The following is a 60,948-nucleotide window of genomic DNA, read 5'->3' on the forward strand; positions in this document are numbered from 1 at the left end:
CTGATCCCTCACATAATCATGTGTGAGCTGATCCTGCGGTGACACTGAGCCTGGGGAGCACACCCAGCAGTGCTCAGGGGAGAATGACAAGCTCAGGTAGGTACAGAAACATACCTGTAATAGGTGTTAGATAGAGGTGTTAAAAACAATACATCAGCACACATGCAGCAGCTGCATGGATTTTATTTTTTGGTGGTGTTGTTTTTTTGTTGTTGTTTTGGTGTTTTTTAAATAGACACCCACACTTAATACACATACACATCACACAGGTATCAGGAAATACAACCTAGGTGAAATCAGAGCCAACATCCTGCTTTAAAAACAGAAGGGAGCCCGCCCATGTTGTAGACATCAAATGCAAACGATGATTTTAAGTCACTATTTAATTGTTTGTGAACACCGTGCAAGTTCACGTTCACTTGAATATGAACAAACCCTTTCTTTCTTTGCTAGCTCAAGCGAATGCTTTGATTCTAAAGAGAAATATCATTTCCCTTGGCATCTTTAACATTTTCCATCATTGTAGTCTTCCTAAATATTGCAGCAGATTAAAGGACAAGGCTAAGTACACATACTCACTACAAAGCTCTAAGTGATAAAAAGCACTGTGATCATTAAAATCATTGTATCCTTTCACATGATTTGAAAAATCTATTAGTGGTGGACAAAAGCCATGTTATTCTCAGCGTTCAAGTGGGTTTTTATTCTTTTTCTAATCCGGTGTGTAATCTGAATTTTTACATCTCCTTTGTTTTGATATTTCAAAGATCCACCTGACTTATTATGAAAGCACTTCCTTTAAATTCACAAACACTCACCTCAGTGTGGTTAGCTTTCTAACTAAACACATTTATCTCTGCTCACGTGATTGCTGTCTCCATCTTGGAAGCAATAATTCAGAGAATGTACAGCTGACTGAATTGTTCACGTTATACCTTTCTGTCACTGGTAGGATTCAGAGATGCATAAAGTCACACAAGTAAAATAAGGATTTAATGCAAAGTTCACATCTTTACTTTTATTGAAGCATTTAAAAATAAGCGAAATCTTTGCCTTACAACCCCCATCAGAAGATATCACAAGTATATACGTACCTGCGTGCATATGGAATTTCTTACAAGCCACACAAACAATGGCAGGTCCAAAACCTTACAACTCCGGGGAAATCCCATAGGTAAGGTCTTAATTCAAGACTCCTATTTCTCAAGCAGACCACAAAATTAACAGAATCATTGGAAAACTCTGACAAAGCTGGATTTATACAGATCAATTTCTCCTCTGAAGGACTTCAGTAAGAGCTGACAGTCCCTTTGATTTGTCTCACAAGCAGTCTTGACAACTTCTAGCAGTTAAAAACGTCAGATCTGGAACACGTGCTCTGAGTCTAGTCCACGTTAGCTTATAATAATGCACCACAGCAAAATTTGGTGAGGTACATTGCAGCTCCAAGCACTGGTATTTTTAATTCAGGAAAGTATATTTTCTGCAAATTTGTCTTTGAATCACTTCCTTTCTCTTGTTACTAGTGCATATAGGTATTTTCCCCACGTAATGTCATCCCCAGCAGAAACCTCATCAGATATCAGTGCATTTAAAAAAGGACATTAATTTCTCATTATACTGGGATAAGGTTGTTTTCAAGGCAACATCCTGACTGAGTCAAAGTATCTCATTAGAGCTGCCATGCATACTGTTGTTTAACATCATATGCCATTTTTCTTTGGAAGGTGCATTTACATAAACATTTCTAATCACAGCCCTGTAAAGAGACACAGTATAATAATTTATGACTTCTAGGTAATATGTCATATGAATCTTAACATATGGCATTACACTGTATGATGGCAATCTTGGCTCTTCTAAGGGAACCTGGATAACATCCAGTGAGATGTGAACGAGCCAAATGCAATAGAAAACCGTATCAATGCTAATCCAGGTTTACACCTTTCATTCAGCACTCCTAGCCTTCCACCAGATGGTTTTCCACAGAAGCATTAATGCTAGCAAATGCCAGAAATAATTGTGTAGACTCCCCCGGTTTTCAGACATGCTATTTCTGAAGCCTTGAACATGAAAACGATCCTAATAAACAGCAGAAGCAATTCACAGGTGCCAGGGATGTTTTAAGCCTTTAGAAGGAACTGTTGACAAGTGATGTAAGGAGCTTCATCATCGTGGGTCACAACTGCTTTGTTCGCAAGACAAATTCAGGGTAGCTTCCTTATCTATTTTACAGAACCCCTTTGCCAACAGAAAAACAGTCACTTCAGAGGAAACGGAGAAAATGCAGAATGACTTGGCACAGCACGCTAGCTGCTGCCGCCTCGCAGCTTTCCATCAGATGGCCATGGTGCATCACTGCCGGAGCAGAGCCCACATACATCAGCTCAGGGAAAACTCCGCTGCATGCCGAAGTCCACTTCCTCACCTACTGAGACACAATGCACTGGTTTTGCTGTGTCGTTACCTCAATATGAGGATAAGTATCCATTCTGCGACGATGTTTTCAGGCTCAAGGGTCATGAGCTCCACACGTACCTCCTCAAATCACCAATTGTCCTTCTTTAGATGCCCACAAGCGATTTCAATCCAAGTCAGCAACAACACTACACTAAAGAAAATACTAGCATCACTGCATCTAAGGAGCACCACAGACAGAAGAGAAATAACTTAAGATTCCAGAAATCAGTATGGAACCGAGGCCAAAATCCAAATCACACAACTATGAACATGGTGCACAGAAGACCTTTTTGTACCATCTGATGGAAGTGCAGACATCAAGTCAGATGTCATCTGCAGAGGTAACAGCTAGGGACATGTTTCTTCAGGCACGTACACAGCAGTTCTCATTTTATTCTGGACAGGTAAAGTACGTATTTTGCTTACATCAAGTATTTAATTAAAAAAGTAACTGAAGCAGCCAACACAAATTTAACACCGTTAATAAAGTACACAGCATGGGTAAAGAAGTCACAGAGATACAATTATAACACAGAAATCATTGGTCTGCTTTTGCCGTCTACAAGTCCTGTAATGTTTCTGACTTTTTCTGGGTGTCCAGATGGCAACTGCAACCCAAGTTTATTTCTGCTTTCCAAGAAGTCCGGAACCCAAAGGTGGGCATGTACACTGTGTAGCTAAGATAGTTCTCTCCGCAGAAGTTACAACCAAGAAGTACACAGCCCCACAGCAACCCTGTAGAGCTCACCTGCCTGTTAAAGTGCCTTTCTCTGTACCTTAACCACCCCAGTGATTTTATCCCTCACCTCCAGATCCAACAGCACAAATAGCCAACTGAAATGCTCGTGTATTTGCAAAGCTCTGCAGCCACTGCCTGCACCCAGCTCCGCTCCCAGTGTCAAGCAAAGGAGCTGTCATGGCATTGGTGTTCCTCTCATCACAAGCAGGAATTTTACTGGCTGCCAGAAATCCAGCAGGTATTACCTTTTCCTATTTCAGATATTATCACTTCTACTTTGCTCTTCTTTCTTTATACAAGAAATGGTCCTTGGAAGCGCTGAATTCAGTGAGAGGTTGGCTCAAACGGACATTCACAACCAAGTGCTTTGTCTCAAGCTACATGTGAAGCCTATACTTGAATCAGAAGATGGCATCTGGTACGTTCTCCATCTCCATAAACTATTAAGAACTGTAAAACTAAAAATATCAGAACAAAAATATCAAAACAATTCTAATTGTTGGGGGAGGATTCACGTCACTGAAGTGGCTACCACACAGTCTGCACCACAGCCACAGTGCCCCTTTATTTTTTGTTTAAACAGATTCTGTTTCTACCTATCTGATCAAAACCACCCTGAGTATGCACCCCACAGAGAGCTGTGATACCTTCACACGATGCTCTGGACGTGGGGAGAAGTGGGGGACTACACAGGGGGAACGTGTAGGAACACCTTCCACCCCATCCCTTAGCTTATCCTGTTCTTCAACACGTACAGCCCTCTTACTCATGCCTCAGCATTCTTACTTGCTCGACCCCATATCATGTGCTTAGCTTCACAGAAGGCTCTCTTTGTCTGAGGTAGCTAAAAATGGCATCGCCCTGGTCCTAAATGCTGCCTGCCATAGGGGACATGACCCTTATGTGACACATACCAGAAGCACATATGTCAGCTTTTTCTTCCCTAAAAAACCCAAAGACCACTTTTTTTTTTTTTCCACAGCAGCACGCACGATGAGCCAGCTGTCAAGGAGATGTGATTTTAAGCTTCCTGCCTTCATGTACATTTTCGGAGCTGTTGAACAAAACAGCATATTGCTGATATCGTTCCAGAAATTTAAGGAAGAATAAAGCAAAGATTTAACTTTTGCTATTAGATCTCTCTTCTTTTGTGGTAGACATGGCTCCATCAGACAATGGCTTTGTTACAGCACATTCTATTCAGGGCTAAAGCTTTGAATATTCAGCAGGGCTCCAGGCTAGTGATTCTGTTGCAGCTAGGTTTCTTGTCTTCCAGGAAGCCCTTGACAAAGGTCACAAACAATTTGCTCGTTCCTCTTATTAAAATAAAGATGGAAAGCATTGATGATAGCTCTGCCCAGCAGCTAACTTCATCATCTGTAGCGGTTCCAACATATGCTTGTGAGATAATGAAAAATATAGCATTAAATACAGTGGCAGATTGAATCTTGTTTCAGGGTAAATATAGTAAGTCATTTTTTTTTTCCTCCTCATTTCCTCAGAACCTGTTTAGCATTAGACTGTTAATATCATCACTGATACATGACAAAACCATTGCATAATATACTGCATTCAAAGCCAGCCCCCCATAAAAGTGAGCAATGACAAAGCACAAGCATTATTCAGGCATTCATAATAATGAAGTGCTCCAAGCCAGCCCTCTTCCGGAGCATTTCCATTTGCAGACCTTCCTTCAGGAGCTTGGCTTTAGATTGGGCCAACCGCCTCTGAAACTCTTTTTCTATGTCAGGTTCAAGACATGGGCTCATTCTGGAGTTTATTTTCAGGTAGGGCAACTTTGCAAACGTTGCGGCTCTTGCAGCAAGCTGTTGCCACTGCACTGTTTATTGTCAAAGAGTTTCTCAACAAAAATACAACCTGAGGTATAAGACAGCTGATTTATTTTCTTAAAGGAGACTCAATTAGAAGCTTAGACAGCATCTTTCCAAGCCACCCAGTATTTCTATGTGAATCATAAATTAAGTTTTCAATAGATAAAACATTTGTGGGGTTTTCATTCCTAGGTTCCTGCTCCTTGATGGTTATGACCAACAAGTTCACAGCATCAAATCAACGCATTAGGTTTCCTCTTACTCCAACAGAGATCCAACTGAACACTTCACACTAGAACCATGTTTTCCAAGTTACCTTTTTAGATCTTTCCCAGACCTTTCACGAAATTAGGCGAACGTACAGAAACTACTAGAATATCGTTCTGTTTCCAAGGCAAATGGTTTTGGAACATGGATGCAGCACAAAAGCCTCTCAGCTAGTTATGAAAATACTCAGGCTAAATTTTTTGATAATATCACTTGTTATTTTTACAGCACACTTGACAATAAGCTATTTGCAATACCTGCCTCATTTCTGAGCTAAATTTTCCATTAGAAAAAAGAATCAGTGGGTATCTCTGTCGACTGCCCCATATTACTTACCCAAAACCTTTACAGCTCCCTCCATACTACCTGCACACCAAGCCTCTTACCTCCTGGTACCACATCATGCTGTGGTTGGTTCAAGTTTCACCCCTGAGGTAGACTAACAGATTCCAGTAAAGTATTTTGATACACTAAAACTGCTAGTGCAGTGTGAAGTCTATTTCAAGGGGAAGATGGTACAAAACAGAGACCTGGGATATCGTTACACTGGAAAGGCAAAGGCTGTAAAAGAATGTTTCTTTGTGGACCGGGCTATAATACCTATGATGCACTTGCTTTTTGAGGTGGGACTGATGTGAGCACTCAATATCCCAGTTGTTTATCCATCAGATAGTTATAAATAAGCCACTTCAGTACTGGAAAAACATTACAACCTTATCAGTTCAATACCTCTGGCTTTGGTGCTCCATAGAGCTTACAGCCAGAAGCAGCACATCCTAATCCTGCTCTACTTCAACATAAACTCTAGAAACCACAGGTTAGGAGAATGCACACGTTGCTCACGTGTAATCATCAGGGATGTGTAAGCTATGGACACTTAAAGGGCAGGCTCACTTTCAGGAAATACCCACACACTAACAAGAAATTGACAAGATCTTTTCAACTGTACCACATTATCAGCATGTCTCAAAGAGCATTACCTCACAGACATGACTGGCACTGCAGCAGAGCCGTAACAGCCCCTGCTTCCTCCCCATTCCTCCCAAACACAGCCCTGTGTTTTCCCCGATTCCAACCAGGTTGCTGCCTGAGGCATCTTCAGCAATGACTCGTTACCCAGATGTGAAATGATGAATGCCACGAATTCATTTTACAGTGCTTTGTAGTGAAGCAGTCAGGAAAAGGTGGTGAAGACTGTCAAATCCTGTAGCCATGAAAATCCACAACCCCACTTCTTGTTAAATAATGCATTCCTGGGCTGAATACAACCAGGCCAGGGGCACAGCATCACTCTACAATTGCTGACATGCTGGCCCTGTGTATCCTGCACATGAGTTCTGCATGAATGGTCAGGCACCAGCTTAACCCAGCTTGATGCTGGCACTCTAAAACAAAGCTATTAATGAGCAAGTAGTTTTGTTTCTGCAACTACTCCACATTTTCTTTATTTAAACAGACACACACCTAGGAGTAATTTCGGCACACATATACAGAGAGATTTCAGGCTTCTTGACAGGTACAAAGTAAAAAACAAACCTACCCATGTACCTTATGTTGATTTTTTGAATATCCTTTCCTGGGGCTTCAGGATTGCTCTGGCCTTGATATTACGACCTCAGACATTTTTCGCAGGCTGAAGCAGTCAGCCAAAGGTGATATATGCAACCGGCTCACTTGATTTCTAGCAGTATGCACATACCTTACATTGATACCTTCCACTGACATAAGGAAAGCCAAGGTGAATTAAGTTTAGAGGTAGACAGAAATGCTATTAAGCAGCTGCCATAATCTTTATGGTTAACAGCCATGTTTGTACGAAGAACTTGGGAATGAGAGAGACAGATGACCAACTTTTAGAAAACAATTACTTAAATCCTACCCAAGCTGCTCTTAAAACTGCTTTAAAAAATGGCCATTAAAGCAAATCCCCACAGATACATTCCCACTGCACAAGTGCTCATCTTGAAAACAGCCAAGAGCATCCCTGCCACCTTATTAAAGCAGGGTGCCACAGCTCAGACCACCTGCCAGGAGTGACACGGGAAGCCAGCAATACAGTGCCAATGCAGCTACTATGGGGAAAGCTGTGACTATACAGCCCTAAATGTGATGTGGCCATGGTCACTGTAGTGCAGCACAGCTAAGGGAAACCAACATCAACAGGAGAACTAGTTAGGCAAATTGTCAGGATATGTCCTGCACCCCTGCAACAGTCCTCCATAAGCATACATCCTGGGATGGGCCCATCTCAACAGGAAGAGGCCTTTTGTTCGGAGAAATTCCTTGGGTATGTCCACACATCTCCGATGACAGCAAGCAACCCTAACACAAGTCTCCAGACAAACCGCCATGGCTCTCTTCTCACTCTAACTAGGAGTGGCAGTTACACTACATTAGCCAAGTGAGGCAGGAGACTAGTGACCAGTGTGTCATCTTGCCTCCAACTGCTGCATGTTTTGCACCTCCCCTTCATGCTGTGCTGCTCAGGGTACAGCTGAGAGACAGTGTGCAAACCCAAGAGAGACGTAACCTGCCAAAAAGCAGAGGAAGGCCAATGTTCAAAATAAGCATCGTGTTTGCTGGTCTGCAAGTGGCAGTGTGCTACTTGAGAACTGCTTTCCCAAAGGAGACACCCTCACCTACATTTATAGTGTTGTACTGATTTGCTGAACTGTTCTGCATATAGAGTGCCTGCACTGGGATCAGGGAAAGCTGTGATCATGTCTCTAAATGCTCCAGCAAGCTGCAGCAGAATTGAACTACTACAGCCTTCCCTTGTAGGGTTATACTCGAAATAACAGGAAAAAAAAAACTGCTTACTGCTTGAATACCTTCAATTTTGATTGGGCATTAACTCCCATATATAAATGCAATCCTTTGGCCAAAACAGGCTGCTTGAGGCAATGGTGCCTATTACAGACAGTCACACTACGAAGGAAAAAGGCGGTGTCGTGGGACAAGACAAAAGCTCATGCTTAAACCCGCACTGGTCGCTGGCATCAAGAGCCACTTAATTAGGTACAGCACAACTCTATGGCCCCTGGGGTTCTCTGCAGACACATGCAGATCCTGGAAGCAGATGAGTTTCACTTGAGTAGCTTAATTAAATACCTTACTCCAAAGCTACCACTCCTTTTTTTCCCCAGGAACTCTTTCATGTTAGGTTCCATTTTGTCATCTCTCCTGATATAAAAAGCAGAAAGCAGGAAACCAAGTTAACCCATGCTTCTCATTTTCCCCCTGCCTTTAAAGCCTTCAACCTCATAGGACAGCAACACATGAGCTGCAGTTGTAGCTCCAGTGAACCTACTCAGTAATCCTTTTTTCCCATTCACAGAAAACTCCTGTTGAAGTAGCAGATCTGGATTTTCCCTCCATTTAGCTTGGATCCAGTACCTGAAGTCTTAACACTTGGGCTTTCTTGCCAAATTGTGAACAACTTCACTGTGTCATTTCTGGGGCTTGAGGAAGGCAGAGTGCTTAGAATTTGAGTCTCTTGATTCACCCTCTTTGAAAAATCAAAACCAGTCAGCACCTGCAGGAAGCCCCACCCTTCTGTGAGAATACAGGGCTTGCAGCCATCAGTTTTAACGCGCACCAGACGACCCAGGTGATTTACCTCAAATATATAGAAAGAGAGCAGTTGTGTTCTGCAGTACGAGAACAGCACCTTCAACCTGTAAAGTCAACATCTGGATGAGAAAGCCTAAATGAGTGTAAAGAACAGCCAAAGGCAGACAAAAATGGACCTTTTCAAACCTTTTTGTCCATACTGCTGGCTGTACTGACACTGCTTCTTTAGTGTAGATATAGGGAACACATTTTAAAAAAAGCAACTCCACAGAATGCTACATCTTCAGTGTCATCTGTTTAGGCCAGAACCGCACACCTTGTTCCAAATGGGACTTTATTCAAATACTGTCAGCATTATTATGAGAAAAAACGAGGAGTTCATCTAAACATACACGATCCATTCTTCCAGAGGTCCACAGTACATTGGATGTGGACTTGCCACAGGTAGAATCCAAGAGTTGAGTTAGCTTTAACTAAGTTTACTAATGACAGGTAAATTGACATTTTGGTCATGCAACTAAGCTGCTCCTCTTCATTTTCACACAACACCTGTCACAAAAAACTCTGTCTATCCTCTAGACTGCAAGTTGCTCCTAAGTGCACCCACATAACCTCTCCAGGGTACGTCTGTGGCGATACAAGACAAAGAAACAACATTTTTCTTTATCTTTTTGAGGCTTTCTGGTTTGCGTTCTTTTTCTGTGCTGATTGTTATGGCCTGCAGGCTACTTTGCCCTTGTTTCACTCCACTTTACTTACAAGTATGCCCTTTACCCACGACCAACTCTGGAGATAATCCACACTACCAAAGCCCACGTGTAGAACCTGAACAGATTCTGAAACTTCTAGCAGAAAACGAAGGGCTGGGGGAACACATTGCTTACAGTATTGTCTGTAACAACTCAACCCACAAACACCCATACTTAAGCAAAGCACTAGAGTTTCAAATAGCTGTCAGTTTATTAACATTTTTGAAATGCTATTTCTCAAGTCCTTTATTTAATTCTCCTGTGGTTACATTATAGCAAAAAATCTTCCTTCTAAACTATTTAAACACCTTTTAGCTGAGAAGCAGGTTACTTACTGACATCTCTCTATACATAGATATCATTAAGTTGTATATATGTTCCCACAATTTGAATTATCCTTCATATAGGCCAAGTTGGATGGAGCCCTGGGCAACCTGATCTAGTGGGTGGCATCTCTGCCCATGGCAGGGGGCTGAAACTAGACAGACTTCAAGATCCCGTTCCAACCCAAACCGTTCTCCGATTCTGTGGTATCACCAGCCTCACACAGCTATTCAGCTTCCCATTCAGATCATCAGAACATGATTAAATTAGCCTATACTGGAGCTGGGCAAACTGAGACTTGGTGAATAAAGCAGTCTGGTCATCCATGTTGGAACAGCTATTACAAGCACTTAAGCGCAAACGGCCAGGACATACATGCAATTTATTATAGCCCAGTGGTTCTTCAGTTTGAAAGCAATCATCCAGATTTGCCTGGAGACATAAAAACAAAGCAAGAGGCGGGGGGGGTTATCACAGACTGGAGAAGAGGCACAAGCACATTTTGCAACACTACATGCAGATTAAACTGTTCAGTACTCTCAATTGACAAATTGATCTTAATGATTAAGGTAGCTTTCTTTGATGAGGGAGGTGTCACAATATGCAACTGATCTGGTTTAGCAGAACAGCACAGCTGGGTCAGTTTAAAGATATCGTGCCAATGAAGGACAATTTTCCCCAGCCCAGAGCTAGCAGCCATCCAGCTGCTGCAGGGTACAAACAACTCCGGCCAGGTGCACTGCCAGTGCTAGCTCACACTTCTTCTCTTGGACTTGTCCTGCGAGCACCATGTTGCGAAGCGTTTACGTGAGCACTCACTGAAATAGACTGCTCTTAGTTTCACCAGACAACTAATTACAAGGGAAATGATATCATGAAACACCAAACTAAGTTGCAACTGACAACTTGGTCAGGTTCCAACTACAACCTTACCCTAGATATGCCACAAACTATACATTTCAAACACCTGCAGTAATTTTAACACTGCTAAAAGGGAGGGGGCATATGGGTTTTGAATGCTCACTGGTCAAGTTGTTTTAACAGAATCCAGAACAAGTGTATGATTCTTCCCATTTTTACCCCTCAAAATGTACTACTGATTAGTGTTATCTACCATCCAATTCAAAGAAGGCAAAGAAGGATCCCAAGACAAACTTCTTAAGTAACTAATATCACAAAACAGGACATCAGGAAGCCACCTGAGGTCTGACTGATCCTTGCTATCCCACCTCATGATCACTTCAACAAATTCACTTAATACTAACTACATTTTTCATCCCTGCATCTCCCGTTGCCAGTTTTAAAACTTGGTTCCCCTCGAAGTCAGAATCTTGCTCGCAATTTCCAGTGAATTTACTCACAGTTAGCTTATACACACTTCTTATTGTGCCCATTTTGTCTCAGTTTAAACAGCATGTGTCCCTAACATACCTAGATAGCTGCCATCATCCAAGACTAACCATGCTAGTCTTTCCAGCCCTGTCTCATAAGAGCATTCCTGTCCCTCACTGTACATACGTTTTCCTCATCTGCCTCAGGTTGTTGCCTTGACCGTGCCTTCCACAATGCTTCCCTTCCTTTATAAAGGAGAAAAGAAGAAAAGATGGGAACCTGTAAATAAAAGCTGGATTTTGGCCTTTCTCTAGGCTTACTGGTCTTCACGCTGACTTTGGAGTTATTTGGTGCGATAAGACTATATGAAGAGGCTAAGAGCTGTTCGTAGATTGAACGCAGCAAAATAACTGACTCTGTTGCAGACCTCAGCATCTTCTCTTCTGCTACGTTTTCATCCCATTGTGAATAAATACTAGTGTCTATCGAAGCTAGTTATGGTACACACTAGAAGCTCAATTAACACTTGGGTACCTACAGACAAGTCTAACTAGTCAGATTTTCAGAGCAGGTTACATCCCTGGCTCCCCCTTGCTTTAGCAGGAGCTAGGCATGCAATCCACTTGGATGCTGTTAACCCTCATGGGTTAACCTGGCAAAGAAACGAGTATTTTTGTTTGAGTGTCACAGGGTACCAGCAGAACATCTGTAAGCATTCAGATGGTTCGGACACTGCAGAGGCATGCCTCAGGCTCGTCATCCTCCTATAAAATCCATGGGAAAACTCAAAAGAGAATCCATGTCTCGCTTTCTTTTTTCTTCTTTCCTATCCTATTAGCCACCCCTGCTTCTTCTTCCTACACCTACAGTATCCTTTGCCTTCCAAATGCATGCAGTTCATTTCAATGAAGACTCCTCAAGTTTTCCAGAATCTCTGGCTATGGCAGAACAAGCTCACACGAAACCATCCCTGTACTGCTTCCTCTCCTCTCAAGTGGCCTAAGCAGAAAGGCTGATGCCAACAGTTGGTGACGAACTATCTCAGCAAGAGTTAGTGTATAATCACACAATTGTAAGTAATTAAGATAATGCATTGTCAGCTCCTGCTCATACATCCCTCATATCACACCTGGCCATTGACCTTGACACAACCTCGGGATTTATTCTTTCAGGCATCCATTTTTGATGTTTCAATTCCTTTAAGCTACTGCTGCTAGTAACCGTGTGTGTAATTTGCTATTTCCACCTGCTATGTCAATTGATTAATGACAGGCAAACATAAGGCTTATTTTCATGCTGAGAAGGAGAGAAACCCACGGAAACTTATCTTTATAACGTTGGATTTTCATAAAACTTCCACCTACATTACACCTCCAGACTGCGCTCTGGCTCCAAACTTACCTCTGCCCTGGCCAAGAAGGACCAACTTTGCAGAAGCCTTTTTGCCTTGTAAATCTTAGCACAAGAAACAAAGATTATTTTCTTTGCCTATTACAGCCTAAGACAACAAATATTCCAGCAGGCACACAGAACTATACAGATGGTTACTGAAGTGAAAGGACAATCTTTCAAGGGCCAGTTGCAAAGTGACACCATCACTTTGTCATAGCAGCTTCCCACTTAAAGCCGAGTTGGAAATTCTTAGTAAAGGAGCATTCTGCAGATGGCAACATTTGCACATCACCTTTAGGAAACCTGAGAGGTTATACAGTGTCCACAGTGTCCCTGGCACTGTCATCCATCACACTATCAGCAAAGTGAGAAAGTTAAGAAGTATCCCTCCTCAGTGGTGTTTCAGGGAAGCTGTCTGTACTCGGCCGAGGGGTATGAAGAGTTACCTCACACTCCACTCAGTCAACCAAAGGACCAACAAACCCTGAACGTAACAGCAGGAAGATGGTCCAAGCTGCATCCACAGATTCTGCTTTATTATCAGAGTTCCCCCACTGCAAAATAACCCTTTTCTATACTCAGAAAACAACTGCAAAGCTTCCCGATGAAGAGCTGGATACTTCCACAGAAAGATTTTCCCACAGCAGTCTTACTAGCCAGCAAAACCATTCAGAAGGATAAAGTTGACCATGCATTTGTTGTACACAACAGCCCCAATAAGCAAGTCAAAAGAGACTCAAAGACACATACCTGCACGTATTAACAGAATCAGACATACAAGCTACCCGTAGCATGGAAAAGGTCTTCCACCAGAGAGTGGGCTTCCTGTTTAGTTACCCCCTCCAAAAGTCAAGCCATTCCTGATCCTGCTCACCTCTCTCCTATTTCTGACTAGTTCAAAAGTAAAGTCCCACAACTAGAGAACAGAAAACAGAATGCCACAAACAGCACCACAGGCAATCTACAGAACAGATACACTGAAAAGCTAGCTAAGCTCACTTTACTCCCTTACCCCCATAAAGCTCCCCATCTTAATGTTAATTAAAGATTCATCCCTCAGCTGGCCTTCAGGTAATAACCCATTAACCCCTTACTTTGCCTTCTACTACAACCTCTTCCATCTCCTTGTTCTTCTCTCCCTCCTCCCATTCAGCCCATGCAGGAAAAAAAAACAACCTTTCCATCCCTCCTGCAAGCATGTGTTTATCTCTATTTTTAAATGTTATGGCTTCCCAACATCTGTCTCTGTGTGGTGTAATCTTACTGATGAAATATTTCATGTTTTCCTTGAGCTCTTGTCAATATGTCTCTGCGTTATCAGCTTAGCAGATGGAGACAGAAGAAATAACCTCAGCTTACCTGGGTGATTTCTTCTTAAGCACATACTTACTGTACTCCAGGACAAGAATCACAGCAAGTTTAGTAATGCAACATGATTTTTCTCTGTAGCAGACTATATTCTCTCCTCTTATGTCAAGTATGCTTATTTCTCCGCAATCTTCCCTTAGGATTTTTTAAGTTCTTCTCTGTGAGTAGCACTATTCGCAACCTCATTTCATATATGTTAGAAGAAAACTCAGAAACACCAAGGCCACTGGGAAAGCCAGTGGCATAGCCAGGAAATGAAGTCCATCTTCCCATGCCACAGCACGCTGTTACTTTGGATATACATAGCCCTTAACCAGGCAAGTATTGCCACGCCCTTTTTCACTAGGGAAACTGACTGACATGCTCTTGCTGCTCATTTTAAGACGACCCACTGAACGAATTACATAGTCTGGAAGAGTAGTAGTCCTGAGACTACACCCCTGTACTGTATTAAATGCTGTTGCCTTGGATTAAAATCAACAGCCTCTTTATAACCTTACCTAGGATGTGACCCCACAAGGAACCAGGTGTCTAGATGAGAATTCTGATACCTGAACAGTTTTCCAGAGCTGATGTGAGCTTTGCTCTCAACTCAACATATAGACCATTAAACTTAGGTGTGGGGCAAGCTCTGTATTTTCATCACCCACACGTACCCACACAAAACCCCTTTATTCCCCTGGAAGTTCAGAACCTCTCTCCTAACACCTCCAGACCATTTTTATTCCCTGATCGTCTTTACCTTTGTTCTCTGCTACTTGATAAGCTATCCAAACCCTTCCTATTTCCAAGTTGATCCCTGCTTTGGCATTTTCAAGATGCAAAGAGATACTTCATGCTAAACACATTTCCAAGCCTGATGAAATTTTGTCTTCCTCTCAAGTTATTATGCATTAATCAAGTCACACCACATTCTTCACCTTCAGAAGCCACATTCTTCTGCTAACAACTGCCAGTGCCAACTTGCTTTGTTTGTACCATTTTCCTACCTTTGTTCTCAAGAGATGAATGCATTCACATGCTTGGCCTGCTCCTCTGTGATCTTTAAGCATCAGCAGCGTATCAGTCACTCACACTTTAAGTGCCTAAAGAAACTCCGGTGAAATGCCTCTGAATTCCAGCCTGCCGTGAAGTTGTACAACACACATTTCCTACGTTGAAAACTCACTGGAATAGTTCTAGCACCAGTGACATTGGTGAGTGCTCTGCCACTGACTTATCAAACCAGTGCTAAGTCACTTCACTTGCCTCACGAATTGGATGCACAAACCAATAATTGTGCTCATGAAAGCCCTTGGCTACTTGGACATTTACAGACCACCTGAAATGCAAAAGCCAGTACAGGAAACTCCTCCTAAGCCTTTTTAAGGATGCCTACAGTGCTTGGTTATTTAAGCAAGCTCGCATGTCTAATTTCCTCATGTGCTTCTCAAAAATCTCAGCTTAAATATTCAGGCAGCTCACTACAAGCCATACTTTGAATTCTTCAACTGTTACTAGGAAACAACTTTGCAAGCCTGGAGAACTCTTCTCGAAGACATAATCACTCCCCGCTCTGTTAACAACCGCAAAGGGTCAGTAATAAGGTCAATAACAACCCAGCAAAACACCAAACCAACACTTTCCTCCACTTGCACTTTCTTATTTAGGAGGTTCCTCTCTTCACAATTTCAAGTAAACATCCCTGTCTTGATATAGAGAAAAGACACCTCCTTCAGACTTCATCATCATTAATGAGTTCAGCCTCCAAAAGCCCTCTTTCCTTTTGGGCAGTCTGATTTTGTGTCAGCCCTCCAACGCAGCACTAGGCCCTGACAAAGCACAGCAACAGCACCCTAATTTGACAAGCAAAAAGAGACAGGAATGAGTTTTTTCTTACCACTTTTCCTTCCTACAGCACAGGAATGCTGCTCTGCCCATACAGGAAAAAGAAAAAAAGCACACAATAATCTGTGAAAAAATCAGTCTGACCATTATCTAATGACCACTAAGGTAGTTAACAGCCTGAGACAGAGCCTATGGTCATTAAGGCTCTGGCAGACAAAAAAAAAAAAAAAAAAGGAAAACCACCATTATTCATAGTCAGCTGAACAGGTTTTGGCCAAGTTACCAAAACCACACTGGATACTTTTAATTCTTTGTCTTGGAGTTGCACTGATCATAGTAATAAAATAGAGTGGAGTAGAGAAGGTACCCTTCGCAGGCGTAGCCTACCAACACAGCCTTCCGACCTGCTGCCTCCCTTCACCTTTATGCTGCACCCACAAGCCAAGGGGGATCAAAGAGAAAGCAAACACCAACAGGAAGCCAGCTGTAACAGCACTGAGGAAATGCACTCCTTTGGTGGAGGACTCTTTGACAGTGCTCTTCTGGTGTAACGGGACCTGTAGAATAAGTGAGGCCTGAGCCCTGTACGCTGAATAGCTCAGCCTAACACATCAGGGAATTATTACTGAACTGAATGGTTTGCTGTTTGGGTGGGGGGGAGGTTTTTTATTTATTTGGTTTATAATCCTATCTGAATAAAGGTAAACACATAGGGATTATAAATGAAATAAATCTGAAGCAGAATAGAATGGGGGTGGTAGAAAAAAAATCTCAAGAGGGTCAGGAGATAATGAAGATTATACCTCAATATTGGGATTATGATGTTAGTTCTTTATTTCAATAAAACTGGATAGAGATCTTTTATATCAGGGACAGAGCTTAGCTGTAAGGACAAAGTAATCTTCTGGGAATTATGCATACAGGCTCGACATCATTTTTATTGGATGGCTGATGAACTGGAAAACTCCAGGATAGCCTGGTTTTAATTTGTAATCTTAATTTTCATATAAATCGGTACAGTTGGAGGAAGGGGGGCAGATGTAGAGGGACTCTGATGCTGTGCTAATATTGCAGCATTAAGACAGCACATGCATTAAGGCTACAATTGTAACTCATCTAGTATCTGATCCTGTCTTTTTGTCTATCCATCTGTCTCCCATCTTTGCAACTATCATTTCAAAAAAAAAAAACAAAAACACCTCAATCACCCCAGAGCAGAAAAGACAGTATCAATGTAACATGGCATCCACCAAGAACCATCTACAGTGCATCTACCAACATCAAGTTGCTCAGCAGGAGGCAGCGGTGTGAAGAAAGAACATTCGGCGTTCCGCATTTTGCCACCAACTCCATACCGACCCTTTGCTTTGAAATAAACCATCATGGCACAGTATTAGACAATCTATACGTGGTTTTTATTACAGGGTCGCTCAAACCCAAGTCCTAAGCCTTATTTTTGGCACCTGGACAGCACTGCTCTCATTGTCCAGTGAGGCTACTCCCACCTTAGGAACTGAGGGACTCAGCAAGCTGAGCACCTAAGAGATGGCCAACGAGACACCTAAAGGCGATGGGTCTTCTTTGAGGCCATAGGACAGGGTGCTTGCCACTTGACTCCCTGGGCTGGTCTATTGACTCCTAAGTCAAATTCCTGTCCTTTGACCCACGCTGCCTCCATCCATGAGTTTCGATAGAAGTACTCATTTAATGCAACTGTTACCCCAGTAAAACTGATAATCTGGCCCCCACACATTGCATTTAGACTGACTTAATTCATTAATTCACTCCAAGTCACATCAACTCTTCCTGTTCTACAGTTTCTTTGTTTTTTCTCCTTCCATCACCTCCCTCTTGAGGAACAGGAGGGAATTTTACTTTTTCCTTTTTTTTTAAAAAAAAAAAAAAAAACACGGAAGGAGATAGGAATTGAAATAGACCACTGACAGTGCCTCGATGAAAGAAAAACACGCTGGCCTTCCAAACGGTTTTGTCACATGGGATTCATGTGCTCAGAAGAAGAGTAAAGCACCATTTCTAAGAGTAACAGTCCCAGTTCATGCAGCCATCAGGAATGAGTAACAGCCACAGAGCTGACATTTAATCGGTAATACGCAGTTGAATAAGGAACGGATTGAAATAATCGTGCTAGCCCCCAACCTCCCATAACATCCCTCTGACTCGTGATCAGTAACAGAATACACAGCATTGATAGAACAGCTGCTTTCATAAAGGTAGCAATAATGGAAGAAGCTCCCAGAATTCCTTATCATTTGAGCATAAAAACAAGATTTCCATGGGGCAAATTGAAATGCCAAAGAGATTTATATGTACCTATGCAGATGTCTTGCAACCCTAGCCTTTAAAACACGGACTGTTATATTAGTGCTGAGGGAGAGAAGAAAAAACAACCCAAACTTTTCATTCCATTCTCAAAAAATACAGCTGCTGTAAAACACAGAATGGGCAAAGATATTTTGTTAAAATCTGCTTGGTACCAAAATGGTGAGAGAGAATGACAGAAGACAATCTGATACACTCAGACGTGATCTCGAAGCGTAAATCTCTTTCATCTGTCAGGAACGCCTTAAACCAATTTCCACTTCCACCTTTGTTTCTGAGAAGCCACTGTCATGTGCTGACAGAACAACTTCAGAGAGGTGAAGAAAAAGCTCGTTTCTTTCCCCACTCTTTCTCATCCCCTGCCCCAACAGCAAACACCTCTCCAAGTTCTTCCCCCACCTCAGTCCTCCCCTCTGGGAGAGCCAGCAGTCAAGGACTGAGCGCAAGCCTCGGCAGCAGTCACAGCAGTGAATCATCAGTAAAAGCCTGGACAGACCGTGGAGAATCATGCCAGATCATAGCTCTTTATCTTCTATTTTGATGAAATGCCATGTGATGACATCTTATTCTGGGCTTTCGAAAAGCCTCCACGTTCCCCATAAGACCTTCCAGGAAAATTAAGCAGTTGTGCACAGAGACATTTTGGCTGCAAGTTAGACAGAGGGATGAAGGGAGGGGCAAGGGAGAGATTAGGATCAAATGGTCAATTAATATAATGGCAGAAGATTAACAAGGAGGTGCCCCAAGACACTAAGACAAAGGTTATTTACAGTTGTTATTCATGATTTAGAAAAGAGGCTGAGAAATGAGGTGATGACCTGTGCAGATAATACCAAATCATTTGGATTAGTCAAATCTAGATAAGACTAAGGACCATAGAAAAGATAAATAAGAGACAGAAGAATTTCAGCAATGAAAAAGAAAGGTAATGAGCACTGGAACCAATAACAGGAACAGTCCCATGCCAAGTTCTAGGCAGAGACTATTCAAAGTCCAAAAAGCCACCGTGCTACTTTGGAGAGCTGGATAAAATACTTGCCTCCTGTAGCAGCAAACTTATTGGTGCAAACTTATTGGTGCAGAAAAAACAAGACAGCAAAGTACATTGGAAATAGTTAGGTATGGAAGCCATACCATAACGTGGGCCCACATGTAAACACTGCAAGCAATCACAGGTTCACTATAAAGGGCTGGGATGGCTTTTTTTTTCCCCTCTAACTACAGTCATTTACCAAGGAAATAAACAGAACAGTGAAATCTGAACAAATAAATGTGCATGTGTTGTACAAAGAGAATGCTCAGTAGGATTGGTAACTCTACCAAAATTGAAGATTAAAATCCTTTTTCATATTCTTTACTGCTTAATCTCTAAACTCACTGTACCCAATATCATCCTTTCTGAAAATAAAATTATGACAACTGCACATTATTATTCGGTATTAGTTGCAAGACTTACTATTCAGGTCCACAAATAGCTGTAAGTACACCATCATGCACCCAACACGTTCACACTTTTTACTACTTGTCCTCTGCCAGTTTGCAGCATCCTTTCTGGGATCATTCTCCCCACCCCTTTATTTTCTCTCAGAATATTCAGTCTGCTCATCAGAAGCAAGAAAATAGAGGGCTGCCATACCACTCAGTGTAATGTTCTTCTGCTGGATTACTTCAGGGCTACATGTAGGTACAGAATATATGAAACTTCAAAGGCATTCCTTTTATCACTTTGCTGTATTCACATGTCCACAGAGTGATGACTGGTGATGTTAAATCACCAAGTTAAAAAGCAGGTCTTTAAAAAGCAAGCAGTGAAACTGAACTGTAGAAACAGAATTCCTTCCAATATGACTGCTGGTCTCTATCATCTGGAGGATAACAAGTGAAAGCTGTAAAATGGTGGCAAAAGATGGATTTTTTATTTGTTTTACACTGTATTTCATATCTTCTGTGTTCTGATTGCTTCCAATGATTTTGTGTTTTCTTTCAAGTACACTGGAAGCAGTTAGGTATGGAGGCCATACTGTAACACACTTCCACATACAAACACTGCAGACAGCCACAGGTTCCCTGTAAAGGGCAAGTCAGTAAGTTTTCTTAGCAAGTTAAGAAAGCATGCAAAAAAAACTCCAGGCTGTTCTTTTGGTTCTTGTTCTCATTGGCCCATCGCACTTTGTCAGCTGTAACCAGCACCTGAAATACATCCTCCGTGACATCCAGGAGCTAAAGAGATCCAGCAATCCCTCAGCAAGGCAACACATCCAGTGCTGGCACAAAGCCCAGGAGCATGCCCTGGGGACAGATGGTACACTGGCTGTGGGAGCAGAGGACAGGCTTTTCTGGGTCACGTGAACTCCTTTTGCAGCCAGGTTGGCAAGTTGGTTTTGGCCTCAGGAAACTCTTCAGAGAGAGAAAAAGTTGAAGGATAACCAGACCTTCCATTTGTACAGTTCTGGAAGCAAAGTGCAAGAACTGCAAGAATCCACAGAAGCAGACACCCCAATGTATCTCATCCATCATGTAGAATCAAAAGCAGTCAATGGACAGTCCCCACTACGCAAGCTGAGAACTGCATGGTTCCCTCCAAAACTGCAAGCTTTCACAGCATCTATGCTAAAATGCAAGTACCATGCTAAAATGCAAGTCTCCTTCATGGCCAATTCTTTCTGGTTGGGATTTCAACCATTTGGAAAACACAGAAACCAAGAGAGCTCAAAGCCAGAATAAGACACCTGGACAGCAATGACAGTTGAATGCCAGCAGAGGAACCATGGTCATGCCTCACAAACACCCTACCAGGTGGGCATTCTGTCTCATTAAGCAATGGTCAGGGAAGTTTCCATACAAAAAGGAGACAGCGGTGTCAAGAAGCTTCATGCTCGGAGCCACTTCACAGCTATGTGCAGCAACCATGTACAGTGGTGCCCTCTCAAAGATGGACAATTTTGAGAAGCATCCTGGACTGATGAGGAGCCCCTCTTCTTCCCCCCTTATTCTCAAAGGACTGCTGTCAGTTTCACCCTAAGTACTGGGAGAAAGCAAGAACACATCCGGCCCGGAACATCTGTCCCAAAACCCTAGCTTGCTAAAAAATTAGGAAAAAACTCCTCAAAAACCACACCCCAAGTGTCTCACTTCACTCATCAACTACTATTTCTTTTTATTTGCTAGCTAGCCAAATGCAACGATTACAACACTGAAAATAACAAGCTCTCATTTGAATAGGAAGACCAGTTTTCACAGGCATGAACAAGATTCATGCTCCATGCATCCTTGCAAGCAGACCTTGCAATTGTAAATAGAAACTGGAGCATGAACGCAGTTGAACATACACTAGCAAGCTACCCTACTGCATGTCACAGGGCAGCTCCTAAGTAGGTACATGCACAAACCCTGATACAAAGGACAATTTTGAACACCAAAAAACAAAGAGAAGCTTAATTGTGTTTCACTAAAGGCCTCCCAGCACAACATTAGGCAAAAAAAAATATTAAAAAAAATTGATCACTCTTTTGGGTCCCCACGCTATAAACAGTGGTAACATCTTTTAAGTGTCTACTTATATTTAAACCTATAGAGTCTTTTTTACATTTGCAGAGTCCACCTCACCGTATAGACAGCTTTCCTCAGACTTGGTTAGATCTACACAATGTTTCTATCAAATCAACAATGACTAAGACAACATAAATGAACATTTCTCTTGCTAAATCTGTGTTGTTGTATCATTTACTACCCATGACTAATGGCATAGCACAGGTTTGGTTACCTCAAAGGTTTCATTTTTTCTCTTCTTCTAAGTGCTAGAGCCTTCTGCCACGAAATCTTACCATGCTACATAGCCAGAATGACTGAGCACTGCTAGCTGCCTCTTCCTGGTATTATTTCCTGTTAAGTTCCCATCAAGAGCAAGTAGAAGCAACTAAAAGCTCCTTTGCGTTCCAGCTGTCATCTTCCCTCCTTATGCCATCTTTTCTTGCAATTCAGGCTTGTTCTTTCAAATGCGCTTAGTTAAAAGCTTTTCTTTTGGCTCTCATGGCAAAGACTTGAGTACTAAGTAGCTTTCCCACTGTTCCTGCCTAATCTTCCTATTTATCAACCTGGAGATTCCTCAGCTTTGCTAATCTTTCCTGACAGCACATAATACTGATAGTGATTTCCTAAGCAAGAGAGTTAAACAAACTGCTTCATTATTGCCATTTGCAAATTCTGGCCTTATTTCACAGGCTATGCTCCAACTCAGCCTGGACTGGATCGTTTGATACAAATCTGCATCCGCAGAGCTGTGAGATGCCCTTTAATTCCCATTCTCTCCTCATATATTTAATGGGAGCCACTTCCCTCCCACCCCCCACATGGAGAAAACAATCAGTACTTTTAGATTAAGTGTAAATCAACATATGTGGATTTATTCTTCGTGTACATGTAAAAGATCTATGGCCCAAATACCTCTGCACTAGGTTGAAGACAATGTTGTCTTCAATACAGACACTTAAGTTGGTTTTGTTTTTTTAAGGTGTATATAAAATATGGATTTATAAAGCACATACATTAAAATGTTACTGTATCATGCAGCATATTAGTCTTCCTGAGGTGCAGCTTCCATCCACATGCATTCCAAGCTCTGTCCTGCCATGGGAGGCAGGCATCCTAGCACCCTGATCCCCGGAGAGACCTGCAGGGGGATACAGTAGGGTCCCACAACCCATCTGCTCTTACCATGTGGTTTAACATCTATTTCCTGCATCTTCCCAAGAAGGTAGAAAAAAATGAAATGGCATCCAAAAGCAAAGCATTTTGGAGCTATTTGCTGAACCCACTCCAGTGCAGGCCTTAAACCAGGGGCTTTCAATTACATACTAGAAACAGTAAATCCAGAGGCAGCTGATCCCACCCTCAGAGCCATATGTCAATACAGACATTCAGTAGTCCTACCTTTTGATGTTCAAAGAGAATAAACAAAGACCTGTTTGCTGTCAGCCATTTAGTTTGTTTAAAAGGAAATCTCAAAGTGTTTAAGCACATTCACTCTCTTACTGAAATTACACACTGTCAATAAGAGTTAAAAAAAATAATCTACCTTCTCTATTTCATAATTTCTCTACTCTTTTATTGTACTGCCAGGGAAATCACTTCATTTTTGCTTTCTTCCAAGCAAGAAGAGACAGACACACAGCTAGGCAAGAATTTAAACGCCTGCCCAATCTCTGTACAATATCTTTTTAATCAAGAGGCACAGGTTAATCCTAGATTTCAAAATATAATAATCATAGAACATCTTATACATCACAGCCATTCCAGGACTGGACATGAAAATATCTAATCTTGTAAAACTACAGAGATTGCTGATCAAAGTGTAGCAGGTAAATCAAACCTGAAATGAAAGGATTAGAAAAAGTTACTGTAATATTCTTCTCTGTTAAGTAACGTAGAAGCAGATTTCTCTGAATCTTGCTTTGTAATTCCCTTCTGGAAAAGCAGCATTGGAGGACTGAATAGGTTTGAAGAATGCCTTTTTATGATATCTGTGAAGTAAAACACAGTAATCGAAGCCCATCCTAATCCTTCATCCAGCAGCATGTACTTCGCACGCTATCACAGTAGCGCCGATCCAACACCAGTGTTTGGGATAGCCAAACCCATCTAGAAAAGTCGCGCTCTTCCCTTCACGGTGCCTAGTCACCTATTGACAAATGCAGTTCAGAGCACCCGTGGCATTTATCACTTCAGCAGAAAGAAGAGCACCTTTTAAAGCCTTTCCTAAAGGTAGCTTCTAAGACAAACTTCTTCTGTTCAACTGCATTCCAGTTCTAACCTTCTATACCCTTTCTTTTCTGACCATCTTTACCAAGAGAGCTAATCCAACAGCTATAAGGCATATCCCCCTTCAGCACAGCCAGATTCTGTCAGTGGTTACAACACCAAAACGTTGGCATTTTCATGTCTCCCAGAACTTGATATAGTAAGAACTTGATGTAGATTTGCAGTAGTTGCTGGACAGAAATCACATCACATGATTTACACTGGTAAAAAATCTTTACTAACTCATGCCTCATAAATTTGATCACTTAATAATTTAGCGTTAAATTTCTTATTCTAATGAAAAGAGAGTTAACATGATTATTATTAATGCTATTTTTAGTTGATTTAAAATTATGTCATTATGCTAAAACATTCTATTTAATTTTTAATATTCAAACTCAAAATTAATCTTGGAAGTCTTCAATTTAAGCCATACTATTACACAGTACTGTAGCACCTAGTGCAAGCAAAAGTCTCTACGATGCCCTCAATAACGTGGATTCCTCAAAGCCACGAGCCTCAGTAGGCAAGCCTCAGCTGCAATCGGGCATCCAAGGCTCCTCGTATGAAGCTGGCCCTTAATTCTAAAGGGGGAAAAACAGTTAAAATGCACAATAGATATCCAGAAACATCACGTCTGTTCTTTCTCCCATTATAGCAGAACAGCTCCCCAGGTCTGCACTAGTTACCACTACAGAAAAATAAGGACCAAACACCCATTTGCTTCTCTATTTGCACATGGATTTGTACAGTGCCTAAGTACTTGGAAGCAAGCTGGTCTGAAGCGTGCAGAGAACGCAACCTTCCTAAACCAGGTGGTTCCTAGTTAATTTCTTTCCTCATCCACTGCTTTTTAAATACCACCCTTCACACTATGTTGGCCTTCTCACCTTCCCAAAGGTGCCCTCTAAGACAGAAAAGGCACTTTGTGTCTATTTTCTTGTTAAAGAACTGCCACGCAGTCAGTGCAATCTATAACAAATGCCTATGTCTGCTGGCCAATGAACTCTCCATTTTTCAGGAGACACTCCCAGCAGTATCAAACAAGAATTTGGCCAGAGATCCTGAATTAAGTCTGACAGAATCTGGGCCATCACACAAAATGGAACTGCAGAGGTATCCAAAATCCAGCTCCAAATTCTTAATGTAGCTCAGACTCAAGCACCAAAACCTCAATAAAATGAGGTGTTTGCTGTTCTCTTCTGAGAAGGAAGTACTTCTCTGATAAACTTCACTAGCAGCCTCGGGATCCAAAGCAGTTTTGCTCCTTTCTTTTTCCTGTGTCCACCTCAGCACTGGACAAGCCCCTGGGATAGAGGCGTACCCACTGTGCTGAGGCATCAAGGCTACCTGCGGGATCACCAGAGCAAGCTGGATAGGAACAGTACCTCACTACAGTGTTCAATCTTGTCTTTGTCTTGGACTTACAGCTCCAGAAGACCCAGCAATTCAAGGCTGCTGAATATCGAGTTAGCTGAGGATTGACAGGGAAGCACAGAGCACCCTGCTTCTCTCTGCATCACCAGAACAGCAACTTCGCACTGCCTTTTCCAAACGAGGAAGCAAATAAACACACAAAAACAGGTACAGGCTCTTTCTACTGCACTTCACCTCTTGTTCTTCACAGCTCACTACTAATCATCAGTCCATAATGCAGTGTAGAATTGCCAACCCCATCCTGATGATGTAGTTATTTCCAATTGGCACTTGGGAGCAGTGAAGATGGGAGGCATTACTCATCGCCAAGAGTACAGATGTTTCTAATTGCTTTCCATTACCAAGAATAACAGCTGTTTACATCTATCAGCAAATAATTCACAAGAGCTCCAGACTATTAAGATAACACACCCCACCTGGTCACCATCACAAGTTGTCAAGGCCAAGGTAGTGGCTGCCAGAATCCCCTTCTGCATCTCTGTTCATCAAATGACAGCATGTGTCACCTTCAGATATCCTTATGCTACCCCACAAGCCCTGGCTTCTTGGTGGCCTGACAGATCAAATGGACATATGGATTCTTCATGGCTTCGCAGTAAATGTTTTATGGTTATACTGCAGCCAAGGGCAGATGACAAAGGAGCAAGGGACTAGCAAATAACCCAGTGGAAAAAAAAAAGGAAAAAAAAGGCTATCCACACTTGATAAACTAGTTAGCCTGCTTCACCCTGCAGCCATGCACAGAACCACCTTCACAGATATACGAAGTAGCTGACAAAAACAGCAATTCTTCAGCTTGTGGGTCGCACAGGGATCAGGTAACAAGGCTGCAGAAAACAGTCAGCAAGGGAACTCGGTGGATCATTTAAGTGAGTTAACTTTCCTAAGGCAAGCACAGGCCACGTTGGAGCAGACAGGCACTGACTGCCCCTTTCCCCACGTCAGCCAGGCCAAAGGGCTGGCTCTGCAGTAGGCACGAATGTCCTTCCTAGAGGACTTCGCAGCTCAGGGGCCACATTTGCAGCAAGGGCTCCCCCCCACTTATGAAGTACAAATAGAGAAGCAGCCAATTAAAAATTAATAATTAGGAGACAGCATAGCGCACTACAAGTGACTGATATCTAATGAGCTCATCGGTATTAACCATTTCCTGATAATTAAAGCTGCATATTTATTTGCCTCACGGAGGCCTACATGGTCACGTGGTACCTGATGGCACGAATTCAGACAGGTTTCTGCCATAGATCCTGAGCCAGTCTGATAGACTTTATGAGAAGAACAATGAGAGACAAAGGAAAGTAAAGTTTCCATCCATTGTTACAGTGTGTGTGTATAAAGCCTCCCTCCACTCTCTAGTCAATTACTTCCAGTGCAGAAAGCCCACGCAGAACCTAGCAGCTATCTTGGGTAACAGCACTGGCATATCAAGAATCTCTCTTCACAGTATTTTACACATACTGAACCATTTCCACCAGAAATAACCTTATTATTTTATGCTCTAATAACTCAACACTAACTTAAGACTTGACCCTACTTTTTTCTGGTGCAAGCCAAGCAACTTGTTCTGCTTTAATTACGAGCAGAGCATAATTACATTAGCATAGATGTGGTAAAAATGTTTCCCAGTGTTGCTCTGCAGCTCCCATGTGTTCAAATCAACACACAGAAGTCCAAAGTATTTAGCCCAAGTCCATTATCTGCAAGTTGCTCTTCAGATTTGTTCCATCTTGGCCCCTTTCACCCCTTGTCTTGAAGCAAACTTCCAAAAAAGTCTCTCTGAAATGACAGAGGGAGCACAGGTGCATCCCTTTAATCTACTTTCCAAAATCTTACATACCTCCTCATGCACAGAAACTCACTCCTTGCCTCCTCATGCCAACTGTATCAAAAAAATCATCAAAAGACATAACACCAACTCTCCCCCTCTCTTCTGAAGTTTGTTACTTTGCAGAGAACGATTGGCCTAGGGCTCCTACTGAGAGAAAAAGAAAGAGCTGCCTTGTGGCCCTCAGAGCACAATTGAGAGGCCAGAATTAATAGAGAAGCACAAAATAGAAAAGGAGGGAAAAAAAACAAACAGTTTACAGGCTGACAACATGCATGTCACAGAAGAGGAGTTAGCTCTCCCTCTTTTCCAAGCTCACTGCTTTTTAGCCTTGGGGACACCCAGCCCAAGACAGCCATTCAGTATCTCTTAGACAAGTTCATGTAAATGTAATGCTTCCAACTAAGAAGTTATTAAAATTCCTCCCTAATTTTTCCATCTCCCTGACTTGTCTAGCTATTGTTGTTCTCATCATCATTTCTGCTATTTCAGGGCAGTGTCTCGTGCCCAGGGATCCCTGCCAACAAGAGCAGAATGCCATTACAAGAGGAGGCTGCTGTGAGCTGCTACCATCACAGGGAATTTATCACTGCAAGCCATGATCATAATGGACTCCTTCACCAAATGACTTTGGATGCGCAGGGCTTTGGCAGCAAGTCTGCCATCCACACACAATTATTAAACTGAATACCCACGTAATAGGAGCAGGGGACAGGGACATCACATCAGTGCAGGCAACAGTCTCTCCGAAGCCCTGCATGCAGAAGCAGAGGAATTCACTCCAATAGCCCAGACTGCCTGACAGGCGGACTGAAAGAAAAGGAACTCCAGAGCATTGCTCAATCCAGCAACCTGGGAGGGATGTTAATATTGACTGATTTTGGCTAGGAAAACGTGCTTGGCCACAAAAAAATCGAGATGCAAAAGCCACAGCATTATCCGCAAGCCTTCCATGTCCCAACCTGACTTCCTCCTTCCCTACCCTATTCTGGATAATGCATTGATACACAAACTACGTCATTAAGCACAGGGAGGCTTTCCCAAGTATTTGTTCCCCAATCAGGCAACTAAGTATCTGATTTCTGATTTCCCAAAGCATTCAGCATCTCTGAACTTTCAGGACTCAAAGAACAGGCTTTTCCCTAGGGCTGGCCTTGTAACAGCTCTAGGCCAGGATGGAAAAGAAAGCCTCATACTTCTGCAGGCTGAAGGATGTGGGATATATAAAAAAAACAGCTAAACATCACTGCACAAGTCACTGAATGTTGTCATCTGCTGCATGCACACAACCCATATGCTTTCACAGCCTGTCTGGAAGTCCTAGTCCTTCTGAAATCGTTACCACCTTCTCTGGGCATTCACCTCTTCCCCTAGCACATCTAACTCCCTCCCACAACAACTACCTCTTGTCATTTTCTTCAGGCCCGTGTTGAATATCCCTCTCTAAAAATCAATTCTCCATCCAGCCAATGGCTGTCTGAGTGACAGAACCAGGGCCATGAGAGCAAGGAACATATCACTAAGCCCACAACAAACCCTGTTGGCTTCTCATGCAAAGGAGGATATGAGATCCGGACTGAGGGTTCCTGGACACTTGCATTATTTTTATTACTGAGATTCTAAGCAATCACACATCAACCACCTGATTAGAGCTGCCAAGGTGCAATCCACAGGCCAGGGGTTGAAGCACAAGTCATCTCATCACGCATTTCCCATTTTAAGTCTCTCATCTTCCCAGTATTTTTACCTTCCTGCTTTGTGTTTTCCTCTGTCCTTCCTCTGACAGCCACTGCGCTTCGCTGCCAATAACCACCTTTCCTCACAGCCCCTCCAAACTCGCTGCCTTTTCCAAAAGGCACAGGGTAGAGAAAGCTGTCCCTGGATGCATGCACTGCAGCAAGGTTTCTCTGATGCGCAGCACTCAGCACGCTGCACGACAGCTGTGTGCAACATTTGGAGCTCCCAGTCAGCATCCTCTTGTTCCACAAAGAACATCCCAAAAAGGGGGATGCAGATGTAAGCAAACGCAACCAGCAACTGGCTGTCCATGCAGGTTTTCTCCTGGCCAATCAATAATTGAAGATATATGCAGGACCACAAAGGGTACGGAATCCAACGGATTATCACTGCCTAATCTCTCTGCTCTCCTGGGAATCGCCACCGGTAAGAGACCAGATCGGCTTTTTCACTTGCCATTATCCATGCAGCATGCCTTACCTTCAGCCTTCTCTACTCCCCTGTCAGTTGTTTCTGTATAAGACACACTCCTATTATGCATTTGTCCCTTTCTCTCCCCATCTTCCCACAGTTTCTTTTGACTGTGCCTCCCCACGCTATTCCAGCCCATGCCACAATTCTCCATCTACAGATATTCTGCTGGCAAGAAATACCAGGGTTTTTGGTGCCTTCCGTCTCTGCTCCTCAGTGTGGAATCTGAAGACTCACATTATTATTGCATCAGGTCCTAGAATCATGGGACTGTAAGACAGTTCTCACCAGCTTTTTAAAATCAACAAGTTCCTCAGTCTTACGGTGCTAGCTTCTTAAAAGCTTCGAGAACTTTGAGATTACAGAATTCAAATTAGCTAATACTACTTTTTATACTTTTTTTTTTGGTCCTTACTAGCAGCCAAAGGATTTCTACAGTGCCGGGCTCCTTGTTTTGCACGCCTGAGGCTGCCACCTGCTGTGAGTGCTGGGAAAGCAGAAAGATGGGAGTACAGATATTTAAGAACAAAAAACAGCAACTAGGAAGCTAGCAGAGGAATTTCTACGCAAGACTAACGCCTCTGTAGCCTTCTTTGCCGGAAAACAAAACGTACTGCTAACAGGAGGTACACAAGTCAGTCAAAGCCTCCATCTATCTGGAAGGAAATGTTTAATTTACCCTTATGTTTTTTGACTTGAGCATACAATGCTATTGTTGATGTGTGGAAGATGGATGGATCAACCTAAAACATTGAGTCCTGAAAGATGCCAGCACAACCTGAAGCCATTAATCTTCCTGAAGTGAATGCGCCCTAATAGAGTGCCGAGGCATATGCCATTCATCACATCATGCCGATCCATCATGCTGCACCAGACACAGTTTGGCAGGACTGCCATGATTAGTGGATGACAGTGCACCTCTGAGTCTGTGTAAGAAGGTAGCTTCTCTAGGTCATTATTTATGTTGGTCTTGAAAAAGAGGAACTGAAACCTCACAACCGCTGTTGATTTCTTATGAAGACATCAGGAGGAAAACATCCTTCTTTTGCACGACTTGCCTATTTTGACAAAAATGGGAGAAGCCCGTTTGTGGGGAGTTTTATAATCCATTCCTCCTTTTGTGGATGGGGTACTCCTGGAAAATGCCATCAGGACAACTGGTGTGCTTTCACACTGAACATAAATTGCAGTTTTCATGCCGCCCAGATCAGTGTTTCTACACCTGATGTCGAAGAAGTTCCTGTCACAGGAAGCATTCGATGTAGCCAGCAGAATATAAGAGCTCCTGATTAAAGATAAATATACCAGTTGACATAAAGGAGAGGAAGGGATGGGGACAGGCAAAAATCATGTCTCATTTCCTGTCAAAACAGTTCCCTTTAATAAGGAAGGCAAATACTGGCTTCCATGAGCTATTTTTGTAGCAGGAAGTGAATCTCATATCCAAGAAATTAACATGGCTCATTGCAAGTGTAACAGCAATGATGTATCATAATACATCTCACTTGGGTATCAGTTACAGAGCTCTCAGTACTGAGGCTACTGCTCTATGTTCAGGAGCAGCTCATGTGAGCTCCACATACAGAGGTGAACATGAAAACAGTTAACGTTGTGTTCATCACAACCAGTACAACACTCACAACAGAGCAGGTCACACACAGCTTTCCAACAAAACACGTCTTCTAGGCTCCAACTGTTGGAGAGACAGTCTAACAACATACATATGATTGTATGGTGTGGTGGGTATACAGGACTCAGCAACAAGAAATCATACAGAGGAACCACTGAAATGGCACTGACTGCAGTAACTTCAGTTCCAGAAGCATTCCGCGTTCCTCCAGGTTGTCTTGTCCTCTACAATATTTTGGGAAAAGCTTTTTAATTTTATATAGCTTGGTGGTCTTGACATTTTTCCAAAATCTTGCTGTAGTCAGGGCACTTGTCCACCTGTTTCAGCACCAAGATTTACAGAAGTACTGTTAAGGTATGCAAAACCCAGGTTTTGATACGCCTGTTACGATTCACACACCCCACACACCTAACAGAGATGCACAGAAAGACTTGAAGCAGCAACACTGACAGGATCTCAGGATGATTCCGATCAGAAATGATGGGTCTTTGGTCCAACCTCCTGCTCCAAACAGGGCCAGCTGTAAGGTTCAATGTGATTGCTCAGGACTGCATCCAGTCAGGCCATGAACACCTCCAAGAATGACGACTGCTTCACATCTGAGCAACTCGTTCCACCGACTGACTGTTCTTATGAGGATGTTTCTCCACGTGTACAGTCCAAACCTCTTGTTTCAGTTGCCTGCTGTCTCCCATCCTCTTGCCAGATTATCACCATAAGCTCAGTTGTCTTCTCGATGATCTCCCTAGCAGTACTGGGATGCTGTTGGAAGGTCAGCTCCCTCAGACTTGCCCAGGCTGAGCAGGCTCTGCCTCTCCCACAGAGCAAGCAATCCACTCCGTACCTCAGGGACTCCCTGCTGACCTCTCCGTGGATCATTTATGCCTCTCCAGCAGTGCACGGCCCAGAATTGGGCACGCTGTTCTAGATGTGGTCTAAGGAGGGCTGAGTAGAGAGAGATAACCCTTTCTTGCGATGTACTGGCTGTGCTCCTCTTCACATAGACCCACTGGCCTCCATCTCTGCCAGAGCACAGGGCAGGCTCACATTCAGCGTGCTGTCTTGACCAAGTCCCTCATGTTCTTTGGAGTGTGAAGAGCTGCTTCCTATAACTCCTTTAACAGATCAAACCTCAGAGAAGTGCCCTTTCAACTTCCACACCAAGCTGACTTATAATTCCTCACCCAGAATACCACTAGCTAACACATGAAAAGCCTGGGGCTGACTTGAGGACAACATGCCCTTTTGCCCTATACACTACCAAGAACATCCCACACCAAAACAAAACACCCTTTATCTTTGCCAACAAGGCCTCACAGCACAGCAAGGCTTTTCTGAATTTCCATCCACCACAAGCCCATTTTTAAAGAGTTTTCTGCCCCTTTTAAAAAGACATTTCCATGTAATAAGTCTACTGTATGAAAGAATTACATAGTCCTCCATTTAAGCTGCTAGAATAAAACATTACAGAACTTGAGAGGTCTGAGGATGGCTAACACAAAGTAAAGCGTCAGAAAAGATTATTTATGAGCAAAGACCAAATGTTTATTCATGCTGTCATCTGAAAGAAGGAAATCAAGTGGCCCGTTAGAGAACTTTAAAACAATGAAGAACTTATTTTTGCTATTTCACACATACTGGAAAAATAGAAGAGACAAAACACAAACAGTTTCACCTGATTAAAAGTTGCTACTTCACATAATGTGTAGTTAACCTATACAACTTCCTTTTCTTTCCCTTTCCCCCATGCACGAAGTTTTCAGTTTTAATGACATTTGACTGCTGCTTGCAACAAAAATAGCTACTCAAAACCATCCTGAATTTTCATGCAAACACAACGGACTGGAGCTCTGGTGTATTTTTTTCTTCTTTTAAAAAGGACAAAGAGAATGTATTCAGATAGAAAAATCTTTTACTCTAGAATAGACCTCCCTCGCTAAGGTTACAGGCCAGTAGCTAACTAACCAACAAATTTGCTTTAAGCAGCATATCATCAACACTTGAACAGTTCTCATCTCTCTCCTCATGGCTTATCTGGTCCCAGCCCTTGCCAAAGGGGCATCCATCCAACCAACAGGACCACAGACGATGATCTCGGAGAAAAAAAAAGGAATAGCAGAGTAGGCATTAAGTCCATCTCAGGTTTTAAATGGAAATGAAGTCTGTCCTTCCTCTGGAAGGATAACAACAAACCCACATTTTTTAACTACACTGTTATTCCACACAACATCAGTTATGGCTCATTTCAGCCCAAGAAGGACATACAACCCTCACTGTCTGAGCCATGGAAAAATAAACTCCTTAAATAGGCATATGAACTCTTAACTGTGGCTCTGCAGAGGTACCATGGTGCTCCACTGCATTCAACAGCTTTCCCATGTGCTTTTAAACCTTTTTCTGGGTAACTTTAAGGGGTCACTCCCTAGCGCATCCCCAAGCTGGGACTCCAGTCTATCCACATCCCAGTGACCACTGTTCTGTGCTCACAGCTATATGACAAGGCAGCCTGAGTAACGGGAGCACAATATGCGAGGTGCCAGAGCATCTCTGTGATTTACAGTATGTCTAATGAGCAAATCCAATGAAGAGGTTTGTTGTCTACCATAAAACCAGATGGATGTAAGCAGTGATTAGAAGCAATTAACTCCATGCAGCACTAAATAACTTTCAATCATTAACATACTTATTTTTCCCACCCCATTAGAGGTCCCCAGGCAAATATACAAAGTAAGGCACGCTTCGTATCAATTTCATACATTCATACGCTGAGGTCCAGGGAAGGATACAGGGAAACAGTGAAAAAAATCCAAGATGGAAGTAGTTCACAGTGAAGAAATACACAGCTGAGCAACTGAGCACTCCAAAAGCATCTCTGCCACACATAATAGTCATCAGGTGAGACAAGCCTTTCTTTTACTCATCCCGATGTCACAACTGCCACAAATGCTGTAGCAAAATGCCAGTGCTTGCAATAACCTTTGACGCACCATTTTAGTCATCAAGAAGACAGCCAGAAGGCCCTAACAACAGTGATGGAAGAGTTGACTAGATTTAGTAAAACTAACAGAGGGACATAGCTTAGGGCATTCAGGTTGAACACAATGCTTCTAACTACCAGGGCACAGCTTCTCAGCCCTTATTTTAGTATCAGCAACCTAGATGCATCCCCAGCCTCTTGTTCACTGGGGACAGATAAGCAGAGGAATCCCTTTCCACATGGTACAGATGACTATGCAGGCTTGCAGGCATTCAAAAAGCAATTAACTGGCCACCTCTGCCGAAATTCAGTGTAGCCTGAGCTATTAACAAGGACCATTAACCACTGACTTGTAAAGTCCCCATGTTGCAGTGGCCACAAGTAAGGTTAACATACTTGAAGGACCAGAACCTTTTGCATATCTTCCACACTAACAAGGATGGGAATCCTCGCTAGAGGCATCTGTGATCTTACCCTGAGTGCAATCAACTGTTCCAGACTGACTTACACAAGACAACTAAGAGGAGGAAAGCAGTTAATAAATGAGTGCTACTGATGAATGTTTATTCCAAGGGTAGAGCTCTCAGGTAAAAACCCAAGTGATGAGCCCATTAGCATTTGCCATATTTAAGCCATCATCACAGGGACCACTGGCTGGGCACCTCTCTTGAGCTGCAGCAGAGACCAGGCTTTCAGCAAGGAGCACCACCACCCTGTTACTCAGGAAGGTCCCACTAGGAAGATAAGCAACTCACAGAGCTATGTGCAAAAACAGCTGATAAATTTTGCTATTTGTCATCTTTCCCACCGTCCTCTGGTTCAGTGGAGGAATTACCAAGCAGAATCAGAGGTGGCATCCAGCTGGAACAGAATCCTGCCTGCAACAGCAGTCTGTGCCACATAGTTCAGAGGGCAGTGTGAAAATCCCTCAATGAGCAGCAACAACCTCAACGGTTTTTGGAAGCCGTTTTCCCCCAACTCTAAACTGCTGATATAAATGGTCTGTACTGAAAGCAGCAGTATGTGGGGTATGGGGTGTTGCTTTTTGTTTTGTTTTTTTCCTCTTTGAAAAGAATTTTCGAAAGCATTCAGCACTGGAATGTGTCTGGGTTTTGTTCAAGTTAATGAACAGCAACAGTTACCCGACAGAAACATCTTCAGCTACAAGAGCTGAGAGAAAAAAGCTGTTTTTTTTTTTTTTGTTTTGTTTTGTTTTTTTTACAAGAGTGGTATGATGGCTCACCTGTCCTCTCACTGAACTTTATACAAAGTATGCGTTTTGTACACACACTGGGCTGGTTAGTCATCATTTCCCCTGTTCCTTTCCAGAGCTTTCCAACTCTGCAGATACTCAGTAATCACTCAGAGACAGATACCTACTGTCCTCCTCTTCACTGACAGGTGCAACAAGTATCCCACGTCTGTTTGCGAAGCCAAGTGTTAGAGGAAACTGCTCACCACTGCTGCTAAAATGTGTCTACTGACCACCTAGCCTCTGCTACTCAGCTGTGCACTAATCCAGCGCAGGGGGTGTAGGAATCTTCTTGATTGAGAACCTAAATTCTGTTGTAGCAGCACTAAATAAAATAAGCCACTGCACAACATACCTTTAAGTTCCGCTTGGAGGGAATCAAAACCTCATCAAAAAACAACTCCCCCCAAAAGACAGAGACTGGACCTTCAAATGACTTGGACCTGACTGGCAAGACCACACAAGCATGAAATTCTGTACTCAGAGCATTATTTCCATAAGCAGTCTGGTGGCATAATCCATCCACCACACACCTGGAGCTTCCTGCAGACAAAGGATGCGTTGCTCAGACTGTCACAAGCAGAAGCTAACAAAGCTACGATACCTGTCCTTTTTGTGTCATATTAGAAACTGCTCCATGAAAAACAATAAATTATATCGTTCCCTGTTTTCCACATGCATAAAGTTTACGTGCACCACTGCTTGCCTTCTCTATACCCTCCCACGTGGGAGCAGTAGACAGCAGTGAAATGTCCCCTAGGCAGGACCTCCCTAAGGTTTAGGCTACCCAGGGTGTACCCATACCGTTCCCGCTCTGCTCCCCTTTCCAGACTCAACAATTCCAGTTGCTTCAGCCTCTCTTCCTGTCCCATGTCTTCAGCCACTCATATAACACTGCATTACTAAAGCAAATAAAAGCTTCTCATAGAGGAACGCAGCAGACTGCCTGTTTGCTGCAGTTACCCAGTCTCAAAGATGACATACAGCTAACAGGATCATTACCTGGAGAGCTTACTCTTTTACAAGCACTGCTTACTGTATGGATTTCCACAAAATCCCAGGATTCCAGGCTTTTCCTCCTTCCCCTCAAAAATAAAGCAACAGAGAAAAGGCAAGGGGAGGGGGGGCATGGAGCAAAAAGCTGGCGTGTGGTGGTTTGAAATGAGCAAGATGTTAACTAATTTTAATCTTCCCTTTTGCTGCAAAGTGAGCCATTCAGGCATCACATCTTCTGCATTTTCCTTGCCTCTTTCAGAGAAGCATATTGGGGCAGAACTTGCCAGCTGTCTGCCTCCTTCGCCTTCTGCTACCATTATCCTGAGGTACCACCCCACCTTCTGGCCCTACAGCTTGGGGGGGGTGGGGGGGGAGCGAGAAGGAGGGAGAGAGAGAGGGAGGGAGGGAGAATGGAGAACACACGCTTATTCTTACAGCACATCGGGGGGGGGGGGGGGGGGGGCAAATGAACCTAGATAAATACTCTGATACCACACAGCATAAATGCAGAGATGATTTTTTCCAAGAAGAGTTTACACTTGCGCCTTCATCCGCAGGCACACACCCACACATGGTGAGAGCCCTGTGCTGCAGTTTTACTATAGCTTGCCTTACAATTTCATAAAACCCTCACCATTAGCTACTCCATTGAGAAATACACAGCACCTACCCCTTCTCCCCTCACGCTGCCCCCCCACCTCAATAGCGCTTCCTAATGCTAACGCTCTGCCAAATGAGTTGAGTCAGGATTGGAATGACTGCAGTTTCACAGCTTGCAGGCTCCAAGTGCATACAGCATCCTGGAAATCCAAGCCCCAATGCCTCGTACTGTCTGTGTGTAGGTGTAGCTGTTTGCAAAATACGCAGCATATAGAAGGGATGTGTGGCAACAGCTCCACATTTACAGATGGATTCAAGTGATGTGGAGCATGAGCGCATCATGTACATGTACAGTTTTTCCCTACACTTATCTATACCACAAAAGCAGAAAAAAGAGCAAGAACACATCAAATAATTGAGAGCATTTCTATTTACCCACCTTTTTCAATACTCGTCTTTTGTTTTGCAAGAGCTGTTCTGTCCTACTGGTTTTTTTTGTTTTGTTTTCTAATGAAATCATTCCAAACAGCGTTTCAGCTCAAACTTTTTTAAACCCTTAGAAGCCATGAGGAATTTAATATAAATGTAGTATCAACAGCACGTTACTCAGTATCAAACTGATTTTAAAAGGCAGGTTATTTTTATTTTGCAGAACAAAACCAAAACAGTTTATCTGAAAGATCAGACTGCTTACCACAAACACCTGGGAAGCCTCACGCACAAGTCTGAAGTTGAGAGACTGATTTGCGTGGTTTCCCCTGACTCCATTTGCTCATCTGCTTTCTGTTAGCAATTATGAATGAGTGCTAGTACCTGACAGTAAGTGGGGGTTTCTCCATTTATTTCATTTGAATTCAATCAAAAACGTAGGCTTTTGATGCTGCTAATCCTCGTACAAGCCTTTCCGCCTACGTTTTGCTTGTTTAACAGACCACCTTATCCCATCCAAACCAGATTTCTAACTTCGGTATGCTTGCCTCAGCTGGAAGCACTGTAATGTCATGCACTGACCCATCCAAATCAACAGGCTACTAACATGTGCATGCAAATACACCATGTTTATTAAGGGCTCTGCAAATTCAAGCACTGAGCTGCAGGTAGATCTGCCACACTGTCTCCTCAACCCAGTCTAAAACTTGGCAAAAAGTCAGGAACAAGACCAGACTAAGTTGAACTGAAAACCAGACATCTTCACAAATACAGAATAAGGTATGGGTAGATATTCCTGTAAAATTCATCAAACCTAGGAAGGTCTTCATGCTCTGGTGTAATTCTGATCCCTTTGGAAAAAATGGAGATTTGGAATTCAAGTCCTGAAGACTTCTGAGATAAATAAGAAATAAGCCACCTCTATGATTAGGTGCATCTAGCACATTCAGAGCAGCATTTCCACAAACAAAGCCAAGTTTTTCAGCCCGCATCAATGATAATGTCTGATATCTCCTCTAGGAAGAAAATAGATTGGAACTGATTGAAAAATAATAGGGAAAAAAGGAACAAGACCTCTGAAGAACTACAGGAATAAACCATTGGTCTAGGTCACAGCCTGTGTTTGACAGGAATAAACACAGCAGCATTTTCCAACCTCATGCTTCTCTGAGCTAAAACACCTCCTATCAAATGCTGGAGCACTCTGATCTCATTCAGGCTGGCTACTCCCCAGCAACACCTTACAGGTGACCAAAAGGTAAAACAATCTCTTAACCACGTAACAGCACCACATGAAGGCAGCTTGGTCAACAATTACCTCCCAGTAATTCCAACTGTCCCTTTCAGTCCAACAGGAACGTTTCCTCTAGAATGGGGACTTCGGTGCAGAGCTGCTAAGACTGCTCACAGGTGTCTCTGAAGAGGCATCTCAGCATTGCATGTCTAAGCAACAAATCCTCAGTATGGAAAAAAATTATTGGTCACATACCACAGACTCTCAGAAGAACAGTCTCAGTTTATTTCACCAGGCTTCAAATCAGGCCCTGTGAAATACAGACTTCAACACTCCAGCAGACAAGAAACAGCCCATATTTAAAGGGGTGGTAAAAAGCTCTGTGACGACCCAGTTGCATTATTTCAGATAATTCCCAGTCTTTTGCTGTTTGAACAGTCACCATAATGCTGAAGCGGCTCTGCTTGCTCAATAAAACCTCGATCAAAATACCTCCTGTCCTTCTGGGCCTGCAGTCACTCCACAGAGCTCAACTGCAAAGTGCTTTTATACTCAAGAAAACAAACCTGCTAAAAATTAAACCCAAATCACTACACATACCTTCCCTTCAGGTCTGTAAGGAAGAGTTTGATCTCTTATCTCTCAAATATTTATGTTGAGTAACATATTCGACCAATAAACTTCAGAAAGACATATCAAGAAAGGCAACAGGCCACTGAAATCCTTCCAGACACAAACTTCTGTTTTTGCCCCACGTTAGGCCCCTCTGTCAGGTAACACAGCTAAGTTATCCTGTACCAGGATCCAAGTCCCATTGTATTCCTGAATACAGGTCTGAATAACAAAAAAAAAAAAAAAAAAACAGTGACAAGCACTAAAACAGACGTGCACACAATGCACCCAGATAGCTTCTGCCAATTATTTCTCAAAATTCATATCTCCTAAACCTCTGGTCTAAAACTGCAAATCCTGAGTTTCAGGGACATAACAAATTTATTTGCACTGAGTAATTATGTATCTGCTCCCAAAATAATCACCAGTGGGGCTTGCCATGTGACACAGGGTACATCTTTCCACCCTTGTTCCCATACAGCAAGCTACATGCATTGCAATGGCACTGAAGGAAACCAGCAGCAGTGGAATAGCAGGGCTACAAGGAACAGGCCAAGGCAGGAGGTTTACAGAGCACATGCCACTGACACACGCACACAGTGAGAAAAAACCTACAAGCCCTTGGCCCTACAATAGGGAAAACCCAAGGTAGCGGCATCAGACATGATCCTCAATATCTTTTTTTACCTTTGAACTGGTGGTTGAGATCATGTTTTCTACCCTCCCACAGTTTTTCTATCAAAAAGTATAAACTACACACGGTCCAATGCCCACGGTGCTGGTACACTTCACACAGAGGACACAATCTTCTTGCCTGAGACCTACAGCGCAGCGTCATGTACAGCCACTTGAGTGGGATTTGCAGACGCGAGGAAGGCAGACTCCACTGCCTGCTAAGGCCCCAGCTGGTCAGTTAACAGTAAAAGAATTTAAGAAATACAACAACTGCAGCACCAGGATCGAGTGCTGCAGGCAAAGCAGCCCCTTGCAGTTTCCACATTCCTTCCAAACAGGATTAGAACACCACCTCTGGATTCATTTACAGCAAGGAGTGTGGAGGACTTAAATACAGTGACAACAATCCGAAATGAAAGATTATCTGAGAAAGATTTAAAGGGTTCCACTAGACAAATGCATGAGTGTACTAATTACCCTTCCACCTACCTGGCAGACAGAGCTTTTACCTTCTCCCTCTGCACTACCCTGATTTAGAGATCAGCTCTGACAAAAAATTAACTACAAGCAAATTGTGTAGAATGAATAAGCTGTTATTGAAATGAGACCTTTTCACAGGGTTTTCACTTAACTTTAAATAAATCACACGCTATTGTTTCTTTCTGGTTTACTATCTTGCAACATTCTCATGCTTCTACATTTTTGAGCCACTTTGAGCTACACCTGGCTGATGAAATACACATTAGCCTAAAGTCAGCCTCCCTTACATGCCAACAGAACTAGGTGACAAACACAGAACTATACCTAACTCGGTATGATCATTTTGTGCTACATGCCTTCCAAAATCCCTTCTCTGTTTAAGGGATGATATGCCACTGAAATCCATGAGGTGGCATCCACTTACATCAACAGATAGTTCGTGTACTCAGGTACAGCAGCTTCAGAAGCTGCACAACGTGCTTTTGTTATTTAAGTACATCAAGTACTAATCAGACCCATCTTTTTTGCATGTTTTTCTTTACTTCAACATAAGGTAACACAACCAAATAGCCATTCCTTTAGCGGGTCTCGCTTCTGTGCAGCCTCTGCACTTAATTTTCTCTTTTCCAAACTCTTCTTTCTACAGGCCATAGGGAACAGAATTTTTTCAACTGCTTCACTGAAAAGGTCCTTTAATTCTCATGTGCTATTAAGCAAAGCAACCCAAGAGACATTTCATCCACACAGTTCAATTTTGCAAATAAGAACTGAAGGTTTAAAACCAGCCTGGCTGTTCGGAAAGCACTCCAAAAGCTTACCACGGCTGATACTAAGGGGGAGTGACAACTGTTAGTGTTCCTTTCCAGTTAGTCTGATGACTTACTCTTACACAACTTAAAATCATTTTGGTGCTGTTAGGATTAGGCTCCCATTGATGAGAATCATTTGAGTCCTTGAATCCTATTTAAAAAAAAAGGAAAGAAAAAAACACAACCAAGTCCCTGCAAAGGGTTCAGGAGTTCACCATCTAGATTGTATTATTTAAAAAACTTGCCTTTTATTTTTTACAGAAAAAAAGTGGTGCCTTTCTCATAACTTGAATTTTGCTAATGATTTAACAGAGTTGTCCATTTGGACTGCACTAGCGCTCACTAGAAGGTCTGTACAAATAAACAAGTGACGCCCACACAAGACACTTAATTTTCACATTGAAACATGCAAGTTAAAGACAACTGCTGAAAGTAAGTTGAAATTTCCAATAACTTTTCTGTTTGTTTTTACATCTTTACAAACAGATTTTCAGAAGTGGCTACCGATTTCAAGTTCTTTTGTTTCTCTGTTTTTCTCTTTGGTGAAGTATTTAGGAAGCTTGAATTCAAGGCCCTCCACGTCTGTTTAAATTAGTCCTCCTGAAACGCAATTACAACACTGGGTACTTGGGAAAAATGTCAGCCACCAAATACGAAGAGTCTCAATTCTGCATTAAGCAACAGCACTCTGGAGAAAAATGTTGCCATCATTTTGAGCAGGTTTAACCTACTAGGTTCACATGATGCCAGAACACATCTAATGCAACTCGCATAGCTAACTATGGTACTTGATACTGCAAGGGGATATGCTGATCTTTTTAAAAGCCTACCTTTGTATTCAACAGAAAGGAGAACAACATATGGAAACAGCCTGGAACACACCACACTCCATGCCTTTGCCATTATTAATAAAAATCCTGTCCATTTTACACCTAAGGAATTGCCTGATTGAACATTAAAAAAAAGTATGGTGATCAAACAGTGCAACCCAGACTTTTCTAAATGCTGGCATCTCTCAATTTCTTATTTGTCTTCAACAAAATGAAGTGTTGCGTGGTTCCCCTTTAATGTCTGTGCACTGAGTTATTAAATAAATGACTGTGTGCAATGGCAGTGGCCCATGACACGCAGCTATTTCATACTCACAATGCAAATTCAGCTGGATGGATGAAGCTGTCATACCGCATCCTCAGTAGGATATTTGTTAGCCTCATTTTGCTGCTGTCATGGGCTATGTATGTTACTCTGGCCTACTCTCATGCCAAGCAGGAGTTCTGAAGGCACTGCTAAAGAAACTAAGTCTAGAAAACAGCACAAAATTCTCTTTTTTCTTAATACAGCTTTCAAAATAATGATAAAAGGAGAAACTGTGGCTTTATTATGATGTAGAAGAAACGCAGGTTTGGAAACACACAAACATGTTCGCGGAGCACAGGTGTCACACTCCACATTTTAAGGCTGTGTTTTGTAATGCTTTTGCAATCCTGTGATGGGGTTCTCAATGCCACCTTCTCTGACGGATCACTGACATGTACTGGTAGTGGGTATAAGGGGCATACAAAGAAGTCACGGGATGAGGAACTGTCCTCTGACATCAGGAACGGAAAACAGTGCAGTGTTACCACCTAACAGGCCCCATCTCTAACTCCCAGAAATGAAGAGCCTCATCTGTTCTTTGTGCTCAGCCAGAGGTTGGGCTCTCCGTCAGTCCCATTAATCATGGCAGTGATTTTTGAGGCAGGTGCTCACATATCGAACACTATTGCGGCACAACTTCAGCTACAAAGAAAACTACCAGAAGCTGACAGCTTTTAGATAGGATAGCAATATGGACAAGATTTGAGCGTCTCTCTAGAAAGAGAAGCCAAGGTTTGTCATTGTATTTGTCCTGGTAATTCAATCCCCACAAGATAATGGCTTTTAAGCGTTCAACTTCCCACAAACTTACCCAGTAAGTAAAGCCCTAATGATGTACATGCAGACACACACAACCGCACCACCATGTACACACATACACACGCACATACACAGATTATAAAAGCCAAAATAACTTTGGCACAACACAAAGAGGTGGTTGTCAACAAAAACAGATGGTCAAAGAATTGGGCAAACACTCAGAGTTCCAGAAATGAAGCTTTTGCTTTCATTCTAAATGCCACACTTTCTTAACCAGTTCCAGACAAGAGGATACATGAAGCCAGTCAAAAGCTAGCTTCCTGCCAGGCTTCTCTGTTTTCATGACAAAATTAAGAGTCCACAGATGGAATAACTCAAAGCTAATTTTTACACAGGTTGGTTTCCCCTCTCTCCCTCCTCCCCATGATTCCAAACAAGAAGAATAACATATTGTAGGAAATTAAAGCAACAACTACAAGAGGGGGGAAAAAAAAGGAAAATTGGAGAGTGAGGTCATTTTGTTGCTATGACTTCAACATGCAGAGAGCTGTATTTAATTCAAAAAAGTAGTTTTCTCACTGCGACCCAGGAAGCCTGTTTTAGCAAAAAGCCTGACAAAAATCAGACTCCCCCATTCCAAGTTCTCCTTAGAATTTTCTCCCGTTAACTGAAAGCTAAAATCTTATTCTTGCTGTGGCCTGTGACCCAACTACTGCTGACTTCAGGGTGTCCAAACTTTCTCCAGTACTCTTCATCTCATTGTGCCTTTCTTTCTCCTACATTCCCATCTTCCCATCCACTTAAATGGAAGCCATTACCAAACAGTTAGGGTAAAACGCTGTTGATCAGAAAACATCCAGCTTGCAGCACAGTAAATTATCACTGACTGACAAGTGCTGGACACCTTTCAGACACTGTAGAAGTCATGAGCTAATGTAACTACCAGAAGATCAGAGAAGTAGAACGCAGTACTGAGAATTTTTAATAGCAAAGTGTTCATTTTCAAGTCTTAGAAATGGGAAGTTTAGAAACATACAAACAGCATATCAATTTTTTTTTGTTGGCCTTCCAATGAGCTCTCCCAAGTTCTCAACCAAAACCAGAGGCATTCAAACATGGACTGCATTAAAAGTAAACATCCCAAAGAGCGACTGTTCACCAACCATCACCGCCCCGTTTTGTTTTGTCTAAGACAAAAGGAACTGTGGAACAGTGGATTAAAAAAAAAACTGTTGTACAACAAGATAAAAACACTGTTTTATTTATCGGGACCAAAACCACCACCATTTATGAAAGCTCTGCCTGGCTATTTTCAGATATTTTCACAATATCAGAGCACAGTACCAATGAAAAAATAAAGACACTCAGAAGACCAGCAGCTGCCATTATTTTTGACAGAAGTTACTTGAAGCTGATTACCATGAACATTTAAGACATCTGACAAATAAACCTACCAGTAGACTTCACCACCTTCCTTCCAGACTTTTATCAACGTACACTATACATGTGGAATGCAGCAGTAAATTTCCACTTGCCTTTCATAAGGTACTACTACCACATCACAATTCAAAACCACCATCCCATTACATAATTAGAATGGTTAAGATGCCAATTACATCAGCAGGAACTTTAAGATGCCAAAAATGTTGCCTTTTGTCCACGGCACTAATATTCCAATGGCTATTAGTGCCTATGGAACTCTTTGTACCTCTTAGTTAAAAAGCAATATTCCTACTTAAACTTACACAGGTTTTTACAGCAGCAAATGCCAATCCTTCTGTTCTGCGGTCTCTGTAAAAGCCACCACATCTACAAGTAAAACAAGCATGAGTAATTCCTTGCAAAATGAAAGCTCAAGCACACAAAGGGCAGAAGTCCTGATATGCCTATTCTACCTGACATGAAATTAACCATCAAGAAATTTAACTGTTACTCTCAATGAGACCCAGCAAGACAATGTCCAAATGCCTGGATTTCTCCAAGCTCAGATCACTGCTTCCTAGTAAAGATCACTGCTCCTCCCAGGGGACTTAACTGACCTCCTCTCTTTCACTCCCTCACTTGTTCTCCTGCCAGAGAATACCATCTTCTGAATGGTCAGTTCCTAGGCCAGAATGGGCGTTTTGTCTTTAGAAGACATTACAGACGAGACATTTTTTCATACAATGCTTCCCCAGTGCACATCTATAGGGCAAAGCTCTTTTCACCATATACATTAGCTACGTAACCCCATCAGGATTTTCTTTGCATAAAGCCCCCATTATGTAACTGAGCAAAGTGCTCATTAGCTCCAGCGAATGCTGTAAATGGCAGAGGTTAGCTTACTGAAAGACTGACCTTTCTGAATATCCCAGCTCCAAAATAAACCGCACGAGCTGCTGTGTTTGAAGTTCTGCTTAATTGGAACCTTTTTTTTCTACATTTTGTCAAATGCAGTAAGTGTCACTGCAAATTTTAAGTGACATTAACTTGGCAGACATTTAATTTCCCAGTGGCATGCAACAAACTAAACCACTGTTGTTTGCACTGTGCTTGTTAGAGCTGATCTCAGAGGTCCAATCGGTAACAAGAATACGAGGAACGTTCGTTTACACATGAGCTCCTACCCTTTGACTTCAGCAGTAGCTTCATTTATGATGATGCATAATGGGATGGCAGCAAAATTAGCTGTGTAGAGCAATACAGACAAAGGCAGCGAGTTGGGAAGGTCTGACCAACAGCAGAGCCAGATCCGATCTGGTAGGTACACCTCACCAATGAGCCCAGGTGAAGTCTAGGAACAGGCCAGGTCACAGCCTTCCTACCACGTCCTATTACATCTCCCTCTAAGAGCAGCAGAAGCTCTCTGGCTTGGGAACGTTCAGATGTATCTCACTTCTGAGCAATCTCCTATTCCTCTTCATCTAATTAACTTTCTGATATAGCAGGGTTGAATGCTCCTCCAACAGAACAGTAACTTCAGATCTTGACATGGAACAGGACCTCAGCTCCTGCCCCGAATCACACATTTTGGGCCTCTAGGAAACACTAGAGCATCAGAAGTATTTCTCCCATATTAAAAGCTTCCTGTAGGAAAAATTCTGTCTTCCATCTTCAACTGAAATTTCAACTCCTTCCATGCAAAATACACTCAACACCATGATGTAAATGAAAATACTAATTTACAATATACCCAAAGAAAAATATATCTTAGCAGAGATGGTATTTAGGCAACCAATTATTTGCAACTTCATTACTTACCACGCTAATACTTCAATATAGCCTTGTTCAGTTTCCCCTCTAACCCTTCCATAATTTAAGAATTATCCTTGCTTTTGTTACACGTAGCGGTTTAGATAAACATACACATTCAAACACCAAAAAATATTTTTTTGGCATTGCCAATTCTTCTCAATAATGTCTTAAAACCTTACATACCCCTGTAACTTAAGAGATCTTAAGCTGAAAAAAAAATCCCAAATGTCAACAGGAGAAGACTAAGTGTATTTTAAGTAAGCTTTACCATGAGCACCTTTTCACAGTCTAAGGAGATGACAAAAAATATGACTGCACATGCATGATGAACGTCTCCTTTTTATTGGATTTAATGCCTGTCACTTAAGATACTTTTTTCCTTTCTTTTGGCTGCATGATACAAAATTATCTCATACTGCTTTACTGTTCTGACAGCAGCATGGGGGTGGGGTGCACAGTGTTTCACAGACCAAGGATAAATCAAGACCTAACACAGGTAGAAAACTGTCTCATACAAAGAGTAGAAAACCAATGAAAACCAACAATGGCAGCAGTACCTAGATCAACACTGGATTACTTGTGGCCTTTTCACCTCCTGCACGCCCAGCGATTAATTCAGTCTTCTCCACAGAAGTTTCACAGGCCTATCAGGCCAGACAACTATGGACTCAGTCAAAGAGGAAAATGTAAAGCCACAGCCACTATACCCTTATAATAGGTACACAAACTTATGTATAAAGCAGTTGAGTAATCCCATCCACACCTTACCGTATATAATCATATATACATCATAAGTGATTTCTCTTCCTGCATCCATGGCCAGCCCCTTCTGCTGCCCATCTCCCTGCTACACTAGGACCTTCTAGGTTGCTCATGCTGTAAACTTCTTTGGAGGATATACCCTGGCTGTATATTCAAGGTTATTTCCAAGGTTATTTCCATGCAAGATTGCCTACAACAAGCTGTGGTATCCTACAGATGAATACCACAACCATTGCTTCAGCAAGTACTAGATCCTCAACAAAAGCACTGTTCCAATGACTTGAAGGGTAACGTTTCTATGGTCACACGCACCTTCACCTCTCCTGCAGGAACACGTCGCTGTGGAGCAAAATGGAGCAAGAGCCCATCCTTTAGTAGGGCTTGAGACAGCATCAGGAAGACACTGAAGAGCACTAGCACAGGACTCACAACACACTCATAAAGAAGCACTGAATAAATATCTCAGGGAACAAGCCGTAATACTGTTGACCTAACTCTTCTAGCAAACAGGTGAGCCATGTGAGTTCAAAGCAAAGCTGAGACAAAGCCATAACCAGAACATACAAAGTGCTGAATCAAGCCTGCCTGAGTCATGTAGGTACTGAAACATGACACATTACCTTCATCTTCAGCTCTGATACCTCAGTCAAGTTCTGCATACTCAAGGAGTTATCCACTAGCTCAAATATTCCACTCTGTCTGGGTACGGTTAACCAAAATTTAGCACTGTCACTGGCCAAGGATGTTGAATTGCTTGTGTACGAGTGTAATGGGAAGGAACTTGTCTGCCCACTCCTACACAACCCCAGCAAACCCCAGCTTTCTCTGCTCTGTTTCAAAAATGAGTAAATCAGGAATATTTAGGCCAATCAGTAAGAAGGCACATGCATACTGAGCTAAGAACTCAGAGCTACCTCGGACACGCATCACTTCTGCAGCAGCTCTCCTAACAACCACAGTAGCTCACATCACAGAGCCATCTCGCCTGGCACGCTGTGACAGAGACCAGAAGCGGACACCTTGGAGAGAGTACAAGAAAGCAAACATGTGGCAACACTCAGTCAAAACAGTCTTCCAGCCCCTAACAACTTGCAGCCCCAGGATTTCTTGAGCTCAGGAAGGCCCTTCTGTATTTAACAACTCCCAGGAGGTTTCCATTGCAGACTCTCCTCGTGTCTGACAAGCCATCACTCACTCGGCTCAGACCTATCCACCAACCTGCGCTGTGCTCCTAGGAGGCCTCCAGAGCTGTCCCTCAGTGCTCAGCCACACCTTCCATCTCTAGCATAAAGTTATCTGTATAGATCAATCCAGACAGCTTGTCTGAGGAGCCTCTGCCATCAAAACAAAGTTCCCTGTCCCCTTGATATATAAAAAGAAATGAAGTAGACATATGACAGAAAAACCCTAAGTTTTGGACAGTTCTGTCGTGTGCTTGGGACCCGTCGCAGCACGGGAAGATTGTGATTAAATATTAGAAAGGCAATTACCTACTCCACATTGTTCCCAGCTGCACCTTCTCACACTTATACTGTGCTGCCTGTCTATGCCTCCTGCCATCATCACGGTGTTTAAGTTGTATACTGTGATTAAAAGCATCACTGGGAACCCTTCTGATAAAAATCCCTAGCTGCACACTCACAAATGGCACCAAACTGTAATTGGTCTGGTGTGGATCACCTTTTACCCTAGAACTAGAACTGGATTTCCCCCTTGTTGGTCATTTTGTCATTCATTTTCTTTAGCCCTTCTGTTATCCTCTTCTGCAGTGCCCCAGCTCCCCAGATTGGTGCCATCTCACACAGAATCATCTATAGTAGACACGAGCCCGAGGCAAAGTAGACACAGCATGATCAAAAGTAGCGGTGAGCTATTCCTTTTACTGCTGCCTTGTTAGCAATCTGAGTTCCAGTCCGTTCCTGCTCCCAGCCTTGTACTGCAAAGCAGGGAGAGCCCTCTCCCCTAACAAGAGAGAACCTGTAGCCCTTCTTAATTGCACAGCAGGAACAGCCATCAGTCCTTCCCTTCAATCTGCAAGACATCAGCACCTCTGAGCAGAGGCCAATACATAACGCGCACTGTTCCCAGCACTGATGCACAGCTCTGAGTCAGGACAGAGTCTACTGAAATGACAAGACGATCATGTTCAGGAAGGGACTATCCCCTCCCTCCATCCTGCTTTGATGAGTCCTAAAACTGTTCCTGACAAGTCTTCTCCCCCTTCCTATTCACATTCCTTCCTCCATTTCTCCTCATAGAGCAATGCTACGTGTTTTAAGCATTCAATTCCTATAGGACCTCTCTTGAGCTGAGCATCTTTATTACTCTAAGAAGATAAAAAGCAGAAAGCAAAGAAAAAGAAGAAAGGCAAAGTACTTACAAATCCTCGCTGCAAGGTCAGACACTAACACACTATGAAGCTATTAACAAAAACTTAAATTTAACATGTCCCTTGAGTGAGATCATGTACTCCCTTATATTCTGTCTCCTTTCCCCCATCTGTCCCTTCATCTCTGCGCTGATTCCTGACAGGACAGACAGACTGAGACAGGTCTGACAAAGCCTGGTCACCAAGCTAGGAACGCTACGGGTAACTTGGCAGATATCTCAAGTACACTCCACTCATCTTCCCTCTTTCCCCTTCAGTCCATCTCAGTTCAGATTCCCTTTTCACCTAGATGTTTGCAACAATCTCTCTGGTCACAGCATACAACAGCACTTGGCTGCTACAGCAGGCTAGGCTCCTCAGGCTCAGAGCACCAGCCTTAGGAACAAAATCGTCTTCATCTTTAGCCATCATGTTTACTCCGGCACCGAAGCCTGCTCTGCTCTCTCTTTGTTCTGCCTAGGGCCTAGATCAGGCCAGGCAGACCAACCCTAACCAAAAGCAAGAGCTCCATCAAGCCTCCAGTAGCACAGCACAGGCTTGTGTATGACTAAAAACCTTCTCTAATAAGAGCTTTCCTTCCAGCTCTTTGATTAAGCATAGTGGCCAGAACAGCAAAAGTGACAGAAATGTTCAATGTGGGTCTTAAATTTAGCCTGTGTAGCCAGGCAAAATAACCGTGGCTGACTGAATATGTGAACATGCATTACATTACGTGAATAAGAGAAAACTCCAAAGAGGCTGGTATAACTCTGCACTGTGGTGTTGCTGATTTTTTACAGCAGTTACCCCTGAAAAAGCTGTATGTACAGTCTGCCAAGCATTGTGGCCTCAGCTCCTGGCTTCAAGGTCCCTATGTCATAGATGCTTTATAGGAAGAAAAATGATAACACGACAGAACAGCATGGGTTTCTGCTGTTAGCAAGGGCAAGGAAAGGCAGGGAAATACTAAATCGAGAGTCGCAAAAACAGCGATAGTAAAAACACCAAACAAAACGCTTGGTGAATGCCAAGATCAATACCATATAACTAACGTTAAGGATATTAGGGAGAAAATATAAAGGGTAGCAGAGGAAGGGATCGCACCAAGGGGTTTCCAAAATAAGCAGGTGGAGGATTTCTTACATATGAAAAGACATCTCAACAGTGCTCTTCTGGAAAAGAGGTAGTTGATGCCTAGATTCCCTATTGCTGTTAGAATCCCCTTGCCGCATCCTAGTGCCATGACAGATACAGCATTTCACACTCCGTTTGAGCAAAGGCAGTCAGTGGTAATACACACAATACCTAGCTACCTCTTTTTAATCAAACCAAGGGCTTCAATTCATAGTAGTAGCATCTCAGAAAGCCAGAGGAATAATCCTTCCAGTTGGCGTACCTGGAAAATAAACGCACTGAACGGACATTCTCCCCCTTCCCACCCCCACACGTGGGCACACACAACCTTTTGGAAACAAGCCGTACATTTTCTAGTTTCCTTTACAAGACTTGAAACCTAAGATGGATTACTTTTCAGTAGCATTAACATACCCTAAAGGAACAGAATTCTTTGCAGCAGTTCACAGGTTCAATTCCTCCAAAGAATTTTAACAGCTATTACACAGATAGCAGCTGTGTAAGAACTTGGCCAAAACCAGCATCGTGTTTCAAACAAAATGGTATCTTGAACAAAAGAAGGCTTGGCTCTCAAGTCTGTTACCAACTTGCATGCAGGCAGACCAGCCACGTTCAGTTACCTGTATTTTGCATAATACACAGCTCCCATCCTGCCCACGCTCCAGCACAAACAGGTCCTCCTTTGGACTGCAGCGGGAAATGGTGCACAGGACAGCAATGGCAACTGTCACATGGAAATGCGATACAAGGTGATCTTTAGTTGGGCCTGTGACCCCATCACAGTATTCTAGCAGCATGGTATTTTGTCATTTTTGTATTTTGCGATGGATTTGTGGGTGCAGAGCAGGGAGGCTCTTATTTATCCACAAAGCATAATCCAGAGTTGTCCACAATATAATATGACCAAGAAGCATGCAAGCCCTGGGAGAACTTCATACCGTACAGTTGCTTACACTGTTGACTGCTACCTGCAGAGCTTCTTGCACCAGCTGGATGCTCTGCCTGCAGTATTGGTTTCCTCTTTGCAAAGAAACAAAGGTTTCACACTCCCTACTGTCATTGACTGCGAGCAAGAAGCCTTAATACTGTTAAGTAGCTAATACAATGGGATCATGATCTCCATAATGCCCTTGGCAGGACAGTACAAAAACACCCACTAGTTCTTTAATACTTCAGTTAACAACAACATGGTGATCACATGAACAAGACCAAGTTTTCTCTGGTATACATGCAGGCTGGACAGCCACTGACCTGATGTTTAACTCAACTGATGCAAAGCATTTGTATTCACCCTGTTCCAAATGCTTCTCCTCAGCTGACAGTTGTGGATTCCCAAGAGACTATGTAGAGAGCCAAGGGAATGCTAAAATATGATCAGTGCTGATCTTATTCTGGAAGGGAAAAACGCTGTTAAAAACTCACTTTGAACATGCTTCCAGAATCCACTGAAATCAATGCAAAGCATAGATCCACCCGTAACAGTCTGCAGAAATGCATTGCTACACTTCCCTTTGGAAGCTCTGACTGCATGCAATGGCCAGTTCTAGAATAAAAGTAGCTAAGGCAAGTTGAAAGAAGAGCATAATGTCCACTGCAAACCGCCTTTTTTTCTTTCAACCATCTACAGACAGAGGGTTAATGTGTACACTCTGCACCTTTAAAAATGGACTTGAGTATAAGATTTTGCTGCCTTTGCGCTGTCAGCTAGGATGACTTTTTAAGTCATCCACTGCTGTATGTTACACATAATTGAAAAAATGATTTTGGAGACGTATTACAATGCTCCAGTGACATTTCTTTCACTTGACCAGCAATATCTGTAACAGCATCCATCCTCCTCAAGATTTAATGCTGTAGATGCTGTACTTTACACATCTGGAACAAATTTCCACAATGGTAGGCAATTTGACTTGCCTTCTTTTTCTCCAACAAATATACTTCACAGAAGCAAGACTTCTGTCCGTGCTCAGATCTTTAGTCTTTTCTACAGCTAGTTCATGCGTATAGAAAAGATACATCAGCTATTTCTTCCTCTGAAAGAAATCACCTCGTGTTTTCCTGAAATTATCATGCAGATTACTTACAGAGTGACTAATATGATTTTCCTTATTTAGAAGTCAACAGATGTTTAATATTGCTTGTTCCGTTTAGCCTGATTTGTGTCATGCTTGAGGTGTCAAAGCTGAGAGGCTAGCCACAAAAACAGCTGATGCTGCTGAACCTAGCCCAGGACTGCTGCACTTCTATTGCTGGACACTGAATACTCAGACCAGAGGAAGTTATGACATGAACAACTAGGCATATTCTACATCTCAGCTAGGAGCTCTAGGAGCTCTCATGGGAACCACGGTAACACAGCAGGGCTGAAATCCAAAGCTTCATTTCACTCGTATCAAATGTTAGCTAGGAAAAGCTACGCAAGGGCAACTAACTGAAAAGCAGCCCGACAAGACACCGCAAAATAACTGCGAAAGCCCCGCAGTTTGTTCAAGGGATGGCTGCAATCACTGTGAAGCACACCCCTCACATTTCTAAACTAAGGCTAGATAACAGACTTGGGGCAAACAGGAACCCTGGGCCTCAGCGCTGGGCTAGTCGAGTAAGACAAGTGACCTACATTATTACACAGCAAAGTCAAATGTCACTTTCCCTGGCCTAAAGCGCTGTGACCATCTGAAGGTACAAAATAAAGTTAATAGCCAAGGGACACCAGAGCTGGTTAACACAAGTCAGAGTTCTTAAAGGATTCCCTGACGTATAGCTAGCCACCAGACTAGTTTGGAGCAATGAAAAAATCCTTGTGTATCCATACGGCCCAGAGTAGCATCTAGCATATGGAGATAAAGCAGAACAAGCATTTAGGGAGCTCAATCTTTTCTAATGCATTAAATGGATAACACCACACCTCCCCAAAGAGGGGACTGTTTCACTGTCTTTCATTCTTAACCTATCCCTCTGCTCAGATACAGCAGTTATAGAGAGAGAACTCAGAAAAGGCACCTCACTATACCACCACAACCCATCCCGGCCTGAAGCGCGTAAGAACAGTTAGTCACCTGCTCAAGATTAGGCCAGTGGAGTACTTTATCTCACCACAACTATGTTTTTCTATATCCTGTCATGTTTTCCAGGGTAGCTTACATACAAGATGAGTCACACAAGGATGGGACCCACATGCATTACAACCTTCTAGACCGAATTCCTGGCATACTGCAGGCCAAAGGCTCCTCTGCCTTGCTATCTGTTAAAGCCTAGCAAAAATTATTTACAGTCTCTCTGGGCTATTTGGTTTAAGCCTCTCCAGCTCAAGTATGACACTTTCTGGGACACTATTAGGTTTCTTACAGCTCTCTGACTAGCAATCACATCTGTACCTGACTGTCAGGGGACGCTCTTGGCTAAGCTGGCCTCCTTGCCTATTGCTGAGAGCTCTGAAATTTCTCAATTGAAACATTTGAAAGTTAATGAACCCTTCTAATACAAAGCTCCCACAGCTCAAGAGTTCTTTTATGAGCCTGACAAATGGCAGATGCGATAGGAAAACCTCACTGCAGACAGGCCCCTCCTTTCAAAAGATTTCCATGCAGAAGCCACTGCAAATGGCTGACAAACAAGAGGAGAAGGTGGCAAGTACCTGCAGAAGGCCTAGCCAGCTCTGTTCTATTACACTGTACTCAAGGCCACTGCAAGTGACTGTGGTTTTGCTATACGGTAACAAAGCTATTGCACTAGCTCATGAGTTAAGTAAAATAATTAAGAAAAAGACATCTCAATGGAGAACGACCACATTACTAGAAAATAGGTTGAACCAAGGAGCTTTGCTGATGATTGCACACATGCTCAAATTTACCAGAAAACCACGAGCATACCGAGTGAGTGTATGTGAGATTCTCCCCTTCCACTGTAACAGAAAACCCAGTTGTCTCCACAGTGGGGACTTTCTTCCTCTCCTCACCGAGGAAGAATGCTATATTTTGAACAGGGCTGGCAATAAATCACCAACACATTCCCTGGATGAATACACACCCGTTAAAAATGGTAAGCCACTCTTTACCCTCTGAAATCAGTGATTAGGGCACAGCCTTTGTCCACATATAAAACAAATACAATGAAAAACTCAAAGTCAGCTACAAAGGCATGACACGGAAAAAAGTGAAGCTCTTCAATGAAAAAACTTAAGGAAGTAAATTTTTATGTGAAGTTCATCTCATGTTCCAGGGGCATATTTATGTCTTGAAATTGTAGCTTCAAAGACTGGATTTAAAATAGAACTACAAAGAGAATACAGTGGCCAGGCTCTATCCCCAATATATGGCAACTCTGATAACTGTTTGCCCCGCCATTGTGTAGACACTGGAATGCATCAGTATTCCAGCATAATGTTTCAGATACAGAGAAATGCTGAAAGTTTTTACAGACTTTTAACAAGTTCTTCAGCAGAAGACAGCACCATGGAAATGCAGTGCCTCATTCCTAAAAGTACAACCTGCTTCTGCATCCTGCTCCTTTGAGTGAGCCACTGCTCTCCTCGGTTCTGCGCTCTTTATCTGCATGACACCACTATGCCCAAGGCTAGCGCCACACCCAGAGCTCTGTAATGGGATCAGGTTGGTTCTCCGTGCCACACACACACAAAGCGCGGGGCAGAGTGGCTCCAGCATGGGAAGGGACTGGCCCTTTGTCTTTCTGTTCGTGGGTTTTCTTTCTTATTTTTTCCCTTCTCAACTGCTAAAGCCTGCAACTGGGGTTGAGAATGGGGAGAGGGGGGAGGGGAAGAGAATCTGGTGAACAGCTGGGGCCCATCACTTTTCATCGCAGGTCTTGGAGAGATGTGGTTGACAGAGTGATGCACAGAGGCTGTCCCAGTTAATGACTTCACCATTCTCCATCATTATCCCCATCATTAGGAAATTAGGAGGACAGAAGGTATTTACTGTAAACCTGCCACCTCCCAAGGAGAGATAAATAGAAACTGATAAATGGGATCTTCTGGTGCTGTTCGTCTATTAACCTTCTGCTTCCCAGTTTAGGCATATGCATGCTATCCTGCCATTAATATCCAGTAATTGGCACAGCAGCGGGCAATGCGATCCTACCTTTAGCCCATGAACAACTCCTGTGCCGCGTGCAAGTGCACAGTTACATTTACAGCAAAGCTTTGCTAACCAACCCAGTGAAGAAATTGTTAGCAGCTGCTTACACTTCAGCTCTGAGGTCACAACTACCAGTCAGCCACACCTGGCAGGTCTTAAGATGAGGCACCTGTTTGGTCAGAGGAGGCTTAGGAGCAGGGCAAAAGGGGAGAGAGGACTGTGTGTGCATGACCTCTCTCCACACAAACAACAAAACAGACAGTACCTGCACCAAGAGTTGAGCTGCTATCCATTCTGCCAGCCCACCTCTGCACACAGCTCGCGAACACGTCCGCAGAAGGGAGTTGCTTTGTTGCTATCGCTGAATGCCACGCAATGAAGGTTCTTCCTCGCTGACTTGAAGCACTGTAGTCTGAAAACTGTTAAAATAAAGCATGTTTCAGGTGACTCAGAATTTAAGAGCTTTCCTACTCAGAAAGTATCCAACCCTTTGACCTGTTTGACCAACGCTTCTGCAGAGCTCCCTCAACACACGTGAGGAGAGATCTGTGTATACTGACTCACTTCAGTCCTTTCCGAGAGGTGAAGTCCTGGGGGACTACGCCCTCAGCATCAAGCCCTGTGAGGTTGAAGCAAGTCGGTTGTGACATCAGCCATGACTCTACCTGAACCAGCACTCCACAAAAGCAGGCCCACTCTCAGATCTAACAGGAATTCTCTTAGTTTCTTCCACACATAACACCACTCCTCCACTTATCAAACGTTCACCTCACTGCTACTTCTCCTCTGTGCTGTATTTCACATTCTTAATTGCTTTTATTTATGCTACCTGTAGGCATTTTTCCTTTCAGCCAACACCGTAGTCACTTGCAACTCACATGACACGTAGGCAACTAGAACTCAAGAGACAACCCTTAAGATCTCAGCTGCATTTCTGATCCACTTAAATCACATTGCCATCAACTGACTTAAGTCTTAAAAGGCTCCCACATTATTACAGCAATTTTTGAAGAACATCTAAGCTTTTTCTCAAGCTCAGAAGGTACAAGGCCGGTTCTTGCATTCATTACCCTAGCAAGCAGGCTCTAGTGTGGATCGACGGCTCCATCATTTCCAAATGCAAGCAATTCTCTCTTCTAAGCTCTGGCAATGTCTTCACCTGCAAACTCTCATCCAGGTAACACTTAACACTTCTCAGAGCATTACAGTGAGCAAGCCTCCTTAACTGCAATAGGAAAAATAGGACATTTTAAAACACTGACGTTTTAGAGCCTGAAATAAATTCGGTAGCTTGCTACTTTAAGTAACTCAGATACAGCTACATAGGGACATGAAAGCAGGAAGCAAAATCAGACGGTCTCCTGAATAAACTGCCATGCAACTCAAGGGGCACAGGTCTAACAGAAATAGCAGCTGCATTACAACAGACATTGACCTTAATATAAAAAAAATAGGCAAAAAAAATTAAGATGACCGTCCCAGCTCAAAGAGTCAGGCATATTTCAGTTACCTGTATGGTATCATTAAAACAACTCCAAAACCAAACAACTGCCTTCTTACCTGCATATGACCTGTGCAAAAAAAAAAGAAAAAAAATACAAGTTAATTTCTCAATTCATTTAAGCGTAGGAAAAGAAATATTTTACCAACTCAAGCATTTTCTGGCCATACAAAAAAGTAACAGAGTCAAGAACTGCAATACTTCCTCCTGATGCAGGCTTGGAGGCTTGGGGACACAAGAGAATCTTGGCTATATAAACGACCTTCGAATTTTGTGAAAGTAAAAGGCCAGGTGAAATACAGATAAACCATTTCCCTTATGGAAGAATGCCATCCAGAAACAGCCTGCACACAAAAGCCCACATGAAATACTGGCATTGCAGGGAAGTTTTCTTTATTCAGAGTTCACACCTCCCAGCTTTATGACATAAGAGACCATATTTTGTTAATTGTGGTGTCGGAAAGCATTTGGGTTTTTTCAATACACATGCCTTCAATGCAGACAGGCATGACAATTCTGTCTTGTTCCAGTTTTTTCCCTTCCATGCCCGACAGAGTTTTAACTCCAGTGGAAGAACCCACACTACTGCTACACTTTTTTAAGACTTTTTTTTTTTTAAGACATCCATCAGATATAAGACAGTAGTGCTAGAAAAGGAAAATGACTCCAAACTGAACCCATTTCATGTGGAGGACCATTCAGCACAGTTATCTCCTCCTCGCATCCATATCCGCTCTTCCAAAGCCAGCCTAATTACTGGGATAAATCACAAGCCTGAAGAACTGCCTGCTCAGCTCCAGGGTGGTTCAGCCCTCAGCGTCCGAGCTAATAACACTTTTTTGGTGCAGTCCCACTATCTTTACCACAGCCTACAGATGCACAACCCTTCAGAGACATGCAGTGCTGCTGGCTGCTCTTCAGGTAGGAGCTGCGTCTGCTCCTTCTCTACGCACCATCGTGTGCACATTAATTCAGTGCAGGAGCCTAATAAAAACGTGACTGTGAAAGCGAGTTCTAACGGTAACACAAGTATTAATTTCCATCTGTCTAAGCAACTGCCAGTGTCCATCAATTACAGCAATAGCCAACTAACAGTTGCAGCTGCAAAATAAAAAAAAGCAGAATTAACATTTCAAGTTACTGTCATTCACCTGAATTTTTTACAGTTGTAATTAGCAAGCTGCAGAAGCTGTCAACAATCAACATCAGCCAATCTGTCTGCACCAGGAACCGGACTGCCTGCCAGAAATTGTCTTCGACAGTTTTTTTTTTCTCCCCTTACTTCTCCCCATTAAATTTTTTTGCTTCAAATCTCCCTAACACTCATCTTCTTTACCACCAATCACTAGAATTGAATGTGTCAAAACAAAGAGAGACTGAATGACTGACACTTTACAGAGACATAATCATTTCCTTTCGTCAAACCGCAGTACATAAATGTGCTGCTGTCTTCTCCTTCCCCCTGACTCCATTTCCCTGGCAGTACAAGAACAATAATGCTACCCCTTCACAAAATTTGAACTTGATCTCACTCCAAAGTATTTCTCACTTGCAGATACAAAGGTTGAAATTACAAGAAACATTCCTAAAGGCCTACTCTAACAAGCATGGGCAACTGTTTCTCACAATTTAGATTAGAGCTCATTATACTCTTAAAGTATCTACCTGGTCTGTTTACTTTAGGCATCAGATCCCAAGACAGCACCTTTCCGTGCTTTTTTTTTCTGGTGCATTATACTAGAGAAACAGGCAACAACAACAAAAAAATCTCCTTTCAGTAGCAGCCAGGAATCAATGCTTTTTAAAAAGAAGAAAATATCCAAACCTTAGTCTCACATAAAGAAACATACTAGGATTAAATAAGAATGTTAAAGTAAAACTACTCGACTTCCATTAAAATGAAATTTTTTGAACATAAAAAATTGAGACTTTTTTTCTAAATGTATTAATCCTCCTTACAACAAGGTTGCAGTACACACAAGACATACTAGACCCATCAATTAACGGTTGACTTTTAACTCTTGCCTTTGTAGTAGCAAACATCCAACTACATCAGCACAAACTACGTAGTGCAACTAGGCATGGGTAGTTGTAAGTGCCTTGGGATAGCTTACTCTCGCAGAAGCATCACCTCATATAATTAAGTATTAATTGAAGTCGTTTTACATGGATGAGCTCTCCTTACCTACTGGAGCAGCACTGAGGTCATCTCAAACATCAAGACCAGAGATCCCTGAACATAGCATAGCAGCGGCTAACATTTGAAACAAAAAGCTGCTTGAAAAGAAGCTACATCAGTTAATTCCACGCGCAGACGCTACTCTCTGACCTCTATGTAACAGATTGACTAAACTGCCAGTTGGACAACCAGGAAAAAAAGGGATATGGCCACACCAGAAAAATAAGAACAGCCTCAACAGCTTTTACACCCACCAATGCCAAAAGCCATAAACAAGTGCCAATTTCTTTTCTTTACAGACCACTGCAGTACAGATTTTATGTACAGCTTTTTGCATCAAGATTTACACACCTGCTAGAGTTAATTTAGGATTTAGGAATTACTATTGCCCACACCAGAGATATAACAGAAAACTGACATTGGAACAGCACATAGGACAGGGATGAAATTCCTTCCCTCAGGCGCTTACAAAGATACTGTTCAAACACTGAAAAATAATAAGGAAAAAAAATGGTTATGAAAATTAAGTATCTGAAAAGCAACTTTAGAGGGTGAAGTTCCTTCACACAAATCTTCCTCACTTACCCCACAGCACAACACATAAGCAGCAATAAAATGAAATGCTACCACAGCAGAAAATCGAGATTCTTCAGGCCTCTTTGCATCAGTAAAGCCACTACACAACATTGGGCAGAGATAACCTATTTCACACTGAACACAAAGCATAAAATAAATCTCTTCTTTACTAACTATACCCTATGATATAGAAAAGCTACTGATCTCTAGTAGTGGGATACAGGCTATCTACCCGATTTCAATTGCCTTTGCTTCTGTACAGTAGGTCACCAGTTCCCAAGAGTGCTAACCCCCATTTTCCCAAACAGCAGCCCACAAGGCCCCCCTCCTCAGACTGAGAGCTAAAATACAGGATTATTAGCTAGGAATAAGGAGCTAGTGCCAGGACTTCACCCTGGGAGCCCACAACCCTTTTCCCGGCAGCAGCACCTTCCTCACTGCAGCGGCTCCCCTCAGGAACTCCAGGAACAGATTTCAGAACCTTCCACGCGACTGCACGAAAAGCATGGGGGCCCGACAAGCGCCTTGCCTCCTCACTGCTGTCCCCTACACCGCCTCCAGCCCCGAGCCCTGCCTGCCGTCCACCTGAGGGGAGGCGACGACGGGGACAGGTGGAGGGAGGCTGCAGTAACGCGAAAATGGCGCTGCGCCACCTGCCGAGCCCGAGCCTCGGCCCTGAGGCACCACCCAAAATGGCGGCCGCAAGGGCGGCGCGCAGCAGGAGGCGCCGGGCTCGGCTTCCGTGTTTGCCTCAGCATCAGAGGCCTCAGGCGGTCTGCCTCGCCCAGAAAACGTTAGGAATCAGCTTTTTTTCTCTAGGACAGCTGAAACAATATATGCACAACGTATTTCCTCGTCTTTTAAGGAAAATAAAATAAAATTAAATTAAATTAAATTAAATTAAATTAAAATAAAGCTAATTAAATGATACATAGAACGCACTCTTGCCCCAGTTGTGTATTTGTGTTTAGCAGCTGGCTGTCCCCACTGAAAAAGGCTGTGGACGTCCCGGGTATAGGACTGGTCTTAGCCAGGAGCCCCA

The 60,948-nt window shown here is 42.8% G+C and overlaps 1 long non-coding RNA gene across 2 annotated transcripts; it reads right to left on the reverse strand.

Moving 5' to 3' along the window:
- Positions 1 to 4,343: 4,343 nt before the first annotated feature.
- On the reverse strand, positions 4,344 to 60,731 carry LOC121070059. Of its 2 annotated transcripts, XR_005819869.1 has the most exons (4): positions 60,336 to 60,731; positions 56,215 to 56,875; positions 55,957 to 56,069; positions 4,344 to 4,597 (listed from the first exon to the last, which is right to left on the reverse strand). It is a non-coding gene; the product is annotated as an uncharacterized LOC121070059 (long non-coding RNA). The 2 variants fall into 2 exon arrangements; XR_005819868.1 differs by lacking the exon at positions 4,344 to 4,597 and having other exon boundaries at positions 54,051 to 56,069.
- Positions 60,732 to 60,948: the final 217 nt, after the last annotated feature.

The sequence above is a fragment of the Cygnus olor genome, chromosome 4 (assembly GCF_009769625.2).
Source record: "Cygnus olor isolate bCygOlo1 chromosome 4, bCygOlo1.pri.v2, whole genome shotgun sequence".
Lineage (NCBI taxonomy): Eukaryota > Metazoa > Chordata > Aves > Anseriformes > Anatidae > Cygnus > Cygnus olor.